Source organism: Eulemur rufifrons, chromosome 2 (genome assembly GCF_041146395.1).
Source record: "Eulemur rufifrons isolate Redbay chromosome 2, OSU_ERuf_1, whole genome shotgun sequence".
Lineage (NCBI taxonomy): Eukaryota > Metazoa > Chordata > Mammalia > Primates > Lemuridae > Eulemur > Eulemur rufifrons.
This window is the reverse complement of record NC_090984.1, coordinates 97,898,873-97,959,820: the sequence shown is the minus strand read 5'-3', so window position 1 is coordinate 97,959,820 and position 60,948 is coordinate 97,898,873. Positions and strand designations below refer to the sequence as shown.

Sequence of the window (60,948 nt, the reverse complement as noted above, 5' to 3'; positions counted from 1 at the left end):
ATAAAAACCAGGAAAAACGTAAGAAGACAGCTTGTGATGATTCAAATCTTTCCACGTCATCCATGAAAAAGGAGCAAGAGAGTATTGCCATCGACCCTGGTCTGAAGTTTGCTGTCTTGTCACTCCTGCTTCACCCACTCGGCATCACCTGAGAAACATCTCCCCAGGCCCTCCCGAACTGGTATAGATGCCCCCTTCTGTGTGTTCCCCATGATGTGTTTCTTTTTCTGTATAACATTTCCTACACAGAACTGACACTGCCTGTTCACTTTTCTTCCTTCCCTGTAGATGTAAGCCTCGGAAGCAGAGACAATAACCACTAAACCACCTACTACAGTGACTAGAATGATAAATACTGAGTGAGGGAATGAGTACCGTGTTCCTTATTTCTTTAGAAGAGAATAATTTTACAGCATTGAACATATATACATATATTTTAAGACATAGGTGCTTTTGTGCATGTGTTTTACTTTAGCAGAAAGAGTATTAAGTTTGCTGTCAGGAAACTGAGCTGAGTTCCAGTTCTGGCTTTGCTACTTAGTGTGACTGTGAATAAGTCACTTAACCTTCGCTGGACTTGATCCCTCATCTGTAAGAGAGTTGAACTATTGAGCTTTGAGCTCCTGTCGAGCCCTAATAAGGTAAGTCTGGGTTTCAGATGTAGGCTCCCTTCCACACAGGCAATGCAGCAGAGCAGTGAGGTCCCGGCCTTTTCGAGGGCCCCCGCTCCTTTCCCCCCTCCATGTCTTAGCGAATATTAATAGTCAAGGGCCTCGCTGAGTGTGGTTTTTAATAGAATCCAATTGCAGTCCATTTAGAGTGGGACTTTTCATGCTGACTCGGTAATTTGAACTATGCCACGCTTGATGGACTGAATGCATTTTCCCTGCCTTCGCTGGCCACCCTGGGCTGGTGGGGAGAGACAGTGCAGGCATTAGGGACAGGGAGTGGGGCATCTTAATGAAGGCAGCTGCAGAGCAGCTATGTAACCAGTCTTGTCTTTCCTGCTCTGAGGCAAGTGCTGGGGAGACCAAGGGCATTAGAAGGAGAGCAGGCGGTGGCCATTCTATTTCCTGACAATGGCCTTCTTCTCGCAGCTCAGAAGATGCTGGCCTCCGGGTGGATTGTCAGGAAGAAAACTGTGTTTATCTTTGGATGTGACTTGAAGACGCTTGGTTCTGAGGACCATCAGAATTAGTCCAGTTGATTGCTGTGGAGTCGCCGATATGCCTAGAGAGGGCATGGGGTGAAGTATGACGCTTTCTCTGTCTCCCTACACTCCCATGCCCTGCAAGCACTTGTCCTATTTGGTCAAGAGTAACCCCAGTGCCTGCTGGAAGGCTCTGTTCCTTCTAGAGTGCAGAGAGTGGGATTGTGGAAGGTATTAGCAGCCACACCGTAAATGAGGAAACTGAGGCTGAGGAGGGTCAGGGGAAGGAAATGACTGTTTCCTCTGTGCTTACCACTCACTGAGCTGGGAGACAGTCGTTTCTTTATCCTCTCAGCACCCTTTGAAGGGATATAATATTATCTCCATGCATAGATGAGGAAAATGAGGGTCCGAAAAGCTAAGCAACTGCCCCAGGGTCACGCAGCTAGTAGATGTCAAGGCTGGTATTCAAACGAAGCTCTCACTAGGCACTCTAAAAGGTCACGTGGTTTGAAATGGTGGAGCCAGGCACTCTGAAGTCTGTCTGCTGGTTGACCTCGCAGTGGCTCCTTAACCTGGCTGGTCAGAAACACCCCAGGATGTTCACGAACTAGAGTACCCTGAGCATTGTCCCCATGAGTCCCCATCAGTGGGTCTAAAGCAGAGCCTGAGATTATGTATTTTTAAAAAGCTCTTCCAAGTGATTCTGATGTCTTGGAGAGCTCAGGGCTAGTACATGTGGCTTCTCTTCTGACCTAAGTCTCCAAGGACGTCTTCATTTCTCAGAAGCACAGATCTAGTCCAGCCCTGCATTTACCTCGAGTAACATTTGCCACTGAGTCCATTAATCATTCATTCTAGACTCAATGCTCAACATTTTTTGAATACCTACAAGGAGCCAGGCATTGTGTTAGACATTCTGGCTATAAAGGTGAATAAACCACAGTGCCTGCCTTGAGGAGCATCCAGGGAGTGGGATAGATAAAAGTAAACTGGAAATTCCAATTTGTTGTAGCAAATGCTAGGCAGAGGTAGGCTTGTGTTGCTTTAAGAATTCAAACCAGGGAAGGCTATCTAGCAGTGATCCCAGGTCAAGGCCTATAGGAGTGGGCAAGGTACAGAGAGAGAGGATTGAAGGGGTGAGGAATGGCCAATGAGGCAGAGGGAATAGCACAGAAAGGCCCAGAGAGACCCAGCACAATGGTTCAGGGCATCACAAGAAACTGTGCAGCAGTGGAATGTAGGATACCTTGGGCAAAGGGCCAGTAGGTGAGCCTGAAAAAACCATTGGAGAAAATACATGAAGGACCTTGAGTGTTATGTTAAGGTGTCTTGTCTTTATCCTAAAAGTAGCTGGAATGACATGATCAGATTGTGTTTTAGAAGGGGCATTATGACAGAAATGAGAGGATGACCCATAGGCAGGAGAAGCTGGCAACAGAGGAGCAAATGAATTGCAGAATTAAGAATTTATGTATGTCAAAAAGCACCATAAACAAAATTTGAAAGCAAAGCACTTAGAAAGCATATTTGCAGCATTTCTTGACAAAAATAATATTCTTAACAAAATTACAAATTGATAATAAAGATAAACATACCAATATCAAATAAATAGAAAATTCACAAGGAAGAAAGTTCAAATGGTCAATAAGCATATGAAAATGTTATTCACTAATAATCCAGGAAAGTTAAAATAACAAGTTAAAGTAACATTAACATACTATTATTTTGACTATCAAATTGGTAAAGATCTGATAAGTGATAATACCCAGTGTTACGCAGGGTGCAGGGGACAGGGCACCCTCAAGGATCCAAATAAGGAGAGTGTTTTGATACAAACTTTCTGGAGGGAGGTTGGCAATATGTATCAAAATTCTTAAAAATAGCCAAGCAATTCCTTCTTGGATTTTACCCTAAGGAAATAGTCATAGATGTGTGCAAAATTTAGCTACAAGAATGTCTTTTGCAACCTTATTTACAATAAAGACTGTGAACAAATGAAATAATCATTATTTGGGGAATGACTACAAAATGAGGGTCCACCCATATAATGAAAATGCTGCTGGAAAAGTTTGAGAGACGTGCAGAAAATGTTCATGCTATATTAAGTGAAGAAACAGAAAGAACAAAAAAAGTGTCCAATATGCTACCATTTGTGTGTGATAAAAGAATATATCTACATACATTTGAAAATGTGTAAGCATCTCCAGAAGGACATATGAGAAATTAGAAGGAAACTAGATGCTAGCAGACAGGTGGGAAGGAGATGTACTTCTGACTAGAGAACATTTTGTACTTTTTGAATTTTTTATCTGTGTATGTATTACATATTCTAAAATATAAATACACATTTTGAAAAGTAAGTTATTAAAGACTATATACAGCAATGATCCAGTTTTTGTTTAAAAAGAAACCCACAACTGTGCATGTGCACGTGTACATTTATACCAAAAGGAACTAAAAAGTGTATTCAAAAGGAAAAACATGTTTACCTTGGATGGTAGGATTATGGATGGAATTGGATTGAATTTTGTCCTTTTTTTTTTTCTTCTTTTTATCTGAAATTTCTACAATACACATGTGATGCTTTCATAAACAAAAAGTTAAGTTTTTCCCCAAAGAGTCTATCACAAAAGTCCAGGCAGGAGATGACAATGCAAGTTGGATAGATCCATGTTAGTACTTGTCTATATAGAGTTCAGCAGTGACATCCACAAAATGTGTAAGTAAATCACAGTCCTTGTTTTGAGGAGGGGTGGGGAGAAGGAAGCCAAAGATTTGGTAAGGTGAATGGACCTCATTTTGCTTAAGAGCTCTCTGAAGTCTCTGTTGGACAAATGCACAGAAAATCCAGCTCTGCCACCCCACACAGCAACCAATACCCCAGGTAGCTTTTTTCTTTGGGATCATTTAACTTCAGGTCATAGTGAATGGAGTTTCAGTAAGCATGTGTGTCTAAGTCACCAGACAAGCAGATGGCCCGTACACTTGTTCTACCAGGTTCCTAGAGGTTGTCCTCACCTAACTTTGTTTTTCAGCCTTTTTCTTGGGATGGCAACAGTTGTGTCCCCAGCTGTCCAGCCTGCCCCAACACACTCCTTTAGGTAAGACCTCTCTCCTGCCTCCATCTTGGGAATAATTACTCTGAGTCCTTCCTGATGCATGAAGACCAAAGAAAGACCCTGTCAGTTTGAACTGGTTCTACAGGCCACCTCTGACCTCATCTTCATCTTCAGATGAAGATTGGCAACTCACAAACCTTCTGGGCTAGAGGCCTGGAAATGGGAGAGTTTTGCACGTATGCCTATGACAGGCCTCAGCGGAGCTTTGGGTTAGGGTCAAGTGAGGCCATTTTGGAGGCAGCGGGCAGAGGGATATGGTAGTGCTGAAGAAGAACGTGGCAGCCAAAACAGCTTTTTCCTTTTCTTCTTCTCCAGAGGGTGAGCAACTGTGGGCCCCTGAATATCTCTAGCACTTTCTTGCGGCGCCCGTTGCAAGCCTTTGGGGAGCTGTGTGAGTATAAACTGTGCTGCTGGCTTCTGGGCCCCTGGACAGTGATTGGATCTGTGGTGGTGGAGCCTCTGCTTAAACAAATAAGCCATAATAAACTCTGTGTTTCCTTTCAGTCTCTACCTATAATTGTGATCCTTCCCAAACGCCAGAGATGGGGTGAGGAATATTAGGTGAGTTGTTAGGATATGTGCGGGCTCCATCAGCAAGTAGAATGAACCATGCACAGAAATTGGGTCTCAGTTATCTTTTCCTGGCTGGTCACTGCTCTGACCACGAGGGATTCTAGTCTCTGGTCCTTTTTTGGCCTTGAGTAAATACAAGAGGAGGCCCATGCAACACCACTGACATGGTGAGCACTTTTCAAGTTAATGCATATTGTCCTGCCCTTGAACGGTTGTTAAGTGCCCAGTATAATACAGAGAGGCAAGTAAGCATAGAATAGTTAGTAGCTGGATATCTGGAGCCAGACAGAGCTGGTTCAAATCCTAGCTCTGCCACTTAGGGCCATGCAACCTTGGCATAGTTAATTTTTCTGGTTTTCCATTTTCTTGTCCATCACGTGGGACTAGTATCTCACAGAGTAATTTCATGAAAGAAATGAGATTATACATGTAAATATCTGAACATAGTGCATTTAATAAATCCTAACTATTAACATTATTGCATCTGTATATATTTTAGTTTTTTGTACAATGTTGTCTTTTCCACTAATCACACGAAAAATACATGAAAGTGCTTTGAAAATTTTAAAGCATCATATAAATTAAAGGTGTCATTGGTAATAATCTCATCTGCATTTCTCGACTCTCCCATCTCCTCAAAGACCGGGACTACGTCCTGCGTCCCACAGCGTATTGCACAACGATGGGCAAACAAGAAGCCCTCTTGTTTGGACTGAAGCAATATGGCATAGCATAAAGAGAGTAGATACCAGGAGACTAGGCTGGGATGAAATTAGTTTAAGGCAGGAGAGCCAGTCTGCAGTCATAACTTATTCATTCAACAAATATTTGTTGAACATATTCAATGCGCTAAGTATTGAGTCCAGATAATTTCATCAAAAAAAGGTTGTACAAATTCCCACCAAGCCAAGCCCTTGGGCAGTCTCCACAATCCCAGCCCACTCTTAAAAGCACAAAGGCTGCAGCCCACATTGTGTGCCAATGGACAAGTGGCCAATTGCTTTTGGGGAAGCCCCATCCTGCCTGGCTATAAGAAGCTCTGATTGAGGGCTGGGGAGAGAGTTAAGAGTGAGGGTGTGGGCTGCTTCCTACGGAAATCACAGGAACTGCTACCTGTTAATTTGTCTTTATTTACATTTAGTCCACAGTTCAATCTCCCAGCCTATACAATGCTCTTTCCCCTGGGTGTCATCTCTCCCTGCCCTGTTACCTGCACGGCTGCCCTACCCCAAAACTTGGCCCACTTTGCCCTGTCCTTCTGCAGTCACAGCTGCCTGCTGGGTGGGAGGATGGGGAATGGTATGTGTGGTCACCAGAGGGCACTGAGCGTGGGCTTCAGTGGCATGTGAATCCTGGCAGTCTCGGATCTCCTAGGAGGCGAGAAGAAAGCACAAGCCAAGACAATAAGGGCGGGAGGGAGGCAGGGCCAAGGTGACTGCGGGCGTGGGGGACTCCAGTGTACAAATTCACGGTCTCTATGTTGGCTGCACCATTGCTTCTGGTGTTTGTCTCATCCCTGGATTTGTAACAGTTGCCTTGAGATGCTCTGGTCTGTCAGGCAGGTGTAGAAGGGTCGAGACCCTGGGCTCTGTGCCTGCTGCCTTTGGGATGATACACCTGCAGGCTCGGCCTCCGTCAGAAGCACTGGCCAAAGTCAAAGCCACAGCATTCCCAGCCTGTGAGACCCTCTGCAGCTGTCCCAGCAGAAGTTAGGCCCCTCTCCGTTGCCGAATTGCTAGAGAAGAGGATGTTTCCATTGTCTGGGCAACCCGCCAGATTCCAAATTTGCATTTCTCCTTCCTTTCACACTGGGAAAGAGTTGGGGTGCGACAGGAGGAAAAACGGGGAGCTGTAAGGAGTGGGGAGAAAGGGACAGAACCCAGGGAGGGGCTCTCCAGCAGGGCTGCCTGGACGTCCCCGGTCAACAGTGGGTGCAGCTCTGGAGAGGCTTCCGAGTTACACGGCTTCTTTCTCTCTCTGGGAGCATCTGCTGAGCTTCATCTCCGTCAGCTGGATGTACCGAATCACGTTGGTGTCTGTGAGGAGAGAAACACACCTTAGGGAGCACCTGCTCAGGGCAACTCTTGCGTCTACACAGAACTGGGCACAAGCTGGATTTGCAGGTAACTGACAGGCCAGGTTCATTCAGCCAAGGTCCCTTCTGCCTATCTGTGGTGGCTGAGACGGCAGCCAGACGCCGGCCCTCTCTTTAGCTGCCTCCCCTTAGCAAATGTGGACAGGTCGCCATGATCCAGGGGACAGATGGAGGAAGAAGAGAGAGAGTTTCTCCTCTTATTTCTAGGCAGCAGAACCCAGTGGTCCCCAAGTCAGCACGGTTAGTTGAGACTCCGTTTGGAGTTTATCCTCAGGCAAGTCACCGACTTCTCCAGCCTCCTATCTCATTTGCAAGAAACAACCTCCATTTTTGAATGCCTACTTTGTGCTAGGCTTTTAATCTTCACTGCCTTATTTAGTCCTCACTACAATCCTGTAAGGTATGTGTCCTCAACCTCACTGTGACAAAAGGGAAGACTGGGACCTGGGGAGTTAAGTGAGATGCCCAGGGAGACACACAGTAAGTGGTGTGTCCGACTCCGAAGCCTGCCTCTCCTGGGGATCGCAACACCCTCCTCCTAAAATTACTGAGAGGATGAGAACGCATAAGTCTAAAGTGCTTAATACAATGATCCAAAAATACTAATTAAATGTAATTTGTTTAAACTTTAAGAGTTTAAAATGGCTTTGCTTTCAGTGTCTTATTTTTGTCCTTATAAGTAGGGTCAGGTGACCACCTCACCAAAAACTGGACATTTCCCCCCAACTCCTGTTTCTAAATTGGTGAGGAGGGCAACACATGGAACAATTGCTTTGCACTGCACACACCAGAACATAAGAATTGCAGGGCTGTTCTGAATATTACTTCCAGCAGTAGAAATGAATACTGCATCAAGCTCGAAATGCCAGGCATAGCATCCGGAACAGTGCTGGCATACAGTGGGTGCTCGAGAAATTCTGGTGAATGACTCCAGTTCTCAGTCTTCAAGTTGCTTGCAATACGTTTTGATGGAACACAATTTATACACAGAAAACAAACCAACAACACATAAAAATAGATATTGGTGTTCTTAAAAAAGATTAAATAAAGTAGAGAGTTGGACATTTGCACATTGATCCTGAAGTTCTTAAGACTTCTTGGAAGGAGGATTGAATTAAAGAAAATTAACAATATGAACAACAACGATGGCAACATCAAGTCGAGGTCATTATTTAAATGTTCTTTCCTCAGAGAGGCTCTTTCTGAACACCTGGTCTAAAATATCAATCCCTTTACACTTGATCCCTTTACTCTGCTTCATTTTCTTCATAGCACTCACTACTACTAAACACTACATCGGTTTGCTGTCCATTTGTTTGTTTACTGGTGACTTCAAGGCAACCCCTGGTGGAGAGCCCCTTCCTGGGTTCTGCTCCTGTCTCCCCACTTTCTTCTCACTTGCATTATCACAGACACTAAACCATTATAACATAAGCTCTTGGAAGGCAGCAACTTTCTATTGTTCACTACTGTGTACCCAGCTCCATTGTGCCCCCTCAATAAATATCTGTGGAATGAATGAATGAATGATTGAGTGAGCGAGGTTGTATGATCTAAGTTAATGGTACAGAAGACACATGCTTCCAGGAATAGCACCAGACTGGAGAAGTCAGAGCTTGCTTCCTGAAAGATGCTGGGCTTAGCATCAAAATTGCCTGCTTGTATTCTGTCTTGCCAACCAGATGTGAGCTCCTCATCGGTGGGGACCATGCCTTCTCATTGACATCCCTGGTGCCCAGCATACGTCCTGGCACATAGTAAGAATTCAGTAGGTATTGATTGAATAAGTGAAGCAAGCTGGATTCTGAGGTGGCAAAGATGAAGAATTCTGTACTCTAGTTGAAGAGAAGAGGCACCCATTTCGCCCTGAAACTCAGACCCCAGGCAAATGCATGGACCGTGTGCTCATCTTACTCCAGGTCCTAGCACACACCTGACCCCTAACTTGCCATCTCTGTCCTGCCCGGCCCTGCCAGCCGTGAAAGGTGTCTGCTGCAATAAAGCCCCAGGAGCTGCCGGAGAGGGATGACAGTAAGAAAGCAGCAGTTGCTGCCTTACCTGTGGGTTGTCGGGTCCTTGCTTCTTTCAGGTAGTAGAGTGCTTTGTCATAGTCCCCAAGGTGGTAGAAAGCCACACCAGACCGGTAAAGGGCCTTGAAGTTCTCCCCTTCCTTCTTCAGGACTTTGAGGCAATATTCCTTGACTCGTTCATAGTTTACCAGCTCAGCCTGGAGCAGGCAGGCTATGGTAGAAGGGAGAAAAAAGGGAAATTGCCATCAACACAACAGTGGCTGGCTCTCCATGTTTCTCTTTGGTTCCTTCTCCCCATAGAAGGCTTAGCAGTGTTGGGGCTTTCCACTGGGGTTTACACCATGGGATTTGTCATCAAATAATCTAGGGCTTCAGGACCAGTTTCATCACTAACAAGCTCTGTGACCTTGAGCAAGTAACTTAACCTTGTGTTAGGAGTTGAATTATATCCCCCCAAAAAGATACGTTGGAGACCTAACTCCCAGTACCCAAGAATGTGACCTTATTTGGAGATAAAGTCTTTATACAGGTGATTAAGATGAGGTCATTAGAATAGGGCCTAAACCAATATGACTGGTGTCCTTATAAAAAGGGGAAATTTGGACACAAAGACAGACACACACATAGTAAAGATGTGGTGACGGGACACAGGGAGAAGACAGCCATCTGCAAGGCCAAGAAGCGCCTGAAGCTACCAGTACCTAGGACAGAGGCGTGGAACAGATCACCCCTCACAGGCTTCAGAAGGAACCAACCCACCAACACCTTGATCTTGGACTCCCAGCCTCCAGAACTGTCAGCTGATAAATTTCTGTTATTTTGAGCCACTCAGTTTGTGGGACATAGTGACAGCAGCCCTAAGGAATAAGCTACCAGGGACAACAACAGCAATAATAATCACGGCCAGTATTTGTTGAATGCTTGAGCCAGGTGCTGGTCTCGTCGTTTTACACGTATTACCTGATGTAATCCTCAGAGTACTATGACGTGGGTACATTATTCTTCTCATTTTATAGATAAGGAAGCTGAGCCCCAGAGAGCTTAAGAAATTTCCCAAGGTCACATAATGTGAAAGAGGCAAGGATGGGATTTAAAGCAAGGCTGTCTGGCTCCAGAGTCCAAGTTCTTACTTACTGAGTTGTTGGGGGGTTATATAAAATAATGGCCATAAAGTACTGGACACAGGAATTGGCACACAGTGAGTGCTCAACAAATGTTAGTTAACATTATTATTTATTATTATAATTCCTTATAGTCTTGTACCAGTGACCCCTGCCCCTGATGTCCCTCAAGTTCCCTTTCTTACATGTTTGTGCAGTTTCTGAGAGCACAGGCCCTCTGATGGGCTGGTGACCAGCTCATACAGGGCACATCTCCAGATGGGGCAGACCTGGGCATTCCAGGCAAGAGGAAGGTAAGGTGGCGGGTGCCCATGGTGGGGACCCCTCCTCATTCTATAAACAGCCATCTTTGAGTAAACCATTTCGCCTTGAAGATTTCCCTCACCAGCTCTGAGCCACAGGGCTGGGACCAGGATGAGGATGTCCCTGGAGGGTGATTAGATGACCATGCAGAGTGATTGACATTTTGTGCCCTAATCCCAGCCCTGCTGAGCTGCCTCTGCTCCATTCAACCACTCAAATATTTAGTAGGCATTGACTTAGTGCAAAGAAGTGTGTTATACACTTTGCGGGGATTACAACAACGACAAAAAAAAAAAAAAAGGAGGAAAAGGCACCTGTCTATTTTTCCAAAGTGAATAAAAACAGAGGCTCAGGAGGCAAAACTGCTGCCTCCTGCCAAGGCCTGGCTGGGCGGGGTGGGGGATGCTGATGTTCTGCTCCTCTGTGCTCGGGTTGTTCCCACATTGAATGAAGTGTCCTCGGGATAGAGACAAGTCACAGATTTTCATCTTAAGGGGTCTCACTTCAGTTGTTTTGATTCCTTAAATAACTTCCCAGGTATCAGAATCTCTGAGCTTCGTTTTAAGAGACCAGAACTTTTATTGTGCATTTTGGACCCAAACAACCCATTTGTTTGCAGTCTGCGGAGGAGGTGAACCACACAGACTCTCAAGTTGAAGGTATGAGAAGCAGGAAGTGAAAGAGAATCAGCCCAGCTCTAGAAACTGACCTGTCAGGTTTCACCGGCCGCAGGGCAGAAAGCCGAGTCAACAGGAGCAGCAAGCTGCTGACCCTTCTCTGAGAACTACCACCTGCTGGTGTTCCGGGGGTCCCTCCCGATAAGCTGGTGCTCCAAGCTCCCCTCTCTTCCCTCAGCTGGGGGGGTCCCGGACCCCTCCCCACCCCCTGTGCTGGTGGAGCTTACGGAGCTCTGCAGGCAGGAAGGGGCTTCTGAGAAAGTGTTCCTGGAAGTGAACCTCACTGCTGCTACCTGTGTGGGACTCGGCCCCAACATCTGCTCCCACAGCTGAAGGATTTCCTGTCTGTAGCCTCCACGTGCCCTGCCCGACGTCCCCCCTGACCCGGCCCAGCAGCCCTCTTCCCGTCCAGCCCTCCCTCTTCAAACACACACTTCTGTTTGCTGACCTGGGCAGTCTAGGAAAGTGGACCTTTGCTTCTTTTAAAAACAGTTTTTGAATGCTTAAAATAGAAGGGAAGGGAAGGAGGCAGAAAGGCCTGGAAATGGGAAAGCCACCGGCCCCTCCCAGCCCCCAAAGGGAAAAAGGAAATATAGCCATTAATTTCTGGGACTTATTTGGCAAAAATGTTTCTAATTCCCCTGCAGATCTGGTGGGAACTGGGATACCTGGCCGTGGACCAGAGTTCAGGCCTGGTGAGAGGCGGGGCGAGGCTGGTGACAGGGTGTGGAGCCCCTGCTGACACCAGAGGCAGGGCCAGGAGAGATGGGCCAGTGTCCAGCGGAGGGCTGGGTCAAGAGGTGGAAGCTGAGAGGTGGAATCCTGATAAGAAGCGGGGTGTCAGGCCAGGAGGGGGTGGCGGGGGTGGGAGGCAGTCTGGAGGCTGCCTTCAGCCCTCCCCGTTTGGGTGGGGAGTTCCTGGTACTCATCACAAACCCACTGGGATAGGTACGATGGGATGTTTGCAGGCCCATTTGAGAGCTGAAGAAGTTAAGAAGAGGTTGACTGGCTGCCTCCTGATTATTCTTCCCTGTCCCTGTGACTGTTAACCAGAGCGTGGGGGTCGCAGTGGACCCTTGGAATAAGGGGCATTGTCCCACAGCACGTCCTCCTCACCGTTATTAATCCCTCACCCGTGTCAGAGCTGGTGCTAAATACTTCACATACACTCCGTCTTTCAATCTTCACAACAACTCTGTGAAACACGCTTCTTTTACAGATGAAGAAACTTAAGGTCTACAGAAGATAAGTAACTTGCTGAAGGTCACTCAGCTAGAAGGGGGCGGACATTGGATTTCAGCCGGCCTCTGTCAGTCTCCCAAGATGGTGCACTCGACCCGGAGGGTGTCTGTGGGGCTGCATTTGAAACCCTCAGAAACCCACATGACCCTTGGGGAGAAAGACAGTTCATCTGTGGGAACTCTCTTCTTCTGTGCTCCAAGGCTAACAAGGCAAAAAGTGATGCGTGGCTGTGCTGGGCACTGTGAGGGCAGTGGGACCAGGAGCTGAGCCGACCCTGCACCCCGTCCTCCTGAGGCTGGCAGACTGGTGGGGAGGACAGGTGTCCATCATGTCATCTCACACGGGGTGAGTGCTGTGAAGGAGGGGGGCAGATTGGGAGCTTATGGGGGCACGGGGGGTGGGGGTGGGGGGAGGCTCATCCTAATCTAAAGTATCATGGGAGGCCTTCTTGGGAGAAGTGGTATTTTAGCTGGGATCTAAAGACTGAGGATTTCTCAACCTCAACACATTAACATTTTGGGCTGGATAGTTTTTGTTACAAGAGGGTGTCTTGCATATTGCAGGATGTTTAACAGCTTCCCTGGCCTCTCCTCACTCCCTGCCAGGTGTGACAACCGCTGGTTGTGATAATTGCCATGTATCTCCTGGAGGGGCGAAATTACCTGTTTGAGAACCACTGGTGTAAGTGGAATGGAGAAAAGGTTTTCTAGGCAGAGCTCAGACGGAGAGCGAGAGAGCACAAGTGTAAGGCCTATCTGAGAGTCCCTGAGAGGCCAAGCGTGCCAGGCTGCAGCAGAGCCAGGGGGAAGAGTGAAAGATAGTGGAGCTGGAAAGAAAGAAACCAGGACACACAGACCCTTCTGATTCGTGTTGAGGACCTGGGACTTTGTTCTGAGATAAGAGTGGATTTGGATGATGAAATGATGCTGACTAGGTTGACCAGAGTGGAGGCAGACAAGCAGGACACGTGGATCAATTTAAGTGGTGTCCAGGAGGTAGGAGTGACCAGCATTAGGGAAGCCCTGAAATATTTTCCCTCTGCTGTCCACATGTGCGAGGGAGAGCCCTTCACCTGGGAGATCTTTATTGTCTTTTTAGATTTACTCATGATCAAGACATGTTCTTCCACGTGGCTGTCACCTGGCGTCTATTTGAATTAAGGCTTATCATACAACGATCTCTATACTCTGTTGCATGCTTTGCATCAATATTTTAAAGAGTATTAGACTAGGAATCAGAAGAGCTGGATTCTAGTCCTACTTTTGCCACTAACCAACATTATGAAAACCACTTTCCCTTTCTGGGCCTCAGTTTCCTAGCTGCAAAATGGGGGACCTACACCTCACTAAATAACCTCTACCATCCCTTTGGATCTAATAGCCTATGGAGGCAAATGTTTGCCACTTAACAGAAGGGCAGAATTGTTTCCATGATTCTTCTTCAAATGGAGTTCTGTTCTTTCCATTAACTAAGGTGAGGTGTTTTCTGTTGGGGATGACAATCAGAACTGGTCAGGCAGTGATCAGGAGGGCTTCTGTAAGACAATTCCTCTCCTGCTAGGTAGGTTTTTGTTTTTGTTTGTTTGTTTTTTATTTTTGCATGGAAATTGGCTTATGTTCTGATGTCTTCCCAAGGCAAGGGAGTAAACTTCTCCCCGTCAGTCATCCTCAGCGGAGGAGGCTGTTGGACTGAATGGAGAGGGAGCTTGTTCCTGGGAACAGGAGAGGGGGCTTGGGCTGGACTCTGAGGATGTGCTGGATTCAGAGACGCGGTCACTTGGCGGCAGGAGAGGTGCAGGGTGGCGGACACGGCCACAGCGGACACATGACCATGGGTCTGGGCTTCCAGACAACCATATCTAGAAGTGCTTTTGAAATATTATTAGCCGTCTGGCCCCTGGGTCTTCTGAAAAGTCTGAATAAATGCTGCTGCCCGGAATCAGCCAAGTTGTGGAGGATTAAGACAAGCCTCTATTCACGCTTGGAAGAAGTGCTAGAAGAGAAACAGCCTTCCTGGAGCCCACCACGGCGATGACAGAGGTGGCCAGTGCACATTACAAGAGAAAGGTAAATTTGGAGGACAAGAATTGGGGCTGTGGCTCTCCAACCTCCCCTCCCAAGTGGAGATTCCTCTTCCACTGCCAATCTTGGGTGGTTGAGGTGTGATTTTATGAAAAGGGCTGGCAGGCTTTCTTAGCTCCACAAAGGGGTCTGTGGTCAGAAAAAGTCAGAGAATCAGTGCCTTAAGGAGCCCCATTGTACACTCATACACGCAGACAGAGAGAATCACCCGTGTGACGTTCCCCACAGCAACCGCGCCGAGACCTCAGGCTAAAGCATGGCAGGTTCTCCTAGCTCTGGCACCTGTCTTGTTTTTGTTTTCCCTGGCGCATGCAGGGCAAAATGCCACCCACTGGCATGAGATGAAGGGAAACCAGAGGAAGAACAAGTTCCCTGCTTTTCTTATTATAGCTGACTCACTATAGTTTGCTCTTACCTGGTGAACAGAAGGAAAACATGGGCTGGATGGGAAGGAAGGAAAGAGCCATCTGGGGTCAGGAGCAAGGAGAAGAAACCCACTCAGCCTCGCCGCCGTTATGGGTGGTACTGTGTCTTCCTACCCCCAAAGGCGATGCTGAAGTCCTAACCCTCAGTACTGGAGAATGTGACCTTCTTTGGAGATAAGGTCTTTACAGAGGTAATCATGTTAAAATGAGGTCATTAAGTGAGGGCCCTAAAACGATATGACTAGTGTCCTTATAAAAAGGAGAAATGTGGATGCAGACAGACACAGACAAAGGAAAAACAAGGTGAAGAGACACAGGGAGAAGACAGCCATCTATAAAGCAGGGAATGCCTGAGGCTATCCAAAGTGAGGAGAGAGGCACGGGACATATTCTTCCCCACAGCCCGCAGAAGGAGCCAAGCCTGCTGACCCCTTGATTTTGGACTTCAAGCCTCCAAAACAGCGAGGCAATAAATTTCTGTTATTTTAAGCCACACAGTTTGTGGTAATTTATTATAGTAGCCCTAGGAAATTAATATGCCTTTCTAGTCACTCCTTTGTGAGGTGGGCTCAGGAAGTGGCCATTGCATTACTGGGGGAAAATTTTCCCCAAAGTTTGCCAGATTATTTCATTTTCTTCCAAATTCATTTCAAGGAGCAGTGGCATCGTAGTAAAGTGGAAGGAGCTTGGGATCTGGACAGAGGTGACAGGCAGAATATTGAACGGCAGGTATAGATCACAAGAGGCACCCAGTGTTGGCCCAGCTGTGGGCCACCCTGGCTGAAGATCCCTGCTGGGTCTGGGTGCAGTCCTGAGCTGGAACCCAAGCTCCACCACTTCCTGGCACAGGCCCTGGGGCAAGTCACACAATCTCCCTGGGTCTTATTCTTCCCATGTTAAATGAAGATAATAATACCTACTTTGTGGGAGCACTTGTGAAGATGAAATGAGATAATTAATGTATGTTCTATGCTTCACACAGTGCTGGGACAAAAATGGATTCTCATAAATACTAGTTCTTTAAAAAGCCATTTATGAAATATGGTTTACCCAACAACGTGTACATGAATCAGAGAAAATTTCCCATGTGAGTTCTATACACAGTGTAGGATACATATACAAAGCTACAGCTTAACTTAAAGCAAATTTTCTAGAATAGGTCAAATATGCCAGGAAGGCTGGCTTAACATAAGTCATTTGGGAGGGAGGGTGATTTAGAGCTGCGGTACCAACTCCTGGGCTGCGGACTGGTACCAGGCTGTGGTCTGTTAGGAACTGGGCCACACAGTAGGAGGTGAGTGGCTGCTAGCGAGTGAGCAAGCAAAGCTTCATCTGTATTTACAGGCACTTCTCAATGCTCACATCACCGCATGAGCTCTGCCTCCTATCAGATCAGCAGCGGCATTAGATTCCCAAAGGAGCATGAACCCTACTGTAAACTGCGCGTGCGAGGGATCTAGCTTGCGTGCTCCTTATGAGAAAGAATCTAATGCCTGATGATCTCAGGTGGAGCTGAGGCAGTGATGCTAGCGCTGGGAGTGGCCACAAATAAAGATTATCATTAGCAGAGAGGTTTGACTGCACAATAAATGTAATGCGCTTGAATCATCCTGAAACCACCCCGCCACACACCCTGGTCCATGGAAAAATTATCTTCCATGAAACCAGTCCCTGGTGTCAAAAATGTTGTGGACTGCTGATTTAGAGGGCCCTGTTTTGGAGGACATGAGGTGTGTACAGTGAAATTTTTACTCCATGAGGTTCCATATCCAGGACTGCAATGACCTACCCAATTTTACCTTTCCATGAAAGTGCTGATCTTTTGCATATACAAATGCTTGCATTCATGTTTCTTTTCCCATTTTTGTTTCATGGTCTAGGATGCACATAAACTTACACCTGCTCCAAATGTTGCCCAAGTCTAAGGACTGAAAGCTGTGATGACAGAAAGATGGCTGGTGCAGGGAGTAAGCCCCCTAGAAGTGGCTGCATCTTTGTTCATACCAATACCTGCTTTCCCTGCCTGACACCCAGGCAGAGAGTTCTCCCACTACTGCTGCGGCTACTCCACTGCCAGGACTCATTCAGCTTTATCTAGTGGGCTGATTCCACTCTTCTGATTCCACTCACATTAATTTCTGACCTTCTGCTTTTCCAATCTAGCACATGGCTCGCACTAGATGAAAACAAACCTGTCAAATGTTTCTTTTGTTTTATTTTAGCAACGTCCTTGGAGATATCTCCTTTTTACCATTACCAACCTGCTCCTTGTTTTCTCACCCTCTGAATTCTTCACATGGATGCCCCCAGCACTGGGGTCCCTTCCAGAGCTGCCACTTTCCACTCGCCATCACTACACAATCTGGGCAGAGGCTCTTAGTTAAACTTACTCAGTAAGGATTCATTCATCATGGCTGGTGCTTCATAAGGAAAATGGAAAGCATTCAAAACATATTGATAGCTTCAAGGAGTTTATATTCTTCTTATTCATCCTCTGTTGGCAAATATAGTTGTCAAAGTGGCAGATGGAAGAGCTAAGGTGGAAAGGCAGTCTAAAATTCCATAAGCTGAAGGCTTACACTGACAGTGCTTTAAGGCATATTGGAATCTGCTCAAGAAGTAGTAATGCCAAAGCCTGAGGTCAGTGGAGCCCTGTGGTGTCTACCCTGTGCCACTGTTTATGAGAAAAGACACCAATCTGGGTGCTATGGCAGCATACTTACAAGTTGTCCCATCCATGGCCCCTCATTCTCACCCCCAATCTTGATGCAGCAGACAGAGGGGAGAAGGCGGTAGTGGGAAGAAGGTAGGCTAGAATTGTTGTCCACTGGAGTTTTCATCAACACCCCTACCTTGGTTTGGAAGTGGGACTTTGGAGCGGCCAGATTGGCCATTTGGAATGTAAGGATGAGAATATACTATGAACTAAGATAAAATATTTAGTCCCCCAGCAGACTGAATGGACCCCCTCTTGGCCAAGGGGACCCCAGAAATACCCTAAAACTGAGTTGCTGGCCATGAAAAGGGAGGTCAGACATGCCTCATCATGGCTTCCTCCCTTCTTGGAGACATCCTTTGTAACTCATTACCAGGCTAAAGCTATGCAAGACAAAGCTTAAACCACACTTGCAGGTAGGTCCTTAACTTACCCAACAGATCTCATGGGTCTGTGTCTGGTGACTTGTCTCTGATTAGCAGACTTTCTTATCTTAACTTAAAACATTCCAAGCCTTTAGACAAAGCTTCATTTCTTTAACCAGTTACAAATCAAGGAATCTTTAAACCCACCTATAACCTATAATACCTACCCCCCTACAAGATGTCCTACCTTTTTGGGTCAAGCCAGTGTATGCCTTCCATGTATTGATTTATGTCTTTATGTGTAATTCCTGTCTCCCTAAAATGTATAAAACCAAACTGTAATCCAACCACAGCAAGTCCACTTGCTCACGGCTCAGAATAAACGTCTTTAAATTATTTTATAGAGTTTGGGTTCTTTTCCATTGACCATACCCAGATATATTCAGAAGAAACCCATCATCCTGTATTATTATTCCCTTGTTGGCTCTGGCCAAGTACACACATCATGCCCACTGGCAGAAACCTTGAGCCAGGATGGGGGAAGATCTCAGAAGACAAAGTTCCATCCTGTTCTCTCTTTAAACATTAAAGAATGTCTCCCCCATTTTGATCACCTCTCCTGCCCTCTCTCTGTGACCACAGCAACATCTCCCCTGTTCCTGTTGCCTCGCCCACCATCCTCCCACCATGTCGTCAGATGTATGTGGGGATAAGTTAGTTAACAGCCACATGTGCAGCAGAAGGAGCACTTCCATGCCCTCTCTGTGTCAGCATTGTGGGTAATTATGGAGTGTTGGAAATAACCGAAAATATCCATCAGTAGGAGATTGGTTAAATAAATAATGGGACATTAGTGCAATGGAACACTACACAGCCATTACAATCATGCTGTAGAAAAATACTTAATGACACTGAAAAATGTTTTCAATGGAAACATCAGTGGAAAAAATGAAGGTTGCAAAAGTTTGTGTGGTATTAACCTGAATGTTGTGAAAAATAAATGTGTGTATCATCATGATGAAGAATTTATAATAGCTGGTATCAGGGGTCCTCTGAGGGAAGAAATTATCTTTTTTTAGGAGACCATCAACTGCTTTAGGTGAGAAAGGTGAGGCTTAGAGGTCAATAGTAGGCAAATTGGGTAGAAGAAAAGATGGCCAAACTGCCTTGCATAGGAAATGAAAGGAATTTGAGAGTGGGGAACCTAAGAAATGGAGAGGGGCTAGAGGGGACAAAAGAGTCCAAGAAGCAGGACAGGCAGCTGGAACCTGCCAAAAAAGGTAAATAAAAGGTAAGTCGTCAAAAAATTCCTGGTAGTCTGATGGCCAAATGAGTTTTAGCAGTAAGAATTTCTAATATTCAATTTTTGAGATGTAAACTCCTGTATCCCATAACCTTCAGTAAAATCTGGTCTAACTGCACAGCCCGGTGTGGTGGAACCATGGGACGTGAAAAGGAAGTAGCAGCAACAGAAGTAGAGCTGCCCCTTGGCTGACACCCAGGTGGGATGAACAGCATCTTGTGGGCAGGGGGTGGGGAGGGAAGGAGACCAAGAGGTCCCCACAGCGGTCCCAACACATGTGAGGCCAACCCCTTCTTTCCTACATAAACTGGAGAAAAGCTGACCTAGAAATGTGCTGGCTGACGTTTGTTTTACATACAAATGTTTATATACACCCATGGAAGAAAGACTGGAGAGAAATAAATCAAAACAGGTAAGAGTTGTCATCTTGGGGTGGTGGATGACAAGAAGTTTTTATTTTCCTCTTTGTAATTTCTTACATTTTCAATAATGTCTACAATTGCAATGCTTTACTTCTGTAATTAGGAACTATGAAGAGAAATCACTACTGACCATTATCATCCCTTCAAAGCGAGTGGGGTAGAACTTGGGAAGAGAGGTGTGAAAAGGGGTTCTGAAGGGTTTTCTTGAGCAGGAAGCCCTGTTCATGGGGCACTGCCTTGGGGAGACCCAGGGTCATGAGAGGACCTTGGGCATTTTTGTGGAGGAGCACTTGTGAGGGGGCCCAAGGGACACACCTGCCAGTGCTCTCACTCCAAGATGCCCGATCAAGTCAGGGACTTTCTTCATCCTGTGCCAAGAAGGAAGCTCAGTTAGCTGGCACTGCATGATGCACAGGAGGCCGGGTGGTGCAGGGGCAAGGCTGCAACCTCACGGCTTCTCCCACGATGTCTCCTTCTCCCATGAGCCTCTGCCTTCCTCCATCTCCCCTTCCCGTCAGTAAGCTTTCTTGCTCGTTAAGCTCTCCCAGTGACCCAAATGATCACAGCATGTATCTTCTCTTCCCGGCAAATCCTCATCCTCCACTGTCAGATCTGAACTGGTCTGACTTGTGAGAGAGCTTGGAGTTCTTTCCCTGCTGGCTCAGTTCAAAGAAAGGGTCGGGGGAATCCCGAAAGAGAGTGTGGAAGGTGGCAGGGAACAGGAACTGTCTGAGCCTCATGTACTTGCACAACCTCAGGCTACAAGCCATGCCTGTCCAGAACCCAGGACTTTCTAAGTGTTACCTGGAATGACACAAATCCTGAGATGCTGGAAGGGGGCACAGAGCACTGACCCAAGGGCTCTTGGTCCTGCTGGAGCTCGGCTGCCTTTCAAGGAAGCGTAATGGGTTATTTGTTTGTTCAGACTCCCTGGCCCAGGAATGCACCAGGTGGGAAACGCCCACACCAAAGGTTCCTGGTTCACTCACACCTTGCTCACCTCCCCTGCCCTGCAATCACTTAGGGAGAAGGAACTCTTTCCTGTCTCCTGTTTTGTCCTCATCTGTTTGCTCTCTTGCTTCTCATCTCCCATAGCCTCCTTTTTTCCTCCTGTATACTTTCCTCTGTCTTCATACATATTGGAGTAGGAGTTAGATTTACATATAACCACCATTTACTAAGCATCTGTTACGTGCCAGGCACAGTGCTAGGCATGTATGCATGTATCACTTAATTTAATCCCCACAACAATCCTGTGTGGTACATTATCGTTACTCCCATGCTATACTGGACACAGAAACTCATAGAGGTTGGGAGCTGTCCAAGGTTAATGGAAGAATAAGCAGGGAAGCCAGGATTCAAATCCAGACCCTCTTACACTAAGGAAAGATCTTTTTCCATTATGCCACATTGCCCCTGAGGTCTAGATCTGCTGCCTGTCTTTTCCTCTGTGTTCTCTCTCTTCCTTCCCATCCTCATGGGCACACACCAGGATATGGCCTTCCCTGAATAGGTATCAGGGAAGAGTTCACTCAGGTTTCCAGTGGCCCCATGGTCCACACAACCTGGAGTGCAGGCCCATTAGACAAAGGAGCTCAGTTCTGACTTGGTGTGAGCAACAGGCCCAGAATCACATCCCAAAATGCTCATATCTGGGCCAGACCCCCAGGGCTTTCCAGACTTGAGCCAAAGGTGACGACTCTCTGAGATGCCAGCAACTGTTCCATGAAACTCTTGTCCTTGCCAGACTATTTCTAAAAAGCTTTTTATTCCCCCTTGCCACCAGGACCTCCTGGGCCTAATGTAGCCAGTATTGCCAGGTTTCTGATGCTGATTGACTGCTTGGTCAGAATCAGTCTGAATTTTGGAATAATCTGGGAAGATATAGCAGCAATGGGTAATGTTTTGTGTCCTCAATTTAGATTCTGGGGCCCAGATTATGTTTTATACAGGCTTCAACCTCTACCCACATTTCTCTTAAAAACCCAATGTCCGACTCTATCATCCTGGGAGGCTTTGGGGTCCCTTATTTTGGTTTACCCCCAAATTTTCAAGAGTGGCCTTGAAAATCTCAGTTGAGATCTTTTAATGATCATTTGTCAGTACATACCAGTATACTCGAATAAAAGAGAGCTTGTCTCTTGTTTCCTTCCCCAAATCTAGCTGCTTTCATAGAGAAATGACAAGGCAGGGAGCAGGGCTAGAAGCCCTTCAAAATCCTAGGTGGTTCAGTGCTTCTGAAAGAAAGCTTGGTGGACATCTGATCCAACCCTCAGTGTTCACATATGGGGAAACTGAGGCTCACTGTGATGTGGCTTGCCCAAAGATGAATGAGCGAGCTTCCTTCTGGGTGCTCCAGGTGCTCTGCCTGAGCTGCCAGCAGGCAGTATTTCTTAGACGAAGGGACTAAGGAGAATCTTGGACACTGGGCACCCATATCATCCCTTTCTCAACACCAGAGACACATTACGAATATTCAGGTCTGGTTTATATCAAAAGCTCTCACCCAACTCTCTTCCTTGACCCACAAGCAGATTCAAACTGTCATTAACATGTGACAGTCTAGAGGGGTCATCTCCCTATCCTGTGGGGTACCCTGCTGCCAGGATCTAGCTCTGTGTGTGGATTGGGGTAGTGGGCACTGTAGAAAAGGGGGTGAGTCCTATAATGTGATATTAAGAGAAAGTTTGAAGCTTAAGATAATTTTGTTTGACATCTTTGGTGTTAGTGTCTGACAAGGATAGATAGGGCTTAGGTAATATCCAGAATGGCATTAAACATTATGTTTATAGGCTAAGTTTTCTTCAGGAAAATAAAAGATGGCAAAATTACTCATAATTTCTCTACACAGATAACCCGTGTCATCATTTGTCTTAAAAATAAAAGTAATCATCATATAGTTAGAAAAGTCAAATATAAAAAGATTTAAAATAAAAAGTTAGTCTCTCTCAATTCCTTGCCTCTCTTCTTGTGTCAACGGCAACCATTTGGTGCTTCACTGGTGTGATTTTAGGTCATCTTCTTGTATGCAAATATGTTTATTCTCTCATTAACATTAAAATCATCTTAAACACTGTTCTGTACTCTGCCTTTTCATGTAATAACAGATTTGAAGACTGGTCTCTGTAAGCACATATAGAACTCCAGTGCATGTAATGATCACACAGTTCAAAAAGAATGGCATGGAGAATTTTTCCTTTGAGAGCTGGAAAGGAGCTCAGAGATTTTGTAATTCAACCCTGAGTTTTTATAAATCAGAAAGCCATGGCCAAAGAGGTAAAATTCCTTGAACAAAGGCATATAGTGAGTTGTAGTCCAGGACTCGTTTCACTAAACTATCTTCTTCTCTGTACTTTAAGAAGGGGTGTCTGAAGGGAACCAGGGAAATTTTAGCCACTAAAGAATACACTTTGCATTTGCCTCATCAAGTACATTCTTTAATGGCTGAAATGAACTCCTGCCCTTCACCCATCCACTTAAATTTCTCAAGACCTCTTACCTGGAACTCACAAACTCTGAAGCAAGGGAAGAAGAAAAGAGGAGGAGGTATGGGCAAGACTTCTGCAGTCTCTATGCTCATGAGAACTTAGGACACTCTGTCCACATAAATTTGGGCCACCTTCCTAGTGGTGGGAGGACCTATGGGAGGACCTGGGGAAACTATGATCTGATTACAGAACGCAGGGCACTTTCCCCTTAACCACCCAGGATGGCCGTGGAATGGGAATCTTAGTCACAACAGGCAGATACACAGTAAAGGGATGTTCAACCTCCAGAAGAAAAGACTGGAGGATGGGCAAGAGAGCAACCCTAAAAATGTCAGGGCCTGTCTTTGTTATAGTGATGAAACGTATTCTGTTTTTCTCCAAAGAGTAGAATAAGGATGGATTGACAGGAACTTCAATGAGGCAAATTTTAGTACGTAAGGAGGAAATTCTTATAGATGTAGGCTGTGGGGTGAATGGCTAAGATTGCAGGCTTTGGAATTACAGACCTGGTGGCTGAGAAACCCTAGTTTGCCACATACTATTAATACTATGTGACCATGCGCAAGTGACTTAACTGTCGTAAAGTTGAGTTTTCTGTCTCACAAAGTTGTATAGATCAAATGAAATTATATATATGTGAGCTCATTGAAGGCAGGGACCTTGTCCTTCATGTTCACTGCAATATACCCTGCCCCCAGGCCCAGGGGCTAGTACATAGTAAATGCTCAACAAATATCAATGGAATGATTGAATTTATTGGATTATTTACATGAGACACATGCTGGAATAAGCATTTTCATTCATCTCGAACACATTTGTGGAACATCTACTATGTGCCAGGAACTGGGCTGATCACGGTAAATTTTTCTGTCATTATTGTTAATATTATTATAGCTGTTGTTTTGGTGGTGGTGGTTGCCAAAAAGTTCACTTCAGGTGGTGGTGAGTATCCCAACCACTGGAATGCCTAGTTCATGCTGGATGACAAGTTGGTAATGTTGACAAAGAAATTCACCTGTGTAAGGTCATATCCAAATCTGATATTAAAATTCTGATTTTATAGAACCCTTGAGCTACATAGTTAGCACAACTTCACACTTCTGTGCTTTCCATATAGAAACACTGTGGAAGGGAAACATTGGCCTCATAAGCTTCCTCTGTGTAAACCTCATTGCAGTTTGGGTGCTCTTTTTAAGCCCTTTTGGTAGACAGGTGAAGGGAAGGGAGGGTCCACTCAAATCCATTCCAGCCTGGGATTTTTCTAGTTCAAGTAAACCATCCTCAGCACTATACATGGCTTCCTTTTTCAAAAATATTTGGGAACTGTTGGTTTGGGGTCCTACCAGACATGGCATCATCTTGGTGCCGAGATGTAACTGTGTATGTATGTTATGTATGTATACACATATATGTATATATGTGTATATATATAATATGAATAATTAACAGTGTATAAAGGCCATATAAATACCACTGGGAAGACTGTAGCATTATCTTTGGCCTTTTTATGTCTGGTACCCTTGTCTGTGCTAGAGCTTGTGGGTGCTGCTCTGTGGTTGTAACTGGGCCACACTAATCATCTGTGTGAAAATGGAAAACTGTGTTCCATACATTGACATCTGACTTCCCAAAGGAATTAGGAAATCTCTGGTTGGTTGATTGAAACATTTGGTTTTCATCTTAGCTATTTGGAGTAGGCACAGTCTGGTGGTGAAAGAGAGCAACTGTAAGGGGAGAACCTCCCATGTGGAGGTCACTCACGAACTGTGAAGCTCTGCGAGCAGCTTTGGCTGCACCAAATCTTGGCAATCCTGTCTTCACTGCAGTTGAGTCTCCTTGCATTGGATGGGGCACTCCCATGTATTTTGGCTATAGGGACTCTGATTTCAAGATGCCCTAAAGAATTTCTGGCTAAAAGCCACTCACTCATTTCCCTTGGAGGTGGACTGAGGAGCTTCTAAATCCACTTTAGAAACTCAGCCCAAAGTTTAAACTCAGAATGTTCTTCCTAATACTGTCCATGAAAGCATTCTACAAGTTTCAATTCTCATACTCTTCCTTGGAAGATGATCTTAGGAGCCACATTTATGTATCCTTAAGACTTATTGGCCAAGATGCTACCCAAGGAACAGCCCCAGATCAACAATGGCTTGGCCAGTCAAGCTCTCCCATTCAGACGGCAGCATCTTGGCTGAGCCTCTTAGTATGAGGCCCTTCCTGTTCTCCCCTCCTTTGACCACTCTGTACCAAGGAAACTCATTTTCTGGCTACCAGCTTACAGCTTATCTCTAGCCCCTGACCTCCTTTTCACCACTGAGTTTTTGCATTTGTGATTCACCCATCTTTACTCTTGGTTCTCTGGTTCTATACCAATTTCTGTTGTGTACCTTTTTTTTTTTTTTTTTTTTTTTTGGTTTATCCCTACATTTGCAAGAGTTGCCTTGGAAATCTCAGTCGAAATCTATCTTCTGGTGTCTCACTGAGTGCTGGTTTCAAGGATGGGCCCCTTGTACAGTCTCATGGGGCCCCATGCTCGGAAGGGCTTTGTACTTGGTTTAATGCTCTGCTTTTGCCTTCTGGAAATTCTTAATCATTTTATCTTTGAACTTGTGTTTTGTAAATGAAGTCTGATGGAACAATGGAGCTTGATCGTGAACAGAGGAGACAGGTGCAATACCATTTGTATTTAGCATTCACAATGCCCCAGGAGCACGGAATTCCAGTAGGCTCATGATGTCTACTGGATCAGGATACCCATGATGTGTGAGAGTTTATTGAGATAGAGCATGAATACAAGGTAAGGGTATCATGCCAATAACTAAGTTGCAAACATGCTGACAGTCCCAAGAAGCCATGCTCTCCACTCAAATTAGAAATTGCTTCAAATTCAGAAAAAAAAAAATTGTGTTCTCAGAAACACAAATGACCTAGGAATCCTATCATATCTTTTCTTATTTATGTTAACTACCCTGTATTAGCCAACCACTTATGCTGAAATGAAGACACAGAAGGGAAGGGTAGGATAACACATAGTTCCTTTTCCTTTCTTTGCTCATCAGACAGCCTGGTAGAAACTATGCATGTAAAGTATAAATGTGAAGTGCGCATATAAAGAAGTAAAATAAAAATAGTTGAGTTTGTTTGCGCAGCATTTCCACTGTTCTAGTAAGAATAAACTACATATGTGTGCATGAGCTATGAAGCATGAATTGTATAATCTGTATGAGTCCACATATAAATGCTGTTATATGTTCGTTTAAAACTGACATCATATATTATAAAGGTGCATACTAAAATTTATGCCAATAATTTAAAATTTTCATTTTCTTTACTTGTGATGACATTAAATAGCAAATAAAAAACACCATGTCAGGTCAAAAGAGAGAGACAGATCATAAAGGAAAGAAAAAGGCTTTATCCTTTAGGGTCTTTAATGATACTTTCCCCCTACTTTTTGAAAAATGAGTTTCATGTTTTCATTTTGCACTGGGCCCCACAAATTATGCAGCTAGCCCTGATTCCATGGCTTCGAGATATGTCCACAAGCACTAGTAAAGCTGGTTTTAGACCAGCACCATACTAGGCCTTTTACCAATGTGACTTTGTTCTAGGCCTTCTCACACAGCTGTCCGGGGCCTTCAGTTGGGATCAATAGACATTATCTGCCCCTTTGGTAAAATAAACAAAAATTTCCCACACGCAGCTCTAAATAGATGGAAAAATGGAAGTAAAATGAGGTGGTAGGGGCTTATCCAAGGTTACGAGGTATGTCAGGGATAGGTGTACAAGCACTTAGCCTTTGGGCCCAACGCCATGGTCTGTTGGCACCCATCTCCACTGCTGGCATTTAAGCCTCGAATGTCATTTGAAAATACCAACAAAGTCATTATGTGTCGCATTGCTTTGATCACACCTCAGCTGGGGCCCCCATAGCCCTGCAGGAACAGATGCAGAGTAAAAACTGTGCTCTTCAAGGGGCTCTGCACAGAACATTCCAAGGCCCCAGGGGAGTCCTGTCTTGTTCAAGGTCAACAAGAGTCAATGGACAAGCTGATACATGCTTCCTCTGTGGCCTCAGTAAGGATCAGGTTCCTCTGTCTCCCTAGGCAGTTCAGAATGTCTTTTCTAATCATTGTATCAGAATTATTTGAAATTCTGAAGGAACAAAACGCCCCATCTCTTTCCTTGAATGCTTTAGAAAATAAGACATGCAAAATCATGTCCAGGGGCCCTACACAATTGGCTAGATCCCTTCCAACTTAAAGGAAACCCAAGCCAGAACAGATCACAACCTGGGGCACTTTGCAAATTGCCTGTGCACCCTTCATGCGGTCCCCTCACATCCAAATGGGTTTTTAGATCGATATCTCATAGCACATTCTAGCTGCCCCCTTGTTATTCTTTTGTAGGCTTCTGTGCAGAGTACCAGGGTCCACTGAGCCTAGGTTTCCTCCAGAAGCCTCACAATAGCCCCTTGTTTGGAGCAGAGATTCCATTAGCAACACAGCCTAACTCTCCAGGTATCCTGGGTTAGTTAGTCCAAGTTCCTTCTAAACCCTGAGTCTCTCTCTCTCTAAACACCTCTGTACAGAAGGAGGACAGATCCTTGAGAAAATATCTTCAGACTGCTCCAGTCTGGAGCCCTCTGGGCTGCCGCAGCCCTGATGGAAGGGTCAGCTGCCTTTCTGCCAGAATGAACCCGCAGTTGCTGGTCTCCTTCCTTTTAGCAGGTACACAGGGGAAAAGATATCTCATGGGCCATGCTGCACTGTTCTCGCTCTAACAACAATGATCCTCTTTCCTTCCTTTCTATCCAGTGATAACTATGAACAAGCATTTAAAATTTTTATGTTGTCCCTTAAAATAATCTTCATGAAAATATTTTAATGAAATGTAAAAATGCTTCTGACATAATGGTAAATGGGATTAAAAGCAGGATACATGACTGTATATACAGAAAGATCTCAGCTTTGTAAACTGTTTACATTTATGTACAGAAAAAAATACAGGAAGGAAATACACCAAAATGTATTTCTTTAGGTGATGGGATTAGAGGTAATTCTGTATTTTCTTCTTTAAACTTTTGGTATTTGCTAAAAGAAAATAGGTATTATAGGTGTCGATTACTTTTGTAATCCAACAAGAAAGGATACTTTCCTATTAGCTAGGACGCCTGAGATAGTGGTCACTGATTTTATGCATTGTCCTGAAGAAAACCAACATCAGACTTCTATTTCTACCCAAAGTGACTAGTATGTGGAACTTTCTTCCCAGTCGAATTTTCTATACCGGATACAGATTTTGCCTTTGACATGACAGTTCTGCTTGTAATCACTTGTTTCTTTCTTATGTGAAACTTGACATTTGGCAATAGCCCTGTTAGAGCCTTGAAGCAAAATCCTGTGTTTCTTTCTACTGGTTAACAGAGCTGAGCGCTCCCAAAAAGATTTACAAAGTGTAGGGCTTCGGAGAGCCCACCTGAAACTGGGCTCGAGGGAGACAGGCCCAGAGGATGCCGACTTTGCGCATCAAAGTATTATGACAAGAACATTGCCTTTACAGAAGAACGGCTCTGGAGCCTTGGGCTTTTTCTCTGTAAAACTGATGATCATCTTTCTTTTATATAGATTATAAAGATTTAAAAAGACAATGTATTCATATGTAGGATGCCTAACAGTGCACACAATTAACTAATAATAGTAATAAGTGGTGGGCACTGGAGAAGGCAGCAGGGGGGAAAATCTGCTATTGCTGTTTTCCATTCTTTCACTACTGAAGTTTTCCAAAGTGTGTGTAGGGTGGGGACGGAAGTGCAGGAGATGTCTAGATCTCAGCCCCGCCCTGACTGGACCAGCCTGGCCAAGGACATATCTTTGGTTTCACCATGGAAATGTAACCACTTCTGGGGTGGAGGGCAGCCAAAAGCGTGGGGGGAGGGGCAGCCCTAGAATGCCCATGGATAATTCTGAATATAAGACTCCATTACCACTCCAAGATCACTGCATTAGCCATCCAGAGTGCCTCTTCCTCCACCCCTGGCTGCGCTGCCCTTTAACTATTCATCGGGCAGCAGCCAGCACGCTAGACATTTACGGGAAATAAAGGGAATCAAGCTGTGTCTCCTAATGGATTGAAATACTCCATTTTTGCCGTACTGCTACTTCATCTGCTGCCATGACGACTAGTACTGCTATCAGCCCCACCATTTCTACAACTGCAGCTACTACTACTATCACTATTAATCCTTTAAGTTTGTAAACTACTTTACAATTTACAAAGTGCCGCCCCGGCCTGGGTTTTGCCCTATTAAAGATGAGACTGGACATGGCATCATGGGAGGGCAGAGGTGGGCTGGCACCAGAAACCCCAAAGTGAGCAGAATTATCAGTATTTATTTTCATCCCCCACTGCCTGGGGCCCACATCCACCATCCCCAGCCACACCCAGTTGCACTTCCAACCTGACCCTGCTCTAACCATCCATAGCTAGTTTAGGCAACTTCCAGGGTTAAGGACTAGGAGAAATGGCCTTTTATTTGGCCAGAGAAGGCTGACCATGCCAAAATCTCACCAAGTGGGGCGGGAGAAGAGGGGAGAATGCTTTTCAAATATAAGGCCATTACCTCTCCCACCTTTTCACTGGAAGGCCCTGAGAAGGGCCAGACTCTTCCTATTTTAGACTTTAAATTTTCCTGTGCTTTAGTTAAATTTTTAAAAAATGCTTGATTTTGATCCTCCTCCCGAAGTGAACTCTGGAATGTACACCTTTCTTTCCCAATAGAAGGGCCCCCTTTTCCCTCACCCCTAGCAGCCCTGGCGGGAGGACTGATGCTAGACTGGGTGAGCGCGGGTCAGGGCGGAGAGCAAGAAGACAGCACAGCTCAAGCCCAACCACCAGCCAGGTTCCCTTTGAGATTGCCGACTTCACCTGGCAACCAGGAGCCCCAGCAGAGCTCAGAGAGAAGAAAGTGGCATTTTGGAATCCATTTTGCTCAAGATGCTGAAGGCATGGTGGCAAACTCCTTTTTGCTACTGGGGCCAAAGCACTTGGGGAAGGACCTTACCCACAGGCATGAGGTTAGTTGGGGGGAAGGTGAGAGCCAACTCTGGTACCAGTGATACCTTCGGGAGAGCAGACAGGTGCGTGGCCGCCCTTGGGACCCACCCGCAGCCTGGTGGTGGGTACCAGGGCCCACCCTGGGCGCTGCCTCCGCATTTTGGACCCAGGTCCACTGGTGAGCAATAGCAGAAGAAGCCACCGCCAGGCCACCAGGGTCCCCTTCTGTCCGTCCAGTCATTTATAGGTGAGATTTACGATGTATGCAAGGGAAGGGACACGAGATGACTACGGCCTTTGGGCGGCATAATCCTGAAAGTCACACTTTTTCCAAAGCGCCTCCCTCCGGGGTTCTCCTCCCCAGAGCAGCACAGTCACAGCAGGGGAGTCGGCACCGCGGACGCGCCGCAGGGGTCGGCCGGGACGCAGAGGGACCGGGCGGTGGAATAGGGACCCGCGCCGGGCGGCGGGCGGGAGGGCAGGGGGAGGAGGCGCTAGGGGCGCGGCGCGGCTCACCTGCCAGGCTGTTGTAGCAGTCGATCTCGATGGCTTCCACCGTCTTGCTCTGTTCCTCCGAGAGGCGGCCGGGCTTGGGGGCCCCGGCCGGGGAGGCCGAGCGCGAGTCCCGCTCCCGTTCCCCGGGGGGCGGCAGCAGCCCCTTCAGCTCCAGCAACGCCCGGTGGTATTTGCCGATGGCTTCGCGGAATTTCTTGTCCTTGTAGCACTGCGCCCCTTGGCTTTTGAACTCGTGCGCGCGCCGGATGAGCTCGGCCGGCTCGGCCGCCGCCCCAGCCTGGCCCCGCGCTGGAGCCCCTCCGCCGCTGCCCGGGACGCACAGAGGCGGCGGTGGCCGCTGCCCGTCGCCGGCCGCGGGCGGGCTCGGGTTCCCCTTGGCCCCGGCCGCCGAGCCCTTCCTCTCCATTCGGCAGCCGCCCGGGCGCCCCGCGCGCCGCGATCCCAGCCGCCGCCGCGCCCTCCTGGGTTTAAAAGCGGCGGGCGCCGGCCCCGCGCCTCGCAGGCTTCGCCGCGGCCGTGACACCCCGCGGCGGTCTGGCGCCCCGCACTCCCATTCTCCTCGCCAGCTGCCGGAGGCTGCTCTCTCCTCCTGGTCGTCGTCCTCCTCCTCGGATTGCCTCCCCCCTCCTTCCTCCCTCCCCCACTCCCGCGCCGCCCGCCCTCCTCCCCGCCCTCCTCCCCTCCCGCAACCTGCCGGCGGCGGCGACCCGGTCCTGGCGCGCTCCGGGGCTATCGGTATGGGGGGACCGCGGACCTGATTGGGGTGGCGGTGATTGTCGCTGACCCGGAAGAGGCTTGGCTCGCCAGAAGGAGGGGAGGATTAGTGACAAAGACAGCCCCGCTCTTTCCCATTCAATCTAGCCCTCGAGACGCACCTAGTCTGAAAGAGAGGAATGGGGGAAGGCGTGTGTGTGTGTGTGTGTGTGTGTGTCTAGGCAGGGGGAGCGGCAGCGACGACATACATGCAGACTCACCCTCATGAGATTTCTTAAAAACTAAAAAGAAAAGATGCGGCGGGGAGCAAGGCACGTAGGAACGAGCCATAGCTTCTTGTTCTTTGCAGTAAGGCACTGATATTTTTAAGGGGTCAGGGCCTCCTTTTTGTGGATCCAGGTTGTCGCTGAGGTGTGTCTCCGTGTGTGTGGCCGCTGGGACGCCCAGAACACGGTGTGCACTTCAGCGTGTGGGGCGTTGTGTTCCAGGAGCCTATGTGTGCTGACGCTGTGTGTGTGCGCAGCTGTGCAGAATGGATCACAGACATCAGAGATGGAAAACACCTGTTACTGTGGGTCATCATGCTTGGCGCGCACACGGTCTGGTTTCCATTTACAGGACAAGCTCCATACCCTTCCTCCGAGACTCATTCCTTCCCTCATTCTTTCAGTCAATCCTGAGTGTCAGCTGTTTGTTGGGGATTTGCTAAAGGCAAGAGGCAGAGGAAGATAGGGAAATCACTCCCCGGACCTCAAGAAACTCCCACTCTACAGGGGGACATACACCGCCCACCAGTAGAGTCACTGGACCAGGTGGAGATTGGTAGGTCTTACTGGGGAGGAACAGAAAGTGCTGTGGAGCCCCTAGGAGGGGAGGGAGAGGTGGCTTTTTGAGTAGAGGTGGATCAGGGGGCTTTATGGAGGAAATAACATTTGAGGGCCTTGAAGGATGAGGTGGGTTTGGGCACAAGGAAGTGACATAGCCAGAATGAGGAAATGGAGCAGAAGTCCTGATGTCTGAAATCTCAAGTGTGTTTAGGGCATAGTGGTTTGATTTTGTGGCCTAAAGAGAAGTAGTGAGAAATGATTGGGTTGGATTATGGTGGCTTTTGGATGAAGAGGCTGGATTTGATTTTATAGGGAATTGAGAAGGCCGACATGTTTTTTTAATGCCCTCCCCTTCTTTACAATGCTAAGAAAAAATTATAATCTAAAAAGCACTGGTTGTCAAAGTGTGGTTCCCAGACCTACAGTGTCAGCATCACCTGGGAAAATGTTAGAAATGCAAATTTTAGGGTCCCGCTCTAGAGCTACTAAATCAGAAACTCTAGGGGCGGGTCCAGCAATGGACTCATTCAGATGCACTGCTCTAAAGCCTTGCTACTCAAAGTGCAGGCCTTGGGCCAGGAGCATCAGCATCACCCAGGAGCCTGTAAGAAATGCAGAATCTGCAAAATCCTAGACCTACTGACCCAGAAGCTGCATTTTAACAAGATTACCAGGTGATTCATATGCCTGTTAAAGTAGTGTGAAGCACTGCTCTAGAGGTTTTGGAAAATAAGGAAAAGTATGAAGAAGAAACCGCCAGCCTACACCCAGTTATATTTTTTTCTTAATATTTTGATATAACTCCTACCAGTTTTCTAGGCATCTATATTTGTACAAAATGCTGTTTTAATAACTACCAGTGATATGGGACAATATGCACAATTGCTTTTCTGCTTTTCTTACTTTATATGTGATTTAAAAATTCTTTTACAGCCTCATTTTAAGGGCTGTATAATATTCCGTTGTATATGTATCATAGTGTGTGTAACCATTTTTCAACAGACAGATTTTACTATTATAAATGACATGGAAACAATAAAAAATAATAGGTACCACTTACATTGTGCCAAGCACTTTACATATAATTCATTTAAACCTCATAACAGCCCAGTGATATAAGTGTTATTATCATCCCCATTTTAGACATCAAGTCACAGAGACTTGCCTGAAATCATACTGCTAATAAGTAATGGAGCTGGGATTTAAATCCAAACAATCTGGCTCCAGAATCTATGTTCTTAACTATCTTTACACTTAAATTTTTGTCCTAATTGACTTTTTCCTTACAAGCAATTATTATGTCAATTTTTAAGAAAGTCTTGAAACACACTGTCAACTTGCTTTTTAGAAAGATTGTACTAACTTGGGCTCATATGAGCAATATACTAGTTTCACAGCATCCTTGCCAACATCAAAGGTGAACTTTAAAAAAATATTTTCTAATTTAATAAATGAAAAATATGGCTGCGCATGGTGGCGCTCTCCTGTAATCCTAGCACTCTGGGAGACTGAGGTGGGAAGATCGACTGAAGTCAAGAGTTCTAGACCAGCCTGAGCAAGAGCGAGACCCCATCTCTACTAAAAAAATTAGCCGGGCATGGTGGTTTGTGCCTGTAGTCCCAGCTACTCAGGAGACTGAGGCAGGAGGATTGCTTGAGCCCAGGAGTTTGAGGTTGCTGACACCACAGCACTCTACCCAGGCGACAGAACAAGACTCTGTCTCAAAAAGAAAAAGGAAAAAAGTATGTAGAATGAACTGAGATATCTTTAATTATTGGAGTGAATATTTTTCACATGTAGAGTTGACATATATAGAGAACTGAGGGCTTTTAGGTGGATACAATTTTAATGTACTAAATTATACTTTATGTTTTATAGTTCCTTACTTTTCTAAGTGTGTTAACATCTTTAATACCATTTGATCCTCATATTAGCTCCAGAAAGGGTAAATGATTTTCTACTCAGTGAGTTTGCAGTGGTTTTTCATAAGTGAGACATCATATTAGTTCAGTGGTTAGGAGGCTTTGGACTCAGACAGGTGTGGGCTGGAATTCTATCTTTGCTACTTCCTGGGAAAGTTATTCAACTTCTGAAAACCTCAAATTTCCTCACTCATTAAATGGGAATATGACTTACTTCATAGGGTTGTGGTGGAGCACACTGTAAGTACTCAACAGATGGTAACTTTAATTATTGCTCATTAAATCCTGTCATTATTGGATCCCATAATAATGTTGTGTGGCAGAACTCCAGATAAGCCACAAATATTTGCCAACCCCTGGCCCTTTTTACTTTAAAGTATTGCACCAAGTAAAGCAAAGAGAAGAAATTGGGGGTTGGAATGTTCTACATTTTCATTGTTCCCAGTGATTAAAGTCACTCAGGTAGGAAGAGATCCAGCAGGCAAATATTGGATGAAGATCTAGGCTTGGGATTTGGCTACTGTCAGAAAAAAGACATGAATTGGGTCATGATGGTCACAACCATTTAAAGGTGAGAAGTACTGATGTGCCAAATTGCTTTTTGTTTTCCCACTCAGATTCTGGGTTTGAGGACAGGGCTGCAAGAGACATGTGACCCATGTAGTACTACCCTGTGTATGAAGCAGAACTTAACGCAAGAGCTTAGTACTAGCTTGGATGAAGGAGAGCATGAATGAGAAAAGAAGGGAATATTCTGGGCAGGGGAATGGAATGAGAGGAGATTTACGATGCCCATCTGTCCCACTCTGCAGAATTGCATGTCTAGAATTGTTTTGTTTGCTTGTTTTTTTAGTATGCTTCTGTCTCTGTCTAAGCTACTCATTGGTACATGTGTTCTGGCTTCTCAGAAATGATCTCTTCCTTTCAAATGGAATTCAATAGATGTCAATGAGAATTTCTAAAACATCCCTTCGTTAACTCTTGACCATATGTAGATCACTATTTAGGAAGTGAGCAAAGATCCAATTGAAAGAAAATTTGAGCATGAATTTAGGAGTCAAAAACTCAGTGCTTCTCAAAGGTGTGTATGAATCGCCTGAAGATTTTACAATATAGATCTCTGAGTCTGTTAATTTAGGGTAGGGCCCAAGATTGTTCATTTCTAACAAGCTATCAGGTGATGCTGATACTGCTGTTCCATGGCCCACATATTGGGAGCAAGTGTTTAGAGGCAAGGTAAGCTCCATATGTCCCCTTCTCTCTGAGTTTTCATGTAGGTGGAGTTGTTCAGTAGATTGGTCAGATTCCAGTAAATTGATTGGTCTACATTTAACAGGAGCAGAATTATGAACCTTCATTCAGCTTTCTCTTCTACTTCATGTGGGAGGAAGAGGTAAGCTGAGTTAGGGCTTTCTACTGGGATCTGGCCATCTTGTTTTCTCTTCCTCAAATGTATTGCCAAGGATAATCTTTTTCTGGCTTACATCTCTCGTCTAATGTGGCAGGACAGCGGGTGAGAAGATTTTGGTGTATCATGGGGATGGAAAGGCCTTTGAAGGCCTTTGGTGTAGACTGCTTGTTCCAACTTTGTTTTTTTTTTTTTCTTTTAATTTCAGAATATTATGGGGGTACAAACTCTTTGGTTACATATATTGCCTTTGTACCGCCCAAGTCAGAGCTACAAGCCTACCCAACGCCCAGGCATCACGCATCATAACCATTAGGTGTGAATTTACCCATCCCCTCTTCCCCTCCAACTTTGTTTTAAAAAGAGTCCTGCACTAAGAAATTGGGCATTTATTCAGGTGAATATAAAGTGTTATTTGGATTTCTCATCTGCCATATGGATTCCTCACAAACTTCACAAAGGAGAAAGATGATTGGGCCACAGCAGGTTTCTAGTACTCCTGGCCCAATGTCACCAAAACCTCTCCTTTCTTTCCCAACAGGCAAGCCCTGAGCACATGCCAGTGAATCCCAGGGACAATCATACCATGGATGGGATAACTCATTACTGCTGAGACATGCTGGAAGATTTCTTAGAAAAGATGTGTGTGGAACTGTTTTGAAGGAAAGAACTTTGTATGGTAAACAGCAGAAGGCACGATGTCTCTCAGGGGGCTTTATGGGTCAGGCATGGTGTCCACCTTGGGTCTAGATCTTGTTTCTGCTCTTGGAGTCTGTGACTCTTGCTGCCCCCTGGTCTTGGAAGACTGAAGCCCCCTTTCTTTCCAAACCCACTCTGGACCTTGCATACCTCCTACACAGATGGCTCGTGCCACTTTGTCTCTTCCTTCAGCTCAGTTTCTTGAGCATATGCAAGACGTATATTTGAATATCTCTTTTACTAATCTGAACTCTTCAGGGTTTGGTCACATGCCAACCAAATCAAAGCTATTCTGGGCATGTTTTTCTAATTGCATTGAACTTCACAATTTACCTGAGACAATGACAACATTTCCATCATCATTTGTTATCCATATTCAATCTTCCAATATCCCTCCATGGAAAAGTAGGAGTTTTTTTTTTTTTTTTTAACTCTTTCATGCCTAGATGTAGCTAATATGAGCTTCATATTTTCATTCACTCCACTTCCTGCCCCCCACCTCCACCCAGCAACAAATTTCTCTGTAATTCCAGAGGCTAGTTCAGCCTGGCCTTATTTAGCAAAATAAAGCCTCTTTATCTAACCCCACTCTCTCCTACCACTCAATCCACTCTCTAAATGCCCCATCTCCAATATCAATTGTAGCCCTTCTTGAGGGCCATGATATCGGTTATTTGAAGATCTGCTACCAGGCCTTCCATAGGGCACTCTTTCTTCCCCTATTCCATGTGGTCTGGCAGAACTGTCTCCTTGAGTCCTCTCACTCCCTCCACGCTCCCATTGCTAGCACCTATTCTAAATGTGAACCAGTCATGTTACTGCATCTTCCTACATCATAGTGTTGCTTCAGAGAGGAGTACACAAACCAAGTAGAGAAAATCAGAGTTTTCCTTGAGATTTACTTATAGACGTAGGAAGAGAGAAGTTCTTTTTACATTCTTTTACATTCATTAAAAATAGTTTATTCATGTATTCTTAAATTTGTCGTATTATGGAAAAATTTAAACATACACAAAAGAAAGAGTAGTATAACAAATCTTCAAGAACCTATCACCCAGCTGAAGCAATTATCAACAATATTTATTGCTACACCTTTAGTTTTCCATATGTACCAGTCACATCTCTATGCCTTTGCACCTGAAATTCCCTGTGTGTTTCATGTTTTTACATTTCTCATTTGCTTGCTCTTAGAACATTAGATCTTTCAGTCCAAGTCACCCAGATTTCCTAAAGATTAAGCACAGGTGTCACCTCCCCTGTGAAGCCTCACTGACCTCCATATACAAGTTTGGTGTTCCTTCTGTTATGTTCATACTTTTGTATTGCATAGTACTTATTAAACATTCATTCAATAAACTTCTATTGAAAAATGTCACCCTTTCAGGCATTGGGTATCAGTGAACACAACAGGCAAAAATTCTCATCTTCATAGTGTGGGGGGAGATTGACAACAAACATCAAAAATAAAGTATACAGGATGTGGGGATGTGGTAAGTGCGGTGGAAAAGGGGAGTCTAAGTGGGATTGGGTGTTTTTGTGTGTCTTCAAATTTTAAATAAAGAAAATAAGATAAGCCACACTTACTACACTGCATAATGGTTATCTGCTTGATTTATTGTTTCCATAACGAGAATGTTGCTACTTGAAAGCAGGGATTGTGTCTCATTCTTCATGTAGCCCCAGCCCCTATATGATTAGTAAGCATTCTGGGATGCTTGTGGAATAAACAGAATATAAGACATCAGCTCTAAAGATTCTTGGTGTCAAGGAAGTTTTCTTTTTTTTAAAAGATAGTACATATATGTGGGAAAAAATTCAAACAGTACTCTATATGATAGCATATGTTAATATTAAAAAGTAAGTTTTCCTTTTACCCCGGCACCAGTCCCCCAAAATCCTTTCCAGTGGCATCCACTGTTACTTGTTTTTTATGTATCATTTGAGATATAGAGATTATCTGTCTATCAATCAATCAATCAATCTACCTATCTTCAATTGCCAAGCGTTTTCTTGGAAATCATTGTATTTCAGTATATATAGAACTGCTACATTTAAAAATATAGCTATATACTATGTAGGTGCATCAGAATATATTTCACCAGGCTTCAGTTGATGGATATTTAAGTACTAACAAAGTTGTTTTAAAGAACCACTCAACTAGTTGATTTTTTATTTTTATTTTTTTAGAGATGGGGTCTTGCTATGTTGCCCAGGCTGCCTTTGAACTCCTGGTCTTAAGTGATCCTCCTGCCTCAGCCTCCTGAATAGCTGGATTACAGGCATGAGCCACCATGCCCGGCTGCTTAACTAGTTGAAAAATCAGGTTGCAGTGTGAACCTGGTGCATCAAATCTTTCATGCTTAACTAAATCAATAGCTTCCCTGGCAGGGAGAAGGCCAGTCTCCCCACTTCTGTGTATATTCTATTATTTAATTTCACCCCAACCCCATGAGGCTATTACAATGCGCACTTTACAAAGAAGAAACCTGAGGTTTTCAGAGGTTAGGTAATTTTTCCAAAGCCACAGTTTGGAAATGGGCCTGCCTGACTCCAAAGGTTATACTTGTTGCCACCATTGGAGTTTTTGGTACTCCTGCTAAGGAGTGAAATAAAGAGAATTTATGCAAACTGCCTGGTGGACTATCCTGGATGATTTTTTATTCTTTCCAATCTGAAGATGCTCTACACTCCACACTCCACCATCCATTCCCTGCCTTTTTCTGTTGGCTTTGTGCCGTAGGAGATGAGACCGACTCCTGCACCAACTGGGCTTCTTTGTCCTCTTGCTGCAGGTCGGCTTTGGCAAAAGGAAGGCACCAATGTGAGACTGGAGGATGAGGGAAGAGAGAGTAACATGTTTTCTCTCCACTCCATGCCTGCTTTGGCACAGTGGTTTTGCCCATGCAACATCACTATTGTAGTTATGATTGGGTGGCCCCTCCTGCTTGGGCCCACCTCCCGATGGGCTCCGGTAACACAATTTTTTTTCTTTTTCCTAAATATCTTCCCTCTTTTGCTAGTCTCTGGATCCTTCAACATTCTTTTCTGATTTGTCTAGCCATGCCCACACTTCTATAAATAGTCTCCATGTTAAAAGTCTCTTCAGATGAACCATTAGAGTTAGATTTTATTTCCTGTCATGACCCTATTAGAAATGCTATTTTAAGATGTACTGCCTTCCAGGAGAATTTTAAATACCTCCTCTATAAGACCCAGTGAAATTAATCTCTAATGGTGAAATTTCAGGCTAATTTTGAGCTAACTGGACCTTTTTACCCTCAAATTCCATCTGCTTAGCAGCAGCCTATATGGCAAAGTACTGAGACCTGCTCTGTAGTTGGTATGTGAAGTTGTTAAGTATGTGGGTATTCTGGTCATTGTTCTTTTTCTGATAATATATGTGAAACTCTGAAACTGACCTTGGGCTTACGTCAGCAGGCATTTAACATTTTAGCAGCTTTTTCTGAACACCCCCCCAACGCCCAACACACACACACACGCACTACTTTTTTTCCTTACAGAAATGTTAGAGAGATATATTAGTTATCCATAGCTGTGTAACATATTACCCCGCAGTTTAGCAGCTTAATATATCACCTATTGTTTTGAAACAATCCCCTAGTTTCTGTGGAGATTTCTTAGTTGGGTGGTTATGGCTGAAGTTCTTTTAAGAAGCTGCAGTCAAGCTGTTGGCTGGGACTGAAGTTGTCTGAAGGCTCCACTGGAGGAGGCTCCCGTTCCAAGTATATTCACATAGTTTCTGGCAGGCCTCTGTCCCTGCTGGCAGAACATCTCAGTTCCTCACCATAGCCTCCCGAGTGTCCTCATAACACGGTACCTGGCTTCCCCTAGAATAAGAGATCTAAGAGATCCATAATCTTTTAAAACCTAATCCCAGAAATGACATATCATCCCTTCTGATGTACAGCTGACCCTTGAACAACGTGGGGGTCAGGGGCACTGACTCTTGTGCAGACAATCATATAACCTTTGACTCCCCCCAAACTTAACGACAAATAGCCTACCGTTGACCAGGAAGTCTTACTGATAAACAGTTGATTAACACATATTTTATATGTTTTATATATATATATATATGTATATATATATCATATACTGTGTTCTTAAAGTAAGCTAGAGAAAAGCAAATGTTATTAAGAAAATCATAAGGGACATCTGCACTAGAATGTTTATAACAGCACAATTCACAATTGCAAAGATGTGGAAACAACCCAAGTGCCCATCAATACATGAGTGGATTAATAAAATATGTATATGTATACCATGGAGTTCTACTCAGCCACAAAAAACAATGGTGCTCTAGCACCTCTTGTATTATCCTGGATAGAGCTGGAACCCATTCTACTAAGTGAAGTATCCCAAGAATGGAAAAACAAGCACCACATGCACTCACCCTCAAACTGGTTTTAACTGATCAACACTTAAGTGCACATATAGTAATAACATTCATCGGGTGTCGGGCAAATGGGAGGGGGGAGGAGGGGATGGGTGTATACACACCTAATGGGTGAGGTGTGAACTATCTGGGGACAGGCTTGAAGCTCTGACTTGGGTGGGGCAAGGGCAATATATGTAACCTAAACATTTGTACCCCCATAATATACTGAAATAAAAAAGTAAAAAAAGAAAAGAAAGTACTGTAGTATGCAGATTAAAGTAAAAAAAAATCATAAAGAAGAGAAAATATATTTACTATTCATTAAGTGAAAATGGATCATTATAAATTTCTTCATCTTCCTTGTCTATACATTGAGTACAGAGGAGGAGGAAGAGGAGGAGTTGGTCTTGCTGTCTCAGGGGTGGCAGAGGCTGAGAGGTGGAGGCAGGAGAGGCAGGCACTTTTTGGTGTAACTTTATGGAAATACATCATAATTTCTGTCTGACTTTTTTGCTTTTTCATTTCTCTAAAAATGTTTCTAAATTGTACCGATCCCTCTTCCACTGTTTGCTTTAATTTCAGTGCCCGTATCATAGAAGGGTCCATGTCGTAAAAGAAGCCGAAAGCAGCCTTGAATAATTGGAACCCTCTGCCAGATTGCTTAATGTCGGTTGGTTTTCTGGCACTGCTGCTCCTGCATCTTCTTCCTCATAGTCTGGTACAGATTCAGAAGCACTCGTTTCCATCATGTTGTCTTTTGTTAATTCCTCTGGTGTGCTGTCTATTAGCTTTTGAATTTCTTCCAGACCCATACCTTGAAACCCTTCACCCCTTACCTTTTTTTTTTTTTGTCTATATCCATTATATCTTTCACGATTTCCTTGATTGCCTCTGTTGTAAATCTTGTGAAGTCACGCACAACATCTGGACACAGTATTCTCCAGCAGGAATTTATTGTTTTGGGCTTTATGGTTTTCATGACCTTTTCTTTTCTTTTCTTTTCTTAAATTAAAGATGGGGTCTTGGTCTGCTGTCCAGGCTGGAGTGCAGTGGCTATTCACAGGTGCAATCCCACTACCAATTAGCAAAACTTTAATTTCATAGCTTTTTTCTATAACAATGATGGCATCTTTAATGGTATAATCCTTCCAGACTTTCATGATGTTCTCTCCATTGGGGTTCTCTTTCATGGCATTGACAATTCTTTAAATAGAGTACCATGTGTATTGAGTCTTAAATGTCCTTATGACCCCCTGATCCAGAGGCTGAATTAGAAATGTTGTATTTAGAGACAAGTTACCACTTTGATGCCTTTGATGTTGAACTCAAGGGGTTCTGGGTGGCCAGGGGTACTGTCCAATACAAAAAGAACTTTAAAAAGCAGTCTCTTACTGGCAAAGTACTTCCTGACTTCAGGGGAAAGCATCAATAGACCCGGTTCAGAAAAAGTGTTCTCCTTGTCCAGGCCTTCTTGTTGTACAACCGAAAGAGTAGCAGCTAGTGTTTATCTTTTCCTTTCAAGGCTTGAGTAGCAGCTTTATAGATAAGGTCATTCCTGACCATAAACCCGTCTGCATTTGTACAAAACAGTAGAGTTAGCCTCTCCTTTCCTGCCTTAAATCCCGGTGCTCACTTCTCTTCCTTACTAATAAATGTCTTTGTGGCATTTTTTTTTTTCTGGAATAGGGCACTTTCCTCTGCATTAAAAACTTTTTCAGGCAATATCCTTTCTCATCAATGATTTTCCTAATGGCGTCTGGGAACTTGTCTGCTTCCTCTTATTTGGCAGAAGCTGCTTCCCCTGTTATCGTGACATTTTTTAAAAGCCAAATCTCTTTGTAAAATTATCAAACCATCTTTGGCTGGCATTAAATTCTCCAACTTTAGATCCTTCACGTTCCTTTTGCTTTAAGTTGTCATATAATGACTTCGTTTTTTCTCAAATCGTATTAGAGCCTATAGGTATGTCTTTCTGATAGCAATCCTGCACCCACAATAAAAGCTGCATTTAAATACAAAATAAAAAGATATTTTGCAAAAAGTACAAGGTTTTCATGCCTGCTGGCATAGCTGCAATAGCTTCACAGATTTCCTTTTCTTTCTTTTTTTTTTTTTTTACAGTGGTCCTTGTGCTGGATTCATTTTTCTTGAAATGGCAGACAACTCCAGCTGTGGACCTCAATCTACAGTACGCAAATTTTTCTTGTAATGTCATGACTTTTCTCTGCTTCTTGGGAACACTTCCAGTATTACTAGTGGCACTTTGTATGGGTCCCATGGTATTACTCAATGTTTATAGTATTGCACTAAACAGGATGAAAAATACTGGAGAACTGTAGTGTGAGAGGTTACTTTTTACTGCGATATACAATTTACTGGAGAGATGAACTGCTTATGCAGAGATGATTAGCATCACAGAGTGGGTTAAGCAGGTACTCACAACACCTGAGCTCACAGCAACAGCAACAGGAGGTGGCTACAGAATTATTACAGCAGTACAGTATATATGTATATAGTTAATTTTATGCAGTTGTGATTGAATACTACATCTTTACACATGCTTACACTTCTCCCCATCGGGAATGACATCATACATAGTCTGTAAATGTTTGTGTGCGTAAGTTTTGACAAATTTTAACATTTAAGAATAGATTTGTGGCCGGGCGTGGTGGCTCACGCCTGTAATCCTAGCACTCTGGGAGGCCGAGGCGGGTGGATCGCTCAAGGTCAGGAGTTCGAGACCAGCCTGAGCAAGAGCGAGACCCCGTCTCTACTAAAAATAGAAAGAAATTATATGGACAACTAAAAATCTATATAGAAAAAATTAGCCGGGCATAGTGGCGCATGCCTGTAGTCCCAGCTACTCGGGAGGCTGAGGCAGTAGGATCGCTTAAGCCCAGGAGTCTGAGGTTGCTGTGAGCTAAGCTGACGCCACGGCACTCACTCTAGCCTGGGCAACAAAGTGAGACTCTGTCTCAAAAAAAAAAAAAAAAAAAAAAAAAAAGAATAGATTTGTGTGTATTTTATGGTAGTAAATGATAAAATAGACTAGTATCTACATATATTTTATACATTCATTACATTCATGACACACTTTTTCTTAATTTTTTTGATATTTCTAGGCTATGTATTTTGCCTACGAGTTTTTTCAAATTGCTGCAAATCTCCAAATGTTTTTTCCAGTATGTTTATTGAAAAAATCTGAATGTAAATGGACCCGTGCAGTATGAACCCATGTTGTTCAAGGGTCAACTATATTCTCCTGGTCACACCAACTAATCCTGGTACAAGTCGATACAGGGCTACACAGGATGTGGATAGCAGGGAGTGAGGAATGTTGGGGAGACATTCTGCAGGCTGGCTACCTTAAAAGAGAAGTAGGTACTGTATTTTTTATTGTACCCAGCCAATCAAAGAGTGCATTTGTTTAATATCAAAAGAAAAGGCAAAACAAAGTAAGTTGACCACTGATAATGTATAACAATGCAGAATAATGTACAAAGTATGAATTTATATTACAAATGTCAGGGCACTGAAAGGAATTTAGAGCTCAAAACTCATTAGGTTCTCTGTTTTTCTATAAATTTAACTTCCTACTTTTAAAATAGAGAAGTATTAGCATGTATTTTTAAGATGTTAAAATGTCATTGGGTCCTGGGACGTTTCTTTGAAGCTACTCTGATAATAGGAAGTATTCATAAGATTGTTCTGTCAATCTCTACTTTATGGTTTTTTAATCTTTTGGGGAAAGGAGTTGTGGACTGCTTTGACAGTGTTGCCACTGACAGAATCTGGTGGTAGGGACACAGGCTACAGCTTCCAGTGCCTGGTAGAGGTAACATGCTGCTTGTACTGCAATTTTATTTAAATAGCATGATGTGGGGCAATCTTCCTGCCTATGTAGTCCTGAGTCTAGTTATCCAGTTAGATAACTGATAATTTTGTGAACTACCCCATAGCCTTTCTCCCCAGTATTTTACTGATTTATATTGGCAAACCTATGGGAATATTTATGTAATGGATTCTGGAGGTGCTGTACCAGGGAAAGTGGAACACAATTTAGATTTGAAGTAAATTCATTGTTATGGTAACATTTGCAGGTTATTTTGTTTTCAGTTTATTAAAAATTGTGGTAAAATACACATAGAAAAATTTACCATCATAAAACCTTTTTGTAAGTATACAGTTCGCTGGCATTAGGTACATTCCAATTGTTGGGCAATCATCACCACCATTCATCCCCAGAACTCTTTCCATCTTCCACAACTGAAACTCTGTACTCATTAGACACTAACTCCTCCTTCCTCTCAGAGTCCCATAGCCTTTTAAAAAAAATTGTAGTAAACAGTGCATGGCATACCATTTATCATATTAATCATTTTTATTTATTTTTACAAATTTTTTTTTGAGAAAGACAAAGTAATTTTTAATCCTCGTGACTCTACAAACCCCCTTTGTTTCTGATGCTCAGGCATCCTCTTTTAAAAAAATTTACTTTATATCCTGTATTTTCAAAAGATAACTCAAAATTATGAGTTTATAAAAGTTGAACAAATCCACAAACTGAAACAAAACAAAGAGATCAAGAATGGGACCAGAAAATAAGCAATTATAACTTTCTTTAAAGACAAACAAAAAAGTGTTACTCAGAAAGCTAAAACAACACACTTATTACTATCTTCGAGTCTTCTTCCATAAGTGAAGAGGAAATATTGTTGAAGAATGGCAATCTTGTCTGACATTATGCTTACTCAAAGCTATAGACAAATCCACTTGCAATTTGGACTTCAACCTATCCACAGTGAATGTGGACCAGTTTGATTAGTGTATACCCTCTATGCAAATCACCAAACCATGGAAAAAGTGAGGTAAATACAACTGACCACCGAACCAAAATGCACTGAAGAAATATTTTAATTGCATAAGAAAAATAAGATTGAAAGTTTTAAGGGAAGAAAAAAAGAATTAGAGAAGTTATAGTTATATATAAGTATGTTTATATAGAAGTTTCTGTCATACGTGAATTGAAAATGAACAGCATATTAACCATTTTTAAGTATATAGGTCAGTAGTGTTAAGTATATTTACACTGTTGTGAAACAGGTCTCTAGAATGTTTCAATCTTGCAAATCTGAACTCTATATTCATTAAAGAACAACTCCCTTTTTCTCCCTCCGTCCAGTCCCGGGAAACTACCATTTTACTTTCTATTGTTATGTATTTGACTACTCCAGATACCTCATATAAGTAGAATCATATATTTGTCTTTTTGTGACTGGGTTATTTCAGTTAGCAAAATGTCCTCAAGGTTCATCCATGCTGCAGCATGTGACAGGATTTCCTTCCTTTTTATAGCTACATAATGTTCCATTGTATGTATAATCACATTTTGCTTATCCATACATCTGTTGATGGACATTTGGGTTGCTTCCACATCTTGGCTGTTGTGAATAGTACTGCTGCGACATGAGTGTACAAATATCTCTTCAAGACTCTGCTTTCAATTCCTTTGGATATATACCTAGAAGCAGGATTGCTGGATCATATGGTAAGTCTACTTTTAATTTGTTGAGGGAACTCCATACTGGTACAACCACAGTGGTTGTACCATTTTACAATCCCACCAACAGTGCACAGGTGTTCCATTGTCTCTACATCCCCACCAACATTTGTTATTTTCTGTTTTTTTTTTTAATAGTAGTCATTTTAATGGGTGTGAAGTGATATCTCATTGTGGTCTTTTCATATACTTGTTGGACATCTGTATATCATCTTTGGAGAAAGTCTTTTCAAATGCTTTGCCCATTTTTAAAGCACGTTATCTGATTTTTTGTTGTTGAGTTGTAGGAATTCTCTATATATTCTGGATATTAACCCCTTACTAGATATATGAATTGCAAATATTTTCTCTCATTTGATAGATTTCCTTTTCACTCCATTGATTGTGACCTTTGATGCACAAAAGTTATGTTTGAGGTAGTTCCAGTTGTCTAATTTTGCTTTTGTTGTCTTGCTTTGGGGGTCGCATTCAAGAAATCATTGCCAAGACCAATATTATGAAGATTTCCCCATATGTTTTCTTCTAGGAGTTTTATTAGTTTTAGGTCTTATTAATATGGTCAAATCTTTAACCATTTTGAGTTAATTTTTGTATATAATGTGAGATAAAAGTCCAACTTCATTCTTTTATATGTGGATATCTAGTTTTCTCATCACTATTTGTTGAAGTGACTGTCATTTCCTCATTGAGTGGTTTTGTCACTCCTATTGAAGATCATTTGACCATATACATGAAGGTTTATTTTGGGGCTCTGTATTCTATTTTGTTGGTCTATTTGTCTGTCTTTACACCAGTACCATACTGTTTTGATTACTGTTGCTTTGTAACATGTTTTGAAATCAGAAAGTGTGAGTCCTCCAACTTTGTTATTTTTGTATCTTGTGGTTATTCAAGGTTTCTTGAGATTCCATATGAATTTCATGATGAATTTTTCTATTTCTGCAAAAAGTACCACTAGTATTTTGACAAGGTTTGCATTGTATCTGTACATTGTTTTGGATAACATGGACATTTAAACAATATTAAATCTTCCAATCCATGAACAAGTGATGCCTTTCTATTTATTTACATCATCTTTAATTTCTTTCAGCAATGTTTTGTAGTTTTCAGTGTACACGTCTTTCACTTCCTTTGTTCACTTTATTCTGAAGTATTTCACTGTTTTGATGCTATTATAAATGAAATTGTTTTATTAATTTCCTTTTTCTTCAGACTTGGGAAGTTTTCAGCCATTGTTTATTCGAATGAGTTCTATATCCTTTTCTCTCTTTCTTGTGTCTGGGATTTTCATGATGTATAGTTTACTTGAGAGTGTCCCATAAGTTCCTTAGGCTTTCTTCACTTTTCTTAATTTTTTTTTTCTTTTTGCTCCTCTGACTCAATCACTGTAGTGACCTGTCTTCAAGTTTGCTGATTATTTCTTTTACCTGATAGAGTCTATTGTTGGATCTCTCTCATAATTTTTTAGTTCAGTTATTGTAGTTTTAAGCTCTAGAGTTTCTATTTGGTTCTTTTATATAATTTCTATCTCTGTTGTTATTCTCATTTTATTCATTCACCACTTTCCTGATTTCACTTTATTGCCTACCTGTGTTTTCTTTTAGCTAATTGAGCATCTTTATGACAATCATTTTAAAACTTTTTCAGGCAGCTCACAGATCACATTTCTTTAGGACTGATTTCTAGAGATTTATCTATTCATCTATCTGTCTGTCTATCTATCTATAGAGACAGAGTCTCGTTATGTTACCCAGGCTAGAGTGCAATGGGGTGATCATAGCTCACTGTAATCTCAAACTCCTGGGGTCAAGCAATCCTCCTTCCTCAGCCTCCCAAGTGACTGGTATTACAGGCGTGTGGTACCACACTCAGCTAACTTTTTTAAATTTTTTGTGAAGATGGGGTCTTGTTATATTGTCCAAGCTTGTCTTGAATTCCTGGCCTCAAGCAATCCTCCCACCTTGACCTCCCAAAGTGCTAGGATCACAGATATGAGCCACCATGCCCAGCCTGGATTTTTATGTTGATTCTTTGATTGGGTGATTTTTCTTTGCTTCTTTATATGTCTTGTAATCTTTTGCTGGAGTTTGGGCATTTGAAATACAGCCACCTTTCCCAGTCTTTGGCTTCATGCAGGGAAAGACCTTCACCAATCAGCCCTGCTGGAGGCTCTAGGACTCTCAAACCTTTTCTGACCTCTTGCTTCCCCTGGTGTCTGCCCATAAACCTGCAGCTGTAACCTATCACTCACCTCTATTTTTAGTAGCTTCCAAACTCTGCCTTGGTGCTGTCAGCACTGGTTTCTGTCAGATGAGACAAAAACTAGCCCCTTGGGCATCCCTCAGATAAGGCAGAACACTGAATGCATGGTCCTTTTTCCCCAAGGATGAAGCTCTGGTGTAAGGGAATTTCTTCCCAGTTGCTCAGCACTATGTCACATAGAAGGAAGGGCACAGATGGGCATGTCAAATGCTGCAAATTTTCCTACCCCTTTTGCTGGACTCTCTTCTTGGTTTTACAATGAACTGTGTGCAGTAGTCTCTCAACCTGTCTCCTGAGTTCACACAGAGTTATTCCAGTCTGTGACTGATTAACCCAGTGCCTCTGTGGGTGAAGGAAGGACTGCACCTTCCAAGTCCACCATCTTGCTGATATTACTCTCTGCCCCTAAAGCCTTTTAATCAATCCTTTGGATATGAGTACCTGACTGGTACAATTTTGTTCCTTTTGTGTCATGGTGTTGGAACTGGGAAGTCATCGAGGTTTGAGTGAATGGGGCAATTCAGGCCTGGCAATAGAGATCTCTTTCTGAGCAGATGGCTATTTCCATGTGCCTCAAATCACACTCTGACCACAAATGTTTGAACTGTGTGGGATCACTCTGGTTGCTCTATGATAACTATGGAATATTGGCTCATAATCATGGAGCTCCTCACGATGGCCAGATTTTCTTTCCCTTCTCGTGTTCAAGATCTCTTCAGATCTGCAGAATTACATCTAAACTCCGGCAGATTCCGCTATTGCTGCAACAATTTTTCACCAGACAAGGTAATCATCCATTATTTATTTCCCTTTCTTACATTCTGTCCCAGCCCTTCCATACTTAGGCTGCTGAGACTTTGTTGGTAAACTCAGGACTGCAGTGTGGACCTGGGAGGGAGGTATTTAGGCACGAGGGTAGATAGGACAGAAGAAGAGAATTGGGATGAATATACAACTTCATTTCCACTTAAATCTCTTAGGTGAACCAGGTAATCTTACACTGGGAATGTAAAACACCTGACTTGTCAAGACCAGAAATTCAGGGCTCTCTAAACTTCCCCAATAAATCAAAAGTCAGGCTCACTGGTGAGGATTAAGGAGGCTGCTTAAGGATAATATTGAGAGAGACATGAAAGCACATATTACACCACATAGAGGGAGTTTATTAACAACTTCGCTTCTTTCTTTTCCTCTTTTCTTTTTCTCTTCTTCCAATCTTCCTTTACTTTCTGTTTTTCAGCAACTAAATTCCATTGTAGTTGACTGATTTGTTCTGTCTTCATCAAGTACTGCCCTGTGCTAAGAAGTAAAGGCACTGCATTGTTTTAAGTTGGCTATTACTTAACTCACAAAGTAGTAGCATTGTCAGGGCCACCTTGGCATGTGGACGAAGAGAGGGAAGGTCTGGAAAAAAGTTCAGAACCAGAATGGTTTGACCTGAATGGAAGGCTGAAAGAACAGTTTGAAAGTTATTGTGGAAATTGGGGCCTATCAGATGGGTAAAGGGGAAAGCATTAAAAAGCAGGCCAAGCATTCATTTCCAAGCCTAGCCCATTAGTCTGGATACTTTGGGGAGTACCATGCTCAGGATAAACTTTTTTAAAATGTTATTTTTTTCTATGATTGCCTTCTCTTCAGTTAAAAAAAAAAAAAAAGCCAGAGAAAAATGAAGCATTTTGCTTTTTATTTTATTTTTATTTTTTTCTTGTCATGGTAAATCTGGGCACTATGAAGGAAATCCAGTCAGCCTCATGGTTCTGGGAGCCAAAACAAAATCCAATGGAATATTGCGTGGTGAGGCAGAGGCTGCTGCTGGCAAAGGTGGCTTCTGCTGTGGGGGGAGGCACTGGGCTCTCCCACGCTGTGGATGGGGAGCCAAGACTCAGTCCTTTCCTTGCACCTTCAGGGTTGAAAAATAAACCTCTCTGCTTGGCTGTGAGCCAACCTGTAACTGGCTCTGCCTGCCTCTTTTTCCTCAGCTACTTCCAATGCTTAGGCCAGACAAAGAACTTGTTAAACTGGGTTGAATATAAGGTTTCCAAAATTAAATATCCACATATTACAAACTCAACACAAAAAAATCATAATTTTAACAATGTATCTTGTATGAAATAAAATGTGATAAGTCTCCATGGCATAGGAGAAAATCACAGAATCTTTGAATGGGTGGCGGGGGAGTGGGTAGTAGAAGAGGGCTCCTAGAGGTCACCTAGGCCAAAGTGTGGTGATTACAGTAGAGTCTCTGAAGTTAGGCTTTTCGTGTTCAAATTCTGGCTCTGTGTGCATGCAGCAGGTGACAACTTCTCTAGGTTTCAGGTTCTCCAACTTAAAAATGGGGAAATTAGTACTTATTTCATAAAACTCTTGGGTGGATTAAATGCCAAAATCCTTGTCAAGTGTTTTCACTGAATTTCTGGGGCATAGTAAATACTCAGCACAGGTTAGCTATTGTTGAGGTAGCTATTGTCACAATCACAATTAAGATAATAAGACAGAAAATGGGAGTTGGGATAGCATTATTGCTAGTCTATAGGCTCTGTGACTTTAACCTCTCTAAGCCCCAAGATCCTCTCATAGGATTGTTGTGAGGCTTACGTGGAACAATATTGTCTGTATTTAGTTTAATATCTGACCGATGTTTGTGGTTACTATTTAGTCAAAACTGAGACATAGAGAGGTTTACTGCCCAACTGGAAAAACACTCCAGTGCTCTCTAAAAATGGGGAGTGGGGAAGAGGAATGTAGAGGAGGTTGGTATTGAAGGATGCCCACTAAAGTTTGGGGGTCAACCTAACATGTTTAGCCAAGGGCTTACCACCATTCTAGTCTAGACTGGGCATTAAATTTTTGCAGCGATGAATGAGGATTAAAGGCAGGAATTCCTGGGACTGTATGTATGTCTGTGGCAGCTGCAAAGAAAGAAAGTGTTTAGGCATTACCCTATTCCAAACACTTAAAAAAACAGTTGTTGTTTGTTTGCAAAAAACAATGTGACGTTCATTACCACCCTCTTTAAGTCACTGCTTTCAAATGTAGCCAGGTTTAGTGATTACAGTGAGGACACAGTGATACAGTGAGCTGCCTGGAATGAAAAAGATCTTGAAGAACTTAGCAGATAGGATTTGCTTCATAATAAACACCAGGTTTTGGGAGGTCCTCATTAAGCAAGTAAGGCTAAAAAGTCAGAACAGTTTATTCAATCAACTCAAGTCCGTAATAGGACAATGAAAAATCACCCATCACAGCCCCAATGTTCCACTGTATGCTCACTGCTAGAACCCTTAAGTTTACATATGGGATTTGTCGATTTTTCTTAGTTTTATCTGGCCAGTTGATATCTTCACTTGGATGATCCACTGGCACTACAAACATAATGCACTTAAAACTAAACCCAGCTACTCTGCTCTACCCCCTCCTCCAAATTGCTCTTGCAACTGTGTTTCATATCTCAACGAATCATTCACCCAACTGCCAAGCTAGATATTTTGAATTCTCCCTTTCCTCACCCCGTGCATTTTACCAATTCCTATCAATTCCACCTCCTAAATATCTATCATTTTAGTTCATTTCTTTTTACTCTTACTGTAATTTCCTTAGTACAGGTCACCTTTTCAGGCTTAGATCATCGTAACAAATATTTATAAATGTAAATCTGACCTTATCCTTTGCCTCCGTAAAAATCTTTCTTTAGTGTCCTACTTGTCTCAGTTCCTTGGTGTCATTTATAATGATCTTGTCCCTGATTTCTGCTCCAGTCTTCTCTCTCCCAGTCTTCTCATATATTCTATGTTCCATCTATTCTGAATATTTTTCACTTTCTTATTTTCTCTTGCTTCTTGGCTTTGATTCATGCTCTTCCTTCTGCTTGTATTTTTTTACCTCTCCTTTTCAGCAGGCTAACTCCTACTAATCTTTCAATGTCTCTGCTTAACATCCCTTCCTCCAGGAAGCCTTCCCTCCACTCTCTTATGTGTTTAGTACCCTTTCCTCATGCTCTCAGGCAACTCTGCTTCCTCCATCACAGCTCTGATTACAATGTGATTTAGTTATCAGTGTTTCTGTCTGTATCCCTCACTAGACTGAAATATTGAGACCATGTCTATCTTATTCACTGTTATTTCTCCATCACCTGGGGCAGTGATTGGCATGGAAAGTTACAGTGTAAATATTTTTTGAATGAATGAATGAATGAATAGTAACACAAAAATATCCTTTTTATCGTAGCTCTTTTGAGTCTAAATCAGCCATACTTGGTGATATCAGTATGTAATTAGAAACTGAAAGATCCTGAAGTTCTGTCTTGATCTGCATCTCCTGAAAGTCCATCATTGGGAATTATCATCTCATTGCATGCTCAGTCAATTCCATGTAGCCTATGGAAAAGAGGGAGTGAGCCAAGTCCTGGATGCGGGGGTCTTAAAATACTGGCTGTAACAACAGCTTGAGATGCCAAAAGTTTCCATCCCTTACAGATACAAGAACCTGTAAAGTCACTGGGCTTCTCATGAAAATATTTAGAAATGACATTTGACACACTAGTTTTTTGCATTGAATAACCAAGAAATATTTGTTGAATGCCTTGTATTATGTGTTATACTCTATCCTGAACATCAGATAAAAATCTTGGCCTTTCAGGAGTCTTCTTCTTCTCCTTCTCCTTCTGCTCTTCTCCTCCTTCCCCTCCTTCCCCTCCTTCCTCCTCCTTCTCCTCCTCCTCCTTCTCCTTCCCCTCCTTCTCTTTCTTCCTTTCTTCTTCTCTCCTTGTTCTTCCTCCTTCTTCTTCTTTCTTTCTTCTTCTTTTTGGATATGTCATTTAAGACTTCCTTGTGTTATTAAATTTTTTTTTAGTTTATTGTTTTACTTGACACATTGTTATTGTACATATTTAAGAGGTACAGTTTGATGTTTTGATATATATCTATGTTGTATCATGATCCAATCAGGGTAGTTAGTATATCCATCACCTTGTGCATTTATCATTTCTTTGTAATAGAAACATTCAAAAACCTCTCTTCTAGCTCTTTTGTAATGTACATTATTTTGCTGTTAACCATAGTCATTCTACTGTGCAATGGAATATCAGGATGTATCTTTCCTATCTAATTGTAACTTTGTACCTGTTGACCAATTGCTCCCCATCCTTCTCTCCTCCCTACCCTCCCCACCCTCCCCAGTCTCTGGTAACCACTGTTCTACTCTCTGCTTCTATAATATCAACTTTTTTTTTTAGATTCCACATATTAATGAGATCATGCAATATTTGTCTTTCTGTGTCTGGCTTATTTCACTTGCATGATGTCTTCCATGTTCATCCATACTGTTGCAAATGACAGGATTTCATTTTTTATGGCTTAATAGTATTCCAATATGTATACAACATTGTCTTTATCCATTCTTTTGTTGTTGGACACTTAGGTTGATTCCTTATCTTGGCTATTATAAATAATGCTGCAATAAGCATGTGAATGCAGATATGTCCACTTTTGGAGAGTTAATATTAATGTATGAATGCATGTCTTTAATCAAAAGTTTACTATTCAAGAAAAACCCATTACAAGTTGGAGATTTTGGGTTTTTCATTTTTTTCAAAGAGGAACTTCAGAGTTAAAAGAGGGACTTTCATGGAAACTCTGAAGAGATGTGGAAATTAATCTGGTTTGATAAGAACACACTTGGTGGGATGCAAAGATTAAAAGTGAATATAAGAAAACAGTTTTAGAAAGAGCATCATGGGAGATACAAGGATTAATACATTCAAAGAAATGAACCCCTTTTGAGAAGCTGATGAAAGCTATGAACTCTTGTCCTAGAAAAATGTACATATGCAAAGATATGAAAACTTTGCATTCAATTTCAGAGAGTTCACAGCATCCCTGAAGCCCATTATAAACTCTCTGGCTTTTGTGTACCTTCTAAATATAAGAGTCTCTAGAGGGAGAGCAACAAAGACCCAGGAAGACACCACAGTAGCACAGCATGGAAGGCCAGGAATGGACTCATACAAAACTTTTGATAAGAGCAGGGTTTACCAGAACTCTGTCTGACAGTCCATGGGAGATGTTAATACATTCTTAAATATATATGAAAATACTAAATGTATTTGTACAGTTTTTTATACTATAATTTGGTAATCTGTCCTAAAGAAACATGTATTATACTTGATAAATTGCATGTCAGATAACATGACATACAGATGTATGGTGCTGCAATGCACATTATTGGCAGCATTTACTAAATATCCTTACATTGATGCATGTGGCTTCTTTGATGATGGCAGGTTCATGTATTTTTGTCTTACAATATCAGTATGTTTGTAACATTAGTTAGCATTAGTTATGTAATATAATGCTATAGAAATTTATTCTCTATCGTTCTGAGACCGAAAGAATGAATTCATCTGGGAGGTCACTTTCTGGAGTCTACTTTAGTCATAGCAACCAAGATATCTTATGAACCTCTATTAATGTTCTTCAATACACCAATTCTGACCCTTGTGAAATGTTAGGTGGGATGAGTGCTGTGATGCCCCCACCCAGATATCCATTCTGGAATGGCGGGCTTATCTGGCTAAGCATCCCAGATCAACTTCTCTTTCTGTGGAATCCTGTTTCCTTCTCCTCTCTTCCACAAGTGCTGATTGATTCTAAGAATACTTCTTAACAAATGCTACTTGCTAACTGCCTCAAGAGTCTGTCTCTCTGAGAACTTAACCTGTGTCAGTGAGTTAGAGAGTTTGGTGCCCGGGGAGCCTTTAGTGGTCTCGAGCAACCTAGTTATTAGGAGACAGTTTCTGTAATAATATGACTACTGCAGGGCAACCATGATTCCTAGTCCCCACAAGGCACACATGCCTCCCTCACCCCTTTCCTCAGCCCAATCACTGTCAGAGACCAGACTCATGGCAGCAAGACTAATTCTAGGCTCCACCTACTGGTAGAAATGAGTCCCATGGGATACTGCCTAGCTTGAGTAGGATCAACCTAGAAACTGTTAGGCTGAGTGGGGATGATCTGTCCTCACTGATATTTGGGCTGGGTATACAAACGTTGAAAATGAAATTTGGTGCTTTGGTTCAAGGCAGTGTTTCTCAATCTTTTTTTCATTGTTGGTCCCTTAAGGAGTCTTTTTAGTCATTATTTTCCTAATTTCCCTTCTCCTTCCATGACTTTTTTAAAGGAAGGGCAGTTTGTTTGTTTGTTTAAACAACTTTACTGAGAGAAAATTCACATATACAATTTACCCATTTAAAGTATACAAATCCGCCCAGCGTGCTGGCTCACACCTGTAATCCCAGCACTCTGGGAGGTAGAGGTGGGAGGATCCCTTGAGCTCAGGAGTTCAAGACCAGCCTGACAAGAGGATTACCCCATCTCTACTAAAAATATTACAGAAAAAATTAGCTGGGCATAGTGGTGCATACCTGTAGTCACAGCCACTCTAGAGACTGAGGCAAGAGGATTGCTTGAGCCCAGGAGGTTGAAGTTGCAGTGAGCTATGATCACACCATTGCACTCTAGCTCAGGTGACAGAGAGAGACTCTGTTTCAAAAATAAATTAATTAATTAAATTAAATTAAAAATAAAATAAAGTGTACAAACCAATGGGCTTTTGCATATTTACAGAGTTATGCAACCATTATTGCTATCACTTTCAGAACATTTTCGTCACCCCTAAAATAAATTCTTACCCATTACTAATCACCCCACAACACCCTCTTCCCCCCAGCCCTAGACAACACTACTTTCTATTTTATACATTTGCCTGTTCTGGACATTTCACATAAAAGAATCATATAATATATGGTCCCCATGAAATTTTAATGCCATAGATATTTTGTAATTTGTTTAGGTACTGCATGAATATTTGTGCTTTATACATAAAAAGAGTAAGATTTTTTTTGCACCCCTCCCAACCAGCTTTCCCCGCCTCCATTGAGAAGGCACGATCCAAGGTGGCAGTTTCTCCACAGAATGTTCCTAACCAGCTCCAAATGCCAAAACTGTGAGTCATTTATTGATAATACAACATTATCAAAATGAGGTCTTTGTGTAATTGGTTTTAATTACTACTACCACCCCCAGAAACTGGCTACAAGTAAACCCATCATGAGCTAAAATAGGAATAAATGCAATTTTCCTGACTAAGCCCAAATACAGCCTTATAAATGGAAAAATCTGATTCTAAGAAGTAGCAATCTGGACTCTGCTTTTTATCTACATCTGCCTTTAAGTGGGCCTACTGAATAGCTTCAGTTGTCTTGTCTGCTTTCCCAGCAGCATACCTGGAGATGCCACCAAGGGGGTCAGATGTGGCAGTTAAAATTCTCCTGGATTCTGGAAACAGTTGGGATAAGATAAGGACATTGAAAGAAAAAGACGGTATAGTCTATGAAGTGCTTTAAATCCATACAAAATGAATATCATTGAGGTTTAGGGGCCGGGCGCGGTGGCTCACGCCTGTAATCCTAGCACTCTGGGAGGCCGAGTCGGGTGGATCGCTCGAGGCCAGGAGTTCAAGACCAGCCTGAGCAAGAGTGAGACCCCGTCTCTACTACAAATAGAAAGAAATTATATGGACAACTAAAATATATATATACAAAAAAATTAGCCGGGCATGGTGGCGCATGCCTGTAGTCCCAGCTACTCGGGAGGCTGAGGCAGGAGGATCGCTTGAGCTCAGGAGTTTGAGGTTGCTGTGAGCTAGGCTGATGCCACGGCACTCACTCTAGCCCGGGCAACAGAGTGAGACTCTGTCTCAAAAAAAAAAAAAAAAAAAAAAAATATTCCTATTCTTTATTTGAGTAAGTGTCAAAATACCAGTTGATCTCCCTTTTGTAGATGATTTTCTATTTAGTAGCTTTTTGCTTCCTATATGCCTATGTTCTGTTGCCTTTAACTGTTGGTAATTTCCACTGAGAAGAGTATCATAAAGAAATCAACCCTGTCCAAAATCGAGGTGCAGGCAATATAATAATAATAATAATAAAGTTAAAAAAAATCAACTCTGTCCCTTGCCTATCTTGGATTATTATAAACTTGACTATGAAAATCATCTCAGAAGTCCTTATTTACAAAATTATTTATTGATCCAGACCAGGAGAGTTGACTCTATCCTGACAAGTTGGGAATGGCTTCTTGCAAGTGATTCTTTCAAGGACCAATAATTAGGGAAGAAAACCTGGTCTAGGGATTATGCTGATATTAGTGAGGAGTCCTGAGTTCCATTTCCAAGTGAGTCAACATAGGTACATTCCTTTCTTCCTGGTAAGCTATGGTTCTCAACCCTGACTATACATTGCAATCACTTAGGGAGCTTTGAAAACAATGATGCCTAGGGGCCCATTCCCAGAGATTCTTATTTAATTGGTCAAAGTTATACCCTAGACATTAACATTTTTGACCTAAGTACGTGAAAAATCTCTGGGGTTGGGTCCTAGGCATTAATACTTTTTACAGCTCTCTAGGTATTCCAGTGTGCAAACAAAGCTGAGAACCACTGCCTAAAACCTAGTTTGTCATTGAGCACATAAGTCAAAGTCCGCTCAATAGGGTAGGTCCTTAATAAATGTTTACTCATGGATGGATAAATTGTGCAGTAAAAAACACTGGATTGAGAGTTAGAAAGCCTGGGTTTTACTTCCAGTCCTGCTACGTAAAATGAGGAAAATGAACCTGGTGACATCTAAGGCTTTTTCCTGTGTCAACTTGCTATGGTAAATGCTAATTGTTTCTTTCTACCTTAAAGCTACAAAGGGCCTTTGAAATCTTTGTAGGATTTTGTATTTCAGATCAAATAAAATGGAATAATAATGCTACCATTCTTCCTTGGCTGGTTAATTTTCACTGAACAACTCTAAAGAACAAATATTTATCAATCAATTCCTAGGTATTAGACATTGAACAAAACAAGTGTCATTTCTTCCTTATGGAACTTAGAGTCTCTTGGAGACAACACATGGAGAAAAAAGTAAACAAACAAAGGAAACTATTTACAATCAGTGACAGGTGCTGTAAAACAAACAAATGCAGCAGAGAGCTCATAGAGAGTTGAAGGGGAAGGGAAGTGGCCCTTAGGGTGGCATCAAAGACCTCTCTGTGCAGCTCACAGTTGAGCAGAGACCTCATAGGAGGAGTTAATTCATCAACATTTGACAAATATCCATTGAGCTCTTCCTATGTGCTGGGCACTGTTCTTGGTGTTAGAAATTGGGCAGTGAAGAAAAGAAAGCGTTGGTCTCAAGGGGCTTACTTTCAGGAAGTGAAAAGGAGGCAGAGAAAGTCTGTGTGTATGTGTGTGTGTATGGGAGTGGTGGGTGGGATGAGGGTGCTTCTCAGGCCCAGGAACCAGCTGGTGGGAAGGATTTGCAGAGGGTAGGCATGTCTTTCAGTAACTGAAAGCAGGTCCATGTAGCTGGAACATAATGAGGGCAGTGAGATTTAGCTAGAGAGATGGACAATGTGAGGTCATAAGAGGTCTCACAGACCATGAAAACGAGTTATGAAAAGTTAAATGGATTATGGTCTATGGAAAACACCTAGCATGAATTTGAATTGAGTCTACTCACTCTAGGTTTAAAACTGCTGTGCTAGACTAGCAGCTTAGCTGATGATTGAGTCCCACATTTGTACCTCAATTAGCTGTATTCTTGAATCTGAAAAACACAAGTACTTCTGCAATGTCTGCTGTATTGTTTACCCACAGGGCTGCTGTGATAGCGGTTACTTGGCGGGGCCATGATAGTGGTGGGTATGTGTGCATCCTTGGGAGAGGGGATGGGGCTGTAACCTGTCTGGATCCATAAAGTTAAAAAAATCCAGGACCCATAAAAGAAGAGATCCATCAAAGGATTTGGACCAATAGTGGTCTAAAGTAGCAGCAATAACCATATTTGGTCATGTATTCATTTATTCCACAATGGATATTTATTGAAAGCTTACAGCCACAGGAATTTCCCCAAAGAAGAGAGACAATTTGACTACTACAATGTAATGTGATAAGTGTTACAACAGAGCTGTGCTCCAGGATGCTATGGGAGCATATAAAGAGCTACCTAACTCACAGTGGTGATGGGGAGGGTGTAGGAAGAACTCCAACTCAACTAATTTGAGTTGTCTCAAGTAAGTTTTGAAGGACTTCTGGGAGTTGGCTGATTAAGAAAGGGAAGGATATTCTCTTTCCATGGGTGGAGGGATCAAGATGACCGAGATTAAAGTGTATTGCTAGGGACAAAAGGTAAAGAGTGCCTAGAGGTGAGTTGGAGAGGAAAATAGAGGCCAGATCATGAAGGGCATTGTAAGCTGTGCCAGGCAGTTTGGACTTCACCCTGAGGACAGAGGAAAACCATTCCACAATTTTAAGCAAGGGGATGACCCACTATAACTTCAGTAGTGAGTAATAATTAACATTTATTGACTTTTTAAAAAACTGTCAGGCACTCTTTGGAGGACTGGCACCTATAGTAACTCACTTAATCATTTCTAGAATCTTTTGAGTTAAGAAATATTCTTGGCACCATTTTGTAAATGAGGAGCAGAGGCACAGTTACTGTAGGAACTTTCCCCAGGGAACTTTCCCACTTATAACTAGTAAATGGCCAAAACCAGACTGTTGGTGTCATAAGAAATCACTTAACTACTAAGATATACCTAATTCCAGTGGCAACACTGAAGTGTGGTTCCTTGGACCAGCAGCATCAGCATTATTTGGGAGCTCGTTAAAGCCTCACCCTAGACTTACTGAATCAGAATCTGAATTTTAACAAGATTCCCCAGATGATTTGCAAGCACATTAATGATTGAGAAGCACTGGCTTAACCCACATGAGTGAAATGGGCCAGGGTGATGAAATGGAAACCAAATACCCCATCTAAAGAGGAATACTGCCATAGACCCAGTTGATCAGTGACAACTCAAATGTAAAGAACACTACCCCGCACCGCCCCCGCCCCCCCGCCCCCACAGCCACTGCAGGCTCATTTTTTATGTTTTGATAGTAAGGAAGGAATACAACTTTTTTTTTTTTTTAAAAGCACATTGTTCAGTGCATTGCAGTGTTGGCTAACAAAAGTTTGAAAGTAGAATTTGGCCTAGAAGCTACTAGTTTCAAATCTCTGGCACACATCTTAGTGATCTGGGAAGAAGGGAAAAGCTTCTGTTCCCTTGGGTCACTTTAAGCTGCTTTTTATAGTCACAAGGGTGATAAATATTTGAGGGTAATGCTTAGAAAATATGTCTAGGAGTGAGGGGCCAACAGTGCCTCTACCTGTCTTTCACCTAGAGTTTTAAAAATTGCCTATTCTAGGTGGCCTGCGTGTGGTCCATTCAAATTTTCCAGGTAAATACATTGGGGTTTAAAGCCAAAGCCATGGCTGGTATGTCTGGGGCTTCATTGTGGCAGTAGAAGAAAAATTGTCAAGAATTTGAGAGCTCATAGTCTTTGGCCATCTGTCCATCTGTTTCCAGAGAATGAACAG

At 43.0% G+C, this 60,948-nt stretch overlaps 1 protein-coding gene across 1 annotated transcript; it reads right to left on the bottom strand.

Moving 5' to 3' along the window:
* Positions 1–5,294: 5,294 nt before the first annotated feature.
* On the bottom strand, positions 5,295–31,384 carry TTC9 (tetratricopeptide repeat domain 9). Its single transcript, XM_069465090.1, has 3 exons — positions 30,686–31,384; positions 8,999–9,181; positions 5,295–6,881 (listed from the first exon to the last, which is right to left on the bottom strand). The coding sequence occupies exons 1-3, from the start codon at positions 31,089–31,091 to the stop codon at positions 6,802–6,804; spliced, it is 669 nt and encodes a 222-aa protein (XP_069321191.1). The 5' UTR covers positions 31,092–31,384; the 3' UTR covers positions 5,295–6,801.
* Positions 31,385–60,948: the final 29,564 nt, after the last annotated feature.

What these genes read in the sequence shown, in the direction of transcription:
- TTC9 (XM_069465090.1), bottom strand. Translation starts at nt 31,091, where the DNA reads ATGGAGAGGAAGGGCTCGGCGGCCGGGGCCAAGGGGAACCCGAGCCCG. An exon ending in CTGCTACAACAGCCTGGCAG is followed by an intron (nt 9,182 to 30,685) that starts GTGAGCCGCGCC and finishes CTTCTACCATAG; the next exon opens with CCTGCCTGCTCCAGGCTGAG. An exon ending in AAGGACCCGACAACCCACAG is followed by an intron (nt 6,882 to 8,998) that starts GTAAGGCAGCAA and finishes CTCTCCTCACAG; the next exon opens with ACACCAACGTGATTCGGTAC.